Source organism: Pan troglodytes, chromosome 1, assembly GCF_028858775.2.
Source record: "Pan troglodytes isolate AG18354 chromosome 1, NHGRI_mPanTro3-v2.0_pri, whole genome shotgun sequence".
NCBI classification, from domain to species: domain Eukaryota; kingdom Metazoa; phylum Chordata; class Mammalia; order Primates; family Hominidae; genus Pan; species Pan troglodytes.
In genome coordinates, this window is record NC_072398.2 from 202,326,305 (window position 1) to 202,382,845 (window position 56,541).

The 56,541-nt window shown below is 46.3% G+C and overlaps 1 protein-coding gene, 1 long non-coding RNA gene and 1 other non-coding gene across 7 annotated transcripts; 1 reads left to right on the forward strand and 2 right to left on the reverse strand.

Moving 5' to 3' along the window:
* Positions 1-6,237: 6,237 nt before the first annotated feature.
* LOC112207357 (U11 spliceosomal RNA) lies at positions 6,238-6,371 on the reverse strand. The gene has a single exon (XR_002941791.2). It is a non-coding gene; the product is annotated as a U11 spliceosomal RNA (small nuclear RNA).
* Positions 6,238-11,825, reverse strand: LOC104006986 (uncharacterized). The gene is made up of 2 exons (XR_681024.5): positions 11,477-11,825; positions 6,238-6,777 (listed from the first exon to the last, which is right to left on the reverse strand). It is a non-coding gene; the product is annotated as an uncharacterized LOC104006986 (long non-coding RNA).
* TAF12 (TATA-box binding protein associated factor 12) lies at positions 6,666-51,818 on the forward strand. Of its 5 annotated transcripts, XM_009452011.5 has the most exons (7): positions 11,918-12,002; positions 30,948-31,032; positions 32,818-33,069; positions 36,948-37,025; positions 41,588-41,702; positions 49,454-49,542; positions 51,339-51,818. In XM_009452011.5, the coding sequence occupies exons 2-7, from the start codon at positions 30,961-30,963 to the stop codon at positions 51,372-51,374; spliced, it is 642 nt and encodes a 213-aa protein (XP_009450286.1). In that variant the 5' UTR covers positions 11,918-12,002; positions 30,948-30,960; the 3' UTR covers positions 51,375-51,818. The 5 variants fall into 5 exon arrangements, with proteins under 5 accessions (XP_016812971.1, XP_513257.2, XP_001153380.1 ...); XM_016957482.4 differs by lacking the exons at positions 11,918-12,002; positions 30,948-31,032 and adding an exon at positions 6,666-6,765; XM_513257.8 differs by lacking the exon at positions 30,948-31,032 and having other exon boundaries at positions 11,873-12,002.
* Positions 51,819-56,541: the final 4,723 nt, after the last annotated feature.

Genomic DNA, 56,541 nt, shown 5'->3' on the forward strand with positions numbered 1-56,541 from the left:
TCCTGACCTCGTGATCTGCCCGCCTCGGGGTCCCAAAGTGCTGGAATTACAGGCTTAAGCCACCGCGTCCAGCCAGCAGAGGAGAATTTTAATAATCAAGTGGATAGGATGACTTGTTCTGTGGACACCACTCAACCTCTTTCCCCAGCAACCCCTGTCATCACCCAATGGGCCCATGAACAAAGTGGCCATGGTGGCAGGGATGAAGGTTACTAATGGGCTCAGCAACATGGACTTCCACTCACCAAGGCTGACCTGGCTACGGCCACGACTGAGTGCCCAATTTTCCAGCAGCAGAGACCAACACTGAGCCCTTGATATGGCACCATTCCTCGAGGTGATCATCCAGCCACTTGGTGGCAGTTTGACTATATTGGACCTCTTCCATCACAGAAAGGGCAGAGGTTTGTCCTCGCTGGAATAGACACTTACTCTAAATATGGGTTTGCCTATCTTGCATGCAATGCTTCTGCCAAGACTATCATCCGTGGACTTATAGAATGCCTTATCCACCATCACGGTATTCCACACAGCACTGCCTCTGACCACGGCACTGACTTTACAGCTAAACAAGTGCAACAGTGGGCTCTTGCTCGTGGAATTCACTTGTCTTACCATGTTCCCCATTATCCTGAAGCAGCTGGATTGATAGAACAGTGGAATGGCCTTTTGAAGTCACAATTACAACGCCAACTAGGTGACAATTCTTTGCAGGGCTGGGGAAAAGTTCTCCAGAAGGCTGTGTATGCTCTGAATCAGCGTCCAATATATGGTACTGTTTCTCCCATAACCAGGATTCAAGGGTCCAGGAATCAAGAGGTGGAAATGGAAGTGGCACCACTCACCATCACCCTTAGTGATCCACTGGCAAACTTCTTGCTTCCTGTTCCCATGGCATTATGTTCTGCTGACCTAGAGGTCTTAGTTCTAGAGGGAGGAATGCTGCCACCAGGAGGCACAAGGATTCCATTAAACTGGAAGTTAAGATTGCCTCCTAGGCCAGGTGCACTGGCTCACCCCTATAATCTCAGCACTTTGGGAGGCCGAAGCGGGCAGATCACCTGAGGTCAGGAGTTCAAGACCAGCCTGGCCAGCATGGTGAAACCCCGTCTCCACTAAAAATACAAAAAAAATTGGCTGGGCATGGTGGTTCACGCCTGTAATCTCAGCACTTTTGGAGGCTGAGGCAGGTGGATCAACTGAGGTCAGGAGTTCGAGACCAGCCTGGCCAACATGGTGAAACTCTGTGTCTACTAAAAATACAAAAAAATTAGCCAGACGTGGTGGTGGGCGCTTGTAATCCCAGCTACTCAGGAGGCTGAGGCAGGAGAATCGCTTGAACCTGGGAGGTGGAAGTTGCAGTGAGCTGAGATCACACCACTGCACTCCAGCCTGGGCGACAAGAGCAAAACTCCGTCTCAAAAAAAAAAAAAAAAAGGCTGGGTGCAGTGGCTGACGCCTATAATCCCAGCACTTTGGGAGGCTGAGGCGGACAGATCACAAGGTCAGGAGATCGAGACCATCCTGGCTAACACAGTGAAACCCCGTCTCTACTAAACATACAAAAAAAAAAAAAAAAAAAAAAACTTAGCCAGGCGTGGTGACGGGTGCCTGTAGTCCCAGCTACCTGAGAGGCTGAGGCAGGAGAATCGCTTGAACCCAGGAAGCGGAGGTTGCAGTGAGCCGAGATTGCACCACTGCTCTCCAGCCTAGGCTATAGAGCAAGACTCTGTCTCAAAAAACAAACATGTGACGTAAGATTTATTACCTTCATATCAGACCGGACCTGGTGGCTCACGCCTGTAATCCCAGCACTTTGGGAGACTGAGGCAGGCCGATCACTGGAGATCAGGAGTTCAAGAACAGCCTGACCAACATGGTAAAACCCTGCCTCTACTCAAAATACAAAAATTAGCCGGGTGCAGTGGCACACGCCTGTAATATCAGCTACTCAGGAGGCTGAGGTGGGAGCCTCGCTTGAACCCAGGAGGCAGAGGTTGCTGTGAGCTGGGATCACACCACTGCACCGCTGCACTTCAGCCTGGGTGACAGAGCAAGACTCCATCTCAAAAAAAAAAAAATTATCAATTTGATTGGATTGAAGGATACAAAATATTGTTCCTGGGTGTGTCTGTGAGGGTGTTGGCAAAGGAGATTAACATTTCAGTCAGTGGACTTGGAGAGGCAGACCTACCCTCAATTTGGGTGGGCACCATCCAATCAGCTGCCAGCACAGCTAGAATAAAGCAGACAGAAGGTGGGAGAAGCTGACTTGCTAAATCTTCCAGGCTTCATCTTTCTCCCATGTGGGATGCTTCCTGCCCTCAAATATCAGACTCCAAGTTCTTTGGCTTTTGGACTCTTGGACTTAGACCAGTGGTTTGCCAGGGGCTCTTGGGCCTTTGGCCACAGACTGAAGGCTGCACGGTCGGCTTCCTTAGCTTTGAGGTTTTGGGACTCAGACTGAGCTACTATTGGCTTCCTTTTTTTTTTTTATTTTTTTGAGACGGAATCTTGCTCTGTTGCCCAGGCTGGAGTGCAGTGGCGCAATCTCAGCTCACTGCAAACTCCACCTCCCAGGTTCACGCCATTCTCCTGCCTCAGCCTCCCGAGTAGCTGGGACTACAGGCACCTGCCACCACGCTGGGCTAATTTTTTGTATTTTTAGTAGAGATGGGGTTTCACCGTGTTAGCCAGGATGGTCTCAATCTCCTGACCTCGTGATCCACCTGCCTCGGCCTCCCAAAGTGCTGGGATTACAGGCGTGGGCCACCTCGCCGGGCCTTTTTTTTGAGACTGAGTTTCGCTCCTGTTGCACAGGCTGGAGTGTAGTGGCACTATCTCGGCTCACTGCAACCTCTGCCTCCCAGGTTCAAGCAATTGTCCTGCCTCAGCCTCCCGAGTAGCTGGGATTACAGGCGCATGCCACCATGCCCCACTAATTTTTGTTTATTTTAGTAGAGACAGTGTTTCATCATATTGGTCAGGTTGGTCTTGAAATCCTGACCTCAGGTGATCCGCCCGCCTTGGCCTCCAAAAGTGTTGGGATTGTAGGCATGAGCCACCGTGCCCAGCCCACTATTGGCTTCCTTGCTCCTCGATTTGTAGATGGTCTATCATGGGACCTCACTTTGTGATCATGTGAGTCAATTCTCCTTAATAAACTCTCTTTGGCCAGGTGAGGTGGCTCACACTTGTAATCCCAGCACTTTGGGAGGCCGAGGCAGGCAGATCACAAGGTCAGGAGTTACAGACCAGCCTCACCACCATGGTGAAACCTTGTCTCTACTAAAAAAAAAAAAATACAAAACTTAGCCAGGTATGGTGGGGTGCGCCTGTAATCCCAGTTACTCAGGAGGCTGAGGTAGGAGAATTGCTTGAACATGGGAGGTAGAGGTTGCAGTGAGCCGATATTGCTCCACTGCACTCCAGCCTGGGCAACAGAGCAAGACTCCATCTCAAAAAAAGTTTTAAAAATTAAATAAAATAAAAATAAACTCCCTTTCATATATACATATGTCCTATTAGTTCTGTCCCTCTAGAGAACCCTGACTAATACAGATTTTGGTACCATGTCAGCCGGGCTGGTCTTAAACTCCTGATCTCAAGTGATTCGCCCGCCTTGGCCTCCCAAAGTGCTGGGATTACAGGCATGAGCCACTGTGCCCGGGCTGTGTTGATTTATTTTATTTTATTTTATTTTATTTTTATGTGACGGAGTATCCCTGGAGTGCAGTGGCACGATCTTAGCTCACTGCAACCTCTGCCTTCTGGGATCAAGCAATTCTCCTGCCCCAGCCTCCTGAGTAGCTGGGATTACAGGCGCCCGCCATCATGCCTGGCTAATTTTTGTATTTTTAGCAGAGATGGGGTTTCACCATGTTAGCCAGGCTGGTCTTGAACTCCTGACCTCAAGTGATCCACTCACCTCAGCCTCCCAAACTGCTGGGATTATAGGCATGAGCCACCATGACTGGCCCACACCTAGCTAATTTTATAAATTATTTGTAGAGATATCTTTAGGTCTTGAACTCCTGGCATCAAGGGATCCTCTCACCTTGGCTTCCCATAGTGCTGGGATTACAGGTGTGAGCCATAGCAATGGTCTTTATTATTATTATTATTGTTATTTTGAATTATTGTCTGGCAGCCTCTTGGGCCAGAGTAGACTCAGAGAGACTCCCGATATATATTTTTTAATAATAGCTATCCTAATGGGTGTGAAGTGCCATCTCATTATGGTTTTGATTTGCATTTTCCTAATGATTAGTGATGCTGAGCATCTTTTCATGTGCTTATTGGCCATCTTTGGAGAAATGTCTATACAGGTCCTTTTGCCCATTATTGAACTGGGCTGGGTTTGTGTTGTTGTTGTTGAGTTATGAGTTCCTTATGTATTTTGGATATTAATCCCTTATCAGATATATTATTTACAAATACGTTCTCTGATTCTGTGGATTGTCTTTCCACTCTGTTGATAGTGTCCTTTGATGTACAAGGGTTTTCTTTTTTTTTCTGAGACGGAGTTTCGCTCTTGTCCAGGCTGGAGTGCAATGACGCTATCTCGGCTCACTGCAACCTCTGCCTCCTGGATGCAAGCGATTCTCCTGCCTCAGCCTCCCGAGTAGCTGGGATTACAGGCATGCACCACCATGCCCGGCTAATTTTTTTTTGTATTTTTAGTAGAGACAGGGTTTCACCATATTGTCCAGGTTGGTCCTGACCTTCTGACCTCATGATCTGCCCACCTCGGCCTCCCAAAGTGCTGGGAGCCACCATGCCCGGCCTTTTTTTTTTTTTTTTTTTTTTTTTTGAGACAGAGTCTCACTCTGTTGCCCAGGCTGGAGTGCAGTAGCACGATCTCGGCTCACAGCAACACCGCCTGCCGGTGCAAGCAATTCTCCTGCCTCAGCCTCCCAAGTAGCTGGGATTACAAGCGCCTGACACCAGGCCTGGCTAATTTTTGTATTTTTAGGAGCGACGGGGTTTCACCATGTTGGCTAGGCTGGTCTCCAACCCCTGACCTCAGGTGATCCGCCCACCTCGGCCTCCCAAAGTGCTGGGATTACAGGCGTGAGCCACCGCACCCGGCCGGGTTTTTCATTTTAATTTTAAAATTAATGTTAACATTTTAAAATTTGATGAGGACCAATTTATTTTTTGTTGCTTGTAAACCATTGTTTATATCCAAGAAATCACTGACAAATTCGATGTCATTTTCCCCTGTGTTTTCTCTAAGAGTTTTATAGTTTAAGGTCTTACATTTAGGTCTTTAATCTTTTTTTTTTTTTTTTTTTTTTTTTTTTTCTGAGACGGAGTTTTGCTCTTGTTGCCCAGGCTGGAGTGCAATGGTGCGGTCTCGGCTCACTGCAACCTCCGCCTCCTGGGTTCAAGCAATGCTCCTGCCTCAGCCTCCTGAGTAACTGGGATTACAGGCATACTCCACCACGCCTGGCTAATTTTGTGTTTTTAGTTAGAGAAGGGGTTTCTCCATGTTGGTCAGGCTGGTCTTGAAATCCCGACTTCAGGTGATCCGCCCACCTCGGCCTCTAGGAGTGCTGGGATTACAGGCGTGAGCCACTGCGCCCGGCCTTGAATTAATCTTTTGTGTATGGTATGAGGTATAGAAAAAGTTTGCTAAGGCCTGGTGAAGGTAATTTCAATTTCCTCTGCTTCATAAAATAACATTGCAGGCCGGGCGCGATGGCCACGCCTGTAATCCTAGCACTCCTAGAGGCCGAAGTGGGCGGATCACCAGATGAAGAGATGGAGACCATCCTGGCCAACATGGTGAACCCGTCTCTACCAAAAATGCAAAAATTAGCTGGGCGCGGAGGCGCACGCCTGTAGTCCCAGCCACTCGGGGGGCTGAGGCAGGTCTCCTAAAGTCAGGGACTAGGTCTATTCCATTTGTTGCTATACTGTAACACAGTCGCCAAATAATTTTCTCATACGCGCGCCACCACGCACGTATAATTTTTAAATTCGTTTGTTGGTGGGGCCTTCCTGCTTTGTTGCTTAAGCTGGCCTCCCACACGAGAACACGCAGGGTTATCCCACTTCCGCTTCTATAAGTGCTAGGATACAGGTCTGAATTACCTTGCTAATTAGGTTACCTGCGTTTCATACAAATAACTACGCAGCCTCTAAAAAAGACAACACAGAACCTCTCCTCGGTTACAAACAGCACCACTTACTCCAAACGCGTAATATTTCATCTAACATATAACAGTAAAAAAGGGCGCCGGGACCAACGATCACCAGCTGCCCAAATACCAAAAAATTATGCTTCCGAAATCTCTTGATGTCGATTCCGCACGTAGAGCAATCGAGTTACCCTACGTGTGCCACTCACGACAGAAGCCCTTTTTGCTTTCTCTGTCACCAAAGCAGGGTGGCAGTGTTACCAAATCCATTTTTTGGTAAAGGTGAACACAAAAATCCAAGCAACTCTTTATTTCAACTTCCTGAAGTTGAAGAGCGAATTCCATTTCTTCTGAACTGAAAGGAAGACTTCACAAGGAGAATCTAGAATTTGTCCTTTCGATTTTTTAGTTAGAAGAAAAATGTAGTGAGTTGATATGCAAATATACTCAGGGCTTGCTGGGAATGTGCTGGCGGGCACCGAGGGAGTGGCGGGGAAGAGCGGCTGCGCGAGCGAGGGAGGAACCGCTCCTTCCGGTTGCAGTAAGTGCTGGGTCTCTCTTGTCAACTGCTCACAACAGAAGGCGTCTCATGGCGTTGGAATACCGGCTCTCAGCGGCTGTAGGTATCTGACTGGGGAAGACAAGAATCACAACCTATCCAAATTGAAAATGTGTAACTTGTGCCACCCCTAGCCACCACCTTGGAGCAGCCCAGGCAGGCGTGCAGTGGAAGCACAAGGTCACAAGGTCACGCATAAGCTGATTGTCATGGTGTGTTCATATTGTGGCATGCTATATGCTGCACTTCGAAGGAGTATTAGAATTTTTTTTTTAATCGAGTGAAAAGAGTTGTAGAATAAGGTACAGCATAGCATTAATGTGAAAAATGAAATACTGTACCTCAGATGACTGAAGTAGATCTTTATCAACACAATTTTTTTTTTTTGAGACGGAGTCTCGCTCTGTCGCCCAGGCTGCAGTGCAGTGGCGCGATCTCGGCTCACCGCAAGCTCCACCTCCTGGGTTCACGCCATTCTCCTGCCTCAGCCTCCCAAGTAGCTGGGACTACAGGCCCCCGCCACCATGCCCAGCTAATTTTTTGTATTTTTAGTAGAGACGGGGTTTCACCGTGTTAGCCAGGATGGTCTCGATCTCCTGACTTTGTGATCCGCCCGCCTCGGCCTCCCAGAGTGCTGGGATTATAGGCGTGAGCCATCGTGCCCAGCCTGTTCCCATTTTTTTAATGGATAATGATGGACGGGTGCTGTGGGTCATGCCTGTAATCCCAACATTTTGAGAGCCCAGGAGTTTGAGACCACAATGGGCAACATATAGAGACCTCGTCTCTACCCCAAAATAAAATATTAACTGGGCATCGTGGCATGGGCCCGTGGTCCCAGCTACCCCAAAGGCTGAGGCAGAAGGATTGCTTGAGCCAGGGAAGTCAAGGCTACAGTGAGCCATAATCATGCCACTGCACTCCAGCCTAGGTGACAGATGAAGATCTTGTCTCAAGAAAATAAAAAAAAAAAAACAATATGTGACAATTGTAAAGAAATTGAAACAGCACAGAGATGATATAAAATGTGAAAATGCTTCCTCCAAACTGTGAACAGTTTAGTGTTTATCTTGCCAGACTGCTTTCTATGTATGTACACATCGTATATATATAAAAATAAATGTTTTCAGGCCAGGCATGGTGGCTCATGCCTGTAATCCCAGCACTTTGGGAAGCTGAGGTGGGTGGATCACCTAAGATCAGGAGTTTGAGACCAGCCTGGCCAACATGGTGAAACCCTGTCTGTATTAAAAATACAAAAAATTGGCCAGGTGCGGTGGCTCACGCCTGTAATCCCAGCACTTTGGGAGGCCGAGGTGGGCAGATCACTAGGTCAGAAGATCGAGACCATCCTGGCTAACACGGTGAAACCCCGTCTCTACTAAAAATACAAAAAATTAGCCGGGTGTGGTGGCGGGTGCCTGTAGTCCCAGCTACTTGGGAGGCTGAGGCAGGAGAATGGCGTGAACCCAGGAGGTGGAGCTTGCGGTGAGCCAAGATCGCACCACTGCACTCCAGCCTGGGCGACAGAGTGAGACTCTGTCTCAAAAAAAAAAAAAATTGGCCGAGTGTGGTGGCAGGTGCCTGTAATCCTAGCTACTAGGGAGCTGAGGCAGGAGAATCACTTGAACCTGGGAGGCAGAGGTTGCAGCGAGCCGAGACTGTGCCATTGCACTCCAGCTTGGGCAACAAGAGCGAACTCCGTCTCAAAAAAAATAAATAAATAATAAAATAAAGTAAAATGTTTTCAACACAAAATATAGACTGTTAGGTATTTTACTTTCTTTAATATATTTTAATAATACATGGAGTTCCCTGCTCTTTACAAAGTAGAAGTCACAAGAGAAAGGAGATAAATAAACAGCTCTTACATTGTAATAGGAAGCAGATGTGTTGTATAAACTTGTGAGAAGCCCAGAGATGGTGCTGTCAATTGCTCTTCCTATCATCCACCAGTGTTATCTCTCTCTCTCTCTTTTTTTCTGAGACAGTGTGTTGCTCTGTTGTCCAGGCTGGAATGCAGTGGTGCAATCATAGCTCACTGCAGCCTGGAACTCCTAGGCTCAAGCAGATCCTCCTGCCTGTCAGTCTCCTGAGTGGCTGGGACTACAGGTCCACACCACCATGCTGAGGCTAATTTTTTTTTTTTTTTTTTTAGAGACAGTGTCTCCCTATCTTGCCCAGGCCGGTCAAACTCCTGGGCTCAAGCAGTCCTCCTGCTGCGCCTCCCAAAGTGTTGGGATTACAGGTGTAAAGCCACCACATCTGACCTTATCTCTCTTTTTTTTTTTTCCCAGACAGTCTCACTCTGTTGCCCAGGTTGGAGTGCAGTGGCACGATCTCGGCTCGCTTCAACCTCTACCACCCAGGTTTAAGCGATTCTCATGCCTCAGCCTCCTGAGTAGCTTGGGACTACAGGCACGCGCCACTACACCCGGCTAATTTTTAAAATATTTTTAGTAGGTTTCACCCTGTTGGCCAGGCTGGTCTCAAACTCCTAACCTCAAGTGATCCACCTGCCTCGGCCTCCCAAAATGCTGGGATTACAGGCGTGAGTCACAGTGCCTGGCCTGGCCTTATCTGTTTTTTGTTGTTGTTGTTGTAGTTTTGTTTGAGATGGAGTCTTGCTCCCGTCACGCAGGCTGGAGTACACTGGCTCAATCTCTGCTCACTGCAACCTCCACCTCCCGGGTTCCAGCGATTCTCCTTCCGCAGCCTCCTGAGTAGCTGGGGTTACAGGCGTGCGCCACCATGCCCAGCTAATTTTTGTATTTTTAGTAGAGATAGGGTTTCACTATTTTGGCCAGGATGATCTCTATCTCCTGACCTCGTGATCCTCCTGCCTCAGCCTCCCAAAGTGCTGGGATTACAGGCGTGAGCCAGGGTGTCCAGTCCTTATCTCTTAAAAAAAAAAAAAAAAAAAAAAGAAGAGGCCAGGCGCGGTGGCTCCTGCCTGTAATCCCAGCATTTTGGGAGGCCAAGGCAGGCGGATCACGAGGTCAGGAGATCGAGACCATCCTGGCTAACATGGTGAAACCCCATCTCTACTAAAAATACAAAAAATTAGCCGGGCGCGGTGGCGGGCGCCTGTAGTCCCAGCTACTCGGGAGGCTGAGGCAGGATAATGGCATGAACCCGGGAGGCGGAACTTGCAGTGAGCCGAGATAGCTCCACTGCAGTCCGGCCTGGGTGAAACAGCGAGACTCCGTCTCAAAAAAAAAAAAAAAAGAAAAGAAAATTCATCTACTTGGGAAGCTGAGGTGGAGGAGGATCGCTTGAACACAGGAGTTTGAGGCTGTAGTGAACTATGATTGTGTCACTGCACTCTAGCCCTGGTGACAGAGTGAGACCCTGTATCATTTAACAATCGCCATAATTTCACCGTTCTTCCAACACCTTCCCATTGTATACTGAATATAATCTCAAGTCCCCATCATAGTCTAGGCTAAAAGGTCCAGACTATAACAAACCCCTGCCCACCTCTCCAAACTCATTGTCTTTCCCGGTTACCAAAGCTCCAGCCACCTTGGCCATCTTGGTCCTTGAGTAAGTGTTTTCCTTACTGAAGACCATGGCTCAGGCCATCAGGCAGCTAGATAAGTCTGGCTTATTCCAGTATTCTCTTCTATCACCCTTTTGTGCAGTTGCTAATGGTCTGTTTCCCACTCTAGGTTGCAAACTTTCTAAGGACAGAGATCATCCATCTTAGCCACCAGTTATGTACTCAGCACGTAGCAAAAGGCTTGTCACACAATGAGACTCAAACACTTGTCAAATGAACGTATATACATTCAACCTGGGTCTTAAAAAAGATGTATAGGCATTCAACAACAAAAAGTGGTATGCCGGACCCTAAAAAGAATGGTGAGCAGTGGCAAGGAAATAAGGCTAGGAATACAGCTTAGAGCCCAATGTTCATGAGGACTTGAATCTGAGAATTTGGATTGGGTGGCAGTGTAGAGGGTGGACTGGGAACGTGGTAGGATGAGGATTAGGAAGATATAAAGACAGGGCAGGATGCCGCACCAATCTGGGCACCTCTTCCTAATTTCTGCTGGCAGATACTGTGGCTCACTCTGGCCTGTCACAGCTCTTTATACAATTTTTGGTGTGTTTGTGGGTTCTTCTCCATCTTACTGTGAACCTTACAGATGCTGGAATTGGGTCTTACTTGCACGCCTAACATTCCAGCATACAGTAAAAAATAACAGCTGTTCTCTTTTTTTTTTTTTTTTTTTTGAGACAGAGTCTCGCTCTGTCGCCCAGGCTGGAGTGCAGTGGCGCGATCTCGGCTCACTGCAACCTCCGCCCCTCCAGGTTTAAGCAGTTCTCTGCCTCAGCCTCCGGAGTAGCTGCGATTACAGGCGCATGCCACCACGCCCGGCTAATTTTTTGTATTTTTAGTAGAGACGGGGTTTCACCATCTTGGCCAGACTGGTCTTGAACTCCTGACCTCGTGATCCACCCTCCTCGGCCTCCCAAAGTGCTGGGATTACAGGCGTGAGCCACATAACAGCAGTTCTCACCAAGCATTTGACAGCCGAAAAACTGAAAGCATTAGAGAATGCTACAGACAGGCTTTGGCTTAGTAGTGAGTTCTGAGTTCAAGCTGAGGCTCTGCACTTATTAGCTAGAGCTTTGCTTAATCTCTCACAGGTCTCCTCTAAATGATTAAATGGCGTAACGGAGGTAAGCGGATTAGCACAATTCCCGGCAAACAGTAAGCACTCAATTGTTACTACTGAATTGCCAGTTCACAGGCACAACCAACCGATCTCTCTCATCTCCTGGTTCCTCTGTTGCCAACTTCCTCGTTGAGGTCCAACAGGATACCTGTGGGGTAATGTGTCCCAGATGATATCCCAGTCCTGACACCAAGACAAAGGCACCAACCAAAAATGGCGACCTCAAAGCCATCCGAGGGCGTCAATTACCCGTCATGCTACCGATAGATAAATAAGCAGCGTCGGGAAGAAAAGTTAGTGAAGGATTCTTAACACCGGGTTGGAATACGCAGAGCTCGCTCATGCTGCCACTCAACCACAAGCAGTTAAAAGCGCAAGCTGCAGGGTGTAGCTACACACAGCTCAATATCGCCACCACGTGTCGGAGGGCAGTCTGCGCCTGCGCAAGCGAGGCGCGCGCCCGCCGGCCGGAAGAGCCGCGCGTTTCCGGGTTGGAGGCGGGGAGCGGTGCCGGAAGTAGTCGGGGAGGGCCGCGCAGTCGGACCGGCTGCTGAGACGAACGCTTCACTGGGGCAGTCTCCGCATATCATGGGGAGATAGACGCTGCTGCCTGTGAGTCTTGGGCCCTGGCAGTTGAGGAACAAGAGCGGGAGGAGGGAGTCAGGACCCAGACCTACAGTGGGTCAGTGTTCGAAGGACCAGGTTGTGGACGAGACGGGGCTGTGAGGATTCAGGCTCTTGGGAAGGGACTGACTGAGAGGATCAGGCTCGGAGAAGACGCGGCTGTGGGGACCCGGGCTCCAAGACGGGACTTAGGGAACGGGGACGGATGCGAGTTCTCCGGCATCTGAGAGAAAGTGGTCTGAGAGGAGCAGGATTATGAGGACCCGCATTCCTACGAGGAAAGGGTCAGAAAGGAACGGGGCGTGAAGACACAGGCTCCGGAGAGGTAAAAGTGGAGCGGTGAGGACTTGGGCTCCTAAGAGGCAGAAGCGGGACAGTGAAGACCCGGGCTCCTAAGGATTCAGAAACGGGGCAGCGAAGACTTAGGTTCCTGAGGGGCAGAAGCAGACAGAGAAAACTTGAGTTTGGAAGGGAACAGAAGCGGGCAGTGAAGACTGGGGCTTCTTTGGGCACGGGATCCGGGCTTTGAGACTCCGAGTTCCTGAGTCTCGGAACAGGGCTGTGAGTACCCAAGCTCCTAAAAGCCTTGGATCTAAGGGACCATGGATATGAGATCAGCCTACAAAGTAAAGGGAAAGGGTTTGGAAAAGATTTAGTGATCCATTTTTTCACAGTATTCCCTGAACCCAGAGAGATAAAGGACGTATTCAGGGGAAGACAACTTCTCCTTCGCACTGCCTACTTGGCTCTTGGCAAGCTTTTCTTGTGTCAGATACTCAATCTAGGAAGCCCACATGCAAACATCTTCATTTTCTGCTTCATTCTTGGGAATCAGATGTGAAGTTGAAAACAGTTGGAACTCAGTTATGTACTTGATAAGTGCTTTAAATCCCATTCCACTCAACCCTGAATGAGCGCAGATCTCTGCATCTCAAATAAAAGAATGTCAGTGATGGAAGAGTCCCAAAAGATCATCTTTTAAAAACTCCTATTTTACATTTAAGAAGGCTAAGGTTCAAAGAGGCTTAGGATTACAGTGAGGCAATGGTTAGTTAGATCATAATTTTAATACAGTACCCTTCTGTGCGTAGCAAATGAGATGCTTGGTTCATGTTCCTTAAATGCTTCTAGAATCTTTGCTTTATCTTCAAACTCAGGAGGGAATTTTTTTTTTTTTTTTTTTTTTTGAGACGGGTTCTCTCTCTGTCGCCCAGGCTGAAGTGCAGTGGCTCAGTCTTGGCCCCGTGCACCTCCAACCTCCTAGGCTCAAGCAGCCTTCCCACCTATACCTCCTGAGTAGCTGGAACTACGGGCGTGTGCCACCACGCCCTGCTAATTTTTAAATTTTTTGTAGAAACAGGGTCCCACTATATTGCCCAGGCTGGTCTCAAACTCCTAAGCTCAAGTGATCCTCCCACCTTGGCCTCCCAAAGTGCTGGGATTACAGGCATGAGTCACCTCGCCCCCCTTGCAGTTTTTGTTTTTGTTTTGTTTTGTTTTGTTTTTTTGAGACAGAGTCACCCAGGCTGGAGTGCAGTGGCATGATCTCGGCTCACTGCAATCTCTGCTTCCCCGGTTCAAACGATTCTCCTGCCTCAGCCTCTCAAGTAGCTGGAATTACAGGTGTGTGCCACAATGCCCGGCTAATTTTTGTATTTTTAGTAGAGACAGGTTTTTGCCATGTTGGCCAGGCTGTGTTTCGAACTCCTGACCTCAAGTGATCCGCCCGCCTCAGCCTCCCGAAGTGCTGGGATTATAGACATGAGCCACTGCGCCCGGCCCAGTTTTTATTTCCAGTAAAAACTGGAAATTTTTACAGTTTCTGATAATTTGAGTGTTGTTACTGTATTGACATTAATACAGTAAATGTCACTTAATAGTAAGGAAACCTTTATTTTTATTTTTGTGTTTTTGAGACAGGGTCTTGTTCTGTTGCCAATATTGGAGTGCAGTGGCATAATCATAGCTCACTGCAACCTATATTCTTGGGCTCAAGCACTCCTCCTGCCTCAGCCTCCTGGGTAGCTGGGACTACAGGTATGAGCCACTACACCCAGCTAATTTTTAAGTTTTTTTGTAGAGACAGTGTTTGGCTGTGTTGCCTAGGCTGCTGTTGAATTCTTGGCCTCAAATGATTCTCCCGCCTTGGCCTCCCAAAATGTTCTTATAGGCATGAGCCACTGCACCTGGCTGGAACCTTTAAATAAAGCTCAGTGTTATTTATTTATTTAATAAGCTGTTTGGAAAGTCATAAATAAGTGTGTCCTGTATTTTTAGTGCAAACATTTACTAGGGATGGCTGCTTTTGGATAAGGATGGTGGGGAGACTTGCACCAGTCACTTCCTTCAATATTAATATCTTTTTCTGAAACCTACTCATACTAACCAGGCACAGCTTATGCACTATCGAGTATTCTATGATTTAATTATCACAGCCCCACAAGTTAGTTATTGTCAGTCCCGTTGTACAGATAATGAAATAGGTTTAGAGAGGTTACTTTGCCTGAAATCACACAGTGACCCAACCCCAGTTACATGTGCCTCTAAAACTTTTTTCTACTCTTCTAAGTGGATTCCTCTCAGTTTGTCCACCAGCAAAATAGAAGTAATCGTTATACAAAACATATAATTGAATGAAAGCATCCCCTCCTTCTTAAGGCGCCTTTAAATGTCAAGGACTATAACATATTAGGGTACTTATGTATTGTGGCATTTGAGAACTAAATTCTGTTTTCACAGAAGCATAGATTATTCAAGATAGAAAAATGGGAACTTTGTAGAGCTTTTCCTTGCAATGTAGAAAGACATTTAATTTTAGATTTGGGAGGCCAAGAAAGACTAATTTGGACTGGGCATGATGGCTCACGCCTGTAATCCCAGCACTTTGGGAGGCCAAGGCAGGCGGGTCACCTGAGATCAGGAGTTCGAGACCAGCCTGGCCAACATGGCAAAACCCCGTCTCTACTAAAAATACAAAAATTAGCTGGGCATGGTGGCACGTGCCTGTAGTCCCAGCTACTCTGGAGGCTGAGGTGGGAGAGAATCACTTGAATCCTGGAGGTGGAGGTTCAATGAGCCGAGATTGTGTCACTGTACTCCAGCCTGGACAACAGAATGAGACTCTGTCTAAAAAAAAAAAAAAAAAAAAAAGTAATTTGGAAAACAAGGGCTTAAATTTGATTAATTTTCCAGTTAATTATATCATGAACTAGATGTTTAGGGGAATTGGGCTTAGTTAAAACTACTATTTTTTCCCCAGGGTTAGCCTGTACTATTTGCAAGCACCTATTATATATAAATGATCAAAACTAACTTATACCAACTTATAAGGGAAAGCATACCCATGCCCATGTCACCACTTCAAAGTACTTGATGGTTTAATTAATGATAATTTATTCCTGAGTTAACATCCTTACCTATACTTGCAAAATGTACTTTATTTCATTTGTGGCTCTAGCGTTGACTTATTATAATAGGACTTCAAAATACCCGATCAGAAAATCATTGCATTATAATTAGAGCCGATAGGAACAAAGGACAAAAGGACATATTACCTTTTTTTTTTTTTTTTTTTTTTTTTTTTGTGAGACGGAGTTTCGCTCTTTCACTCTTGTTACCCAGGCTGGAGAGCAGTGGTGCGATCTTGGCTCACTCCAACTTTCACCTCCCGGGTTCAAGCGATTCTCCTGCCTCAGCCTCCCATGTAGCTGGGATTACAGGCATGCGCCACCATGCCTGGCTAATTTTTGTATTTTTAGTAGAGACGGGTTTCACCATGTTGGCCAGGCTTGTCTCGAACTCCTGACCTCAGATGATCTGCCTGCCTCGGCCTCCCAGAAGGTGGGAGGTAGAAGTTGCAGTGAGCCGAGATCACACCACTGCACTCCAGCCTGGGCAACAGAGCAAGATTCTGTCTTAAAAAATTAAAATAGGCCAGCCGGGCGTGGTGGCTCACGCCGGTAATCCCAGCACTTTGGGAGGCTGAGGTGGGCGGATCACGAGGTCAGGAGATCGAGACCACGGTGAAACCCCGTCTCTACTAACAATACAAAAAAAATTAGCTGGGCACGGGCGCCTATAGTCACAGCTACTTGGGAGGCTGAGGCAGGAGAATGGCGTGAACCCGGGAGGCGGAGCTTGCAGTGAGCAGAGATTGTGCCACTGCACTGCAGCCCGGGCGACAGAGCAAGGCTCTGTCTCAAAAAAAAGAAAAAAAAAAAAATAGGCCAGGTGAGGTGGCTCATGCCTGTAATCCTAGCACTTTGGGAGGCTGATGTGGGCAGATCACCTGAGGTCAGGAGTTCGAGACCAGCCTGGCCAACATGGTAAAACCCCGTCTCTACTAAAAATATAAAAATCAGCTGGACATAGTGGCGTGTGCTTATAATCCTGGCTACCTGGGAGGCTAAGGCAGGACAATCGCTGGAACCCGGGAAGCAGAGGCTGCAGTGAGCCGATATTGCGCCACTCCAGCCTGGGTGATAGAGTGAGACTCTGTCTCAAAAAAAAAAAAAAAAATTAAAATAGGCCGGGCGCGGTGGCTTATGCCTGTAATCCCAGCACTTTGGGAGGCCGAGGTGGGCAGATCACCTGAGGTTGGGAGTTCGAGACCAGCCTGACCAACATGGAGAAACCCCATCTCTACTAAAAATACAAAATTAGCTGGGCGTGGTGACGCATGCCTGTAATCCCAGCTACTCGGGAGGCTGAGGCAGGAGAATCCTTTGAACCTGAGAGGCGGAGGTTGTGGTGAACTGAGATTGCCCCTTTGCACTCCAGCCTGGGTGACAAGAGTGAGACTCTGTCTCAAAAAATAAAATAAAATAAAATAAAATAAAATACAAAAATTAGCTGAATGTGGTGGCAGACACCTGTAATCGCAGCTACTCAGGAGGCTGAGGCAGGAGAATCACTTGAACCCAGGAGGCGGAGGTTGCAGTAAGCCGAGATTGTGCCACTGCACTCCAGCCTGAGCGACAGAGCGAGACTCCATCTCCAAAAAAATAATAATAATAATTAAACAAAAAATAGGAATGGGGTCTCACTGCATTACCCAGGCTGGTCTTAAACTCCTATCAGCAAGTGATCCTCCTGCATCTGCCTCCCGAAGTGCTGGGATTGTAGGCATGAACCTTGACACCTGGCGAAGACATACTACTTTTGATTGGGATTCTTTATGGAAAGCCCTAAAATATTTTGTAGGCACTATATCAGCAATGTTTACAGGCTGCACTGTGAAACAGGTGTGTTGGAGGCAGACAGACTTAGAAATTTCTATGTATGGACTTAATTTAAGTCAGACAGGGAGGGTAAAGAGAGCAAAAATAAAAAAAAAGAAAATCTTTTTTCTGGAGACGGAGTCTTGCTCTGTCGCCCAGGCTGGAGTGCAGTGGTGTGATCTCGGCTCACTGCAACCTCCGCCTCACGGGTTCAAGCACTTCTACCTCAGCCTCCCGAGTAGCTGGGACTATAAGCACGCGCCACAATGCCCGGCTATTTTTTGTATTTTTAGTAGAGACAGGGTTTCACCATATTGGTCAGGCTGGTCTTGAACTCCTGACCTCGTGATCCGCCTGCCTCGGCCTCCCAAAGTTCTAGGATTACAGGCGTGAGCCACTGTGCCTGGCCTTTACACTGATTTTTAATGCTGAAAGGGACTTTAGAATTTGCCTGGTCTGGCCAGAGGCGGAGGTTGCAGTGAACCAAGATCGTGCCACTGCGCTCGAGCCTGGGTGACAGAGCAAAACTCTGTCTCGAAAAAGAGAAAAAGAAAAAAAGAATTTGCCTGGGCCAACTCCTAATTACAGATGTGGAAACTGACCGAAGATGGCATCCAGCCCTCTTGATTTGGGTTTTCCACAGTAACTCTCATCAGCCTCCTGCTGACCACTTGTTGTTACCATTTTTTTCCAATCCACCATTCTTCTGTTAATCTCTGAAGTCATACAGAACACTTATATGGTGCCAGCACACATGGATATGTGTGTTGGGTTAGCAGCAGGATGAGTGAAACACTGGTATTTTTTGAGAGATGGGGTCTTGCTTTATTTTCCAGGCTGGAGCATGGTGGCTAGCCACAGGCCTATCACAATGTACTACAGCCTCGCACTCCTAGGCTCAAGCCATTCCGTCACCTCAGACCCCATAGTAGCTGGGAGTATACGTGTGCTCCACTGCATTGAGCAGTATGTTGATTTTTTTTTTTTTTTTCCCTGAGACAGGGTCTTGCTTTGTCACCCACGCTGGAGTGCAGTGGTGCCATCACATCTCACTACTGCATCAACCTCCTGGGCTCAAGTGATCCTCCCGCCTTAACCTCCCAAGTAGCTGGGACCACAGCTGCATGCCACCACGCCTGGCAAATTTTTTGATTTTTTTTTTTTTTATTTGTAGTGACCAGATCTCACTATGTTGCCCAGGCTGGTCTCAAACCTAGGTTCAAGTGATCCTCCCGCTCAGCCTGCCAAACTGCTAGAATTATAGGTGTGAGCCACCAAGCCCACCCTGTACTTCATTATTAACTTAATTTTTTCAGATGAGAAAATTGAGGCATAAAGAGATTATGTAACTTGCTCAATACAGCTGAAAAGTGGCACAGTTGGTACTTAAACCCAGATACTGCTACCATGGTTCATATCCTTGACCACTGTACTATACACTATACTACCTTTTGTTGTTGTTAGAGACAGGATCTTTTTGTGTTGCCCAGGCTGGTCTCCAACTCCTAACCTCAAACAGTCCTCCCATGTTGTCCTCCCAAAGTTCTGGGATTACAGACATGGGGTCCCACATGTGGCCTATACTGCCTTTTTGATAAGTCAAAAGCAGCTGGAGCCTCAACTAACCAATCCTAATTGCACACTGGAAAAAAATCTTGCATTTCTATTGCTCTCGAGTCTCACAGACTGCAAATAATTGATCCTTTTTAGCTTATTTAGGCTGGGAAATATGAGCTCATTTAGATACATTTAGAAGCCAGAGAGGAAAGAAACAGCCAGGTAGAAAAACCAGTCATTAAGTGAAGTCATGCACCACAGTATAGGGCTTTTATGCCATCAGGCCAGTCCTCTTGATTCCAGTATTTTGCTTAAATAATAAATTACTAAACATTTCAGAGGTAAAAAAAGGTTTTGAAGGCTACCTTTTCTTCTGTTCCCCTTTCTCTTCACCTTTGTTTTGTTTAAAAAAAAAAACAAAAAACAGTTAATGGAATAGATGCACAGAGAATACCAGGGTCTTACAACTATTGCCAAGGTCTGCTTAATTCCTACCCTATGAAAACTTAGACCCTCTCAATACAATAATAGGGTTGCAGCTAGACTTCTGTTTGAAGTACAAGGTTGTTAAAGGGAAGCAATTAGGGCTTGTCATCCTCAGCCAGTCAACCACAGTTTAAAAGGAGGGAGGATAGGCCGGTGCAGTGGCTCATACCTGTAATCCCAGCACTTTGGGAGGCCGAGGTGGGCAGATCATGAGTTCAGGAGATTGAGACCATCCTGGCTAACACGGTGAAACCCCATGTCTACTAAAAATACAAAAAATTAGCCGGGTGTGGTGGCAGGCGCCTGTAGACCCAGCTACTCAGGAGGCTGAGACAGGAGAATGGTGTGAGCCCAGGAGGTGGAGCTGGCAGTGAGCCAAGATTGCGCCACTGCACTGTAGCCTGGGCGACACAGTGAGACTCCATCTCAAAAAAAAAAAAAAAAAAAAAAAAGGAGGGAGGATAGATGTGGTTTTATTTATTTATTTATTTATTCGAGACGGAGTCTTGCTCTGTCGCCCGGGCTGGAGTGCAGTGGCACGATCTCGGCTCACTGCAAGCTCCACCTCCCGGGTTCGTGCTATTCTCCTGCTTCAGCCTCCCGAGTAGCTGGGACTACAGGCACCCACCACCATGCCTGTCTAATTTTTTGTATTTTTTTTTTAGTAGAGGTGAGGTTTCACCCTGTTAGCCAGGATGGTCTCGATCCTGACCTCGTGATCCGCCTGCCTCAGCCTCCCAAAGTGCTGGGATTACAGGCATGAGCCACCATGCCTGGCCTACTTATTTATTTTTTAGATGGAGTTTTGCTCTTGTTGCCCAGGCTGGAGTGCAATGGCGTGATCTCAGCTCACTGCAACCTCCACCTCCCGGGTTCAAACAATTCTCCTGCCTCAGCTTCCCGAGTAGCTGGGATTACAGGAATACCCCACCATGCCCGGCTAATTTTGTATTTTTAGTAGAAATGGGTTTTCTGCATGTTGGTCGGGCTGGTCTCAAACTCCCGACCTCAGGTGATCTGCCCACCTCGGCCTCCCAAAGTGTTGGGATTACAGGCGTAAGCCACTGCACCTTGCCTAGATGGGTTTATTTAAATTGAACTCTAACCCATACAATCGTGTTTTGATAGAATTACTAAATATTTTCAACAACCGATCACTGGGGGATGGACTTTCCATATTTACTTTGTGAATCATAGCACACAATTTCTACATAGTAGGTAATAGTAAGGGTTAATTATTATTGTTCTCTCAAACTGTCCCACAGTTAATGCCTGTTTTTTGTGGGGTTTTTTTTTTTTTTTGAGATGGAGTCTCATTCTGTCGCCCAAGCTGGAGTGCAGTGGTGTGATCTCGGCCCACTGCAACCCCTGCCTCCCGAGTTCAAGCAATTGTCCTGCCTCAGCCTCCTAAATAGCTGAGATTACAGGCAAGCGCCACCACGCCTGGCTAATTTTTTTGTATTTTTAGTAGAGACGGAGTTTTACCATGTTGGTCAGGATGGTCTCGAACTCCTGAAGCAGGTGATCCACCTGCTTCAGCCTCCCAAAGTGTGGAGATTACAGGCATGAGCCACTGTGCCCGGCCAGTTAATGCCTGTTTTTGTTTTTGATTTTTATTTATTTTTTATTTATTTGTTTGAGACAGTCTCACTCTGTCATCCAGGCTGGGTTGCAGTGGCGCAATCTCGGCTAACTGCAACCTCCACCTCCTGGGTTCAAGTGATTCTCCTGCCTCAGCCTCCCGAATAGCTGGGATTACAGGCACGCGCCACCACACCTGGCTAATTTTTTTTTTTTTTTTTTTTTTTTGAGATGGAGTTTCGCTTTCATTGCCCAGGCTGGAGTGCGATGGCACAATCTCGGCTCACCGGAACTTCCGCCTCCCGGATTCTAGCGATTCTCCTGCCTCAGCCTCCCGAGTAGCTGGGATTACAGGCATGCACCACCATGCCCAGCTAATTTTTGTATTTTTAGTAGAGACAGGGTTTCACCATGTTGGTCAGGCTGGTTTAGAACTCCCAACCTTAGATGATCTGCCCACCTCGGCCTCCCAAAGTGCTGGGATTACAGGTGTGAGCCAACATACCCGGCTAATTTTTGTATTTTTAGTAGAGACGGGGTTTCACCATGTTAGCCAAACTGGTCTCGAACTCCTGACCTCAAGTGATCTGCCCGCCTCAGCCTCCCAAAGTGCTGGGATTACAGGCATGAGCCACTGCACCTGGCCCTGTTTTACTTTTTAAAATTTATTTTCGGTTGGGTACAGTGTCTCATGCCTATAATCCCAGCACTTTGGGAGGCTGAGGCGGGTGGATCACCTGAGGTCGGGAATTCAAGACCAGCCTGGCCAACATGACGAAATGCCATCTCTACTAAAAAATGCAAAAATTAGCCCAACATGGTGGCACGTGCCTGTAATCCCAGCTACTCTGGAGGCTGAGGCAGTAGAATCGCTTGAACCCGGGAGGCAGAGGTTACAGTGAGCCAAGATTGGGCTCCTGTACTCTGGCCTGGGCAACAGAGTGAGATTCTGTCTCAAAAAAAAAAAAAAAAAAAAAAAAAAGTAGGCCGGGCTTGGAGGTGCATGCCCTGTAATCCCAGCACTTTGGGAGGCCGAGGCAGGTGGATCACCTGAGGTCAGGAGTTCGCGACCAGTCTAACGTGGTGAAACCCCGTCTGTACTAAATAAAAAAAACAATAGCTGGGCATGTATACCTGTAATCCGAGCTACTTGGGAGGCTGAGACAGGAGAATTGCTTGTACCTGGCAGGCGGAGGTTGCAGTGAGCTGAAATCGCTCTATTGCACTCCAGCTTGGGCAACAAAGCGGAACTCCACCAAAAAAATACATATTTTTTAAAATTTATATACAATAAAATTATTATGGGGTACAGTCATAACTCATAGAATATGACAAATATATACTGTCATGTAAGCACTACAACACTCAAGATACAGAACAATTTCACCCCCAACCTCCACAGATTTAATCATGCTGCTCCTTTGTAGTCAAACGCTCCTCTGCCCCAGACTCCTTAACAACCACTGATCTGTTTTCCATCCCTTTAACTTTTTTTTTCCAGAGTGGCCTATAAATGGAATTATACAGCCATTTGAGCCTTGCCTTTTTCACTTAGTATGATACATTTGAGATTCATCTGTGTTGTTGCATGTGTCAGTAGTCTTTTTGTTGTTGTTGTTATTGTTGAGACAGAGTCTTACTCTGCTGCCCAGGCTGGAGTGCAATGGTGTGATCTCTGCACACTGCAACCTCCGCCTCCCGGGTTGAAGCAATTCTCCTGCCTCAGCCTCCCGAGTAGATGCAATGGCGTAATCTTGGCTCACTGCAACCTCCACCTCCCAGGTTCAAGCGATTCTCCTGCCTCAGCCTCCCGAGTAGCTGGGATTACAGGCACATGCCACCATGCCAGGCTAATTTTTGTATTTTTAGTAGAGAGAGGGTTTCACCATGCTGGCCAGGCTGGTCTCAAACTCCTGACCTCAGGTGATCCACCTGCCTTGGCCTCCCAAATTGCTGGGATTGCAGATGTGAGCCACTGTACCTGGCCTTTCCTTTCTATTTCTGAGTATTCCATTGAATGGATATACCATAATTTGTTTATTCACCATTTGAAGGACATGTGGATTGTTTTTGGTTTTTGGTAGTTGTGAATGATGTTGCTATAAATATTTATGAACAGATTTTTGTGTGAATGTAAGTTTTCATTTCTCTACAGTAAGTACCTAGGAGTGGGATTGCTGAGTCATATAAGCATACATTTAACTTTAGAAGAAACTACCAAACTGTCTTCAAGAAAAACTATACCATTTTACATTCACACCAGCAATGTATGAGGGTTTCAGTTCCTTTGTATCCTCTCCAGTACTTGTTTTTGTTTTTAAATTTTAGCTATTTTATATAGGTATATCATGTTTTTTAAAATTTGCATTTTCCTGGTGACAAATGATATTGAGCATCTTTTCATGTGCCTATTTGCCATTTGTTTATCTTTGATGAAGGGTCTGCTCAGATCTTTTGCCCTTTAAAATAAATAAATAGAGTCAGGGTCTCATTATGTTACCTAGCCTTGTCTCAAACTCCTTAGCTTAAGCAGTCCTGCTTGGCCTCCCAAAGTACTGGGATTACATGCATGAGCCATCATGCCCAGTCTGCCCATTTTCTTTTTTTTTTTGGAGAGACGGAGTCTTGTTCTGTTGCCCAGGCTGGAGTACAGTGGTGCAATCTCAGCTCACTGTAACCTCCGCCTCCCGGGTTTCAGTGATTCTCCTGCCTCAGCTTCCCAAGTAGCTAGGACTATAGGTGTGCGCCAACACACCCAGCTAGTTTTTGTATTTTTTAGTAGAGACGGGGCTTCACTATATGTTGGCCAGGCTGGTCTCAAACTCCTGACCTCAGGTGATCTGCCTGCCTCGGCCTCCCAAAGGGCTGGGATTGCAGGCGTGAGCCACCATGCCCGGCCGAGTCTGCCCATTTTCTAAATTGGGTTGTTATTTTCTTATTGTTGAATTTTGAAAAAAAAAATTTTTTCCTCCCTCACAAGCCTTTGCACTGAAATTTCTTTATATGTGCTGGATACAAGTCATTTGTTGGATATGTGATTTATACATATTTTCTCCTAATCTATGACATATCTTTTTTTTTTTTTTTTTTTGGAGACGGAGTCTCACTCTATCACCCAGGATGGAGTGCAGTGGCACGGTCTCGGCTCACTGCAACCTCCACCTCCCGGGTTCAAGTAATTCTCTGCCTCAGCCTCCCAAGTAGCTGGGATTATAGGCACCCACCACTATGCCCTGCTAATTTTTTTGTGTTTTTAGTAGAGACAGGGTTTCACCATCTTGGCCAGGTTGGTCTGGAACTCCTGACCTTGTGATCTGCCCACGTCGGCCTCCCAAAGTTCTGGGATTACAGGTGTGAGCCACCATGCCTGGCCCAACTTATTGTCTTTTGCAGAGCAGAAGTTTTACATTTTGATTAAGTCCACTTTATCAATTCTTTTCTTTTGTGGATTGTGCTTTTAATATTGTATCTAAGAACTCTGACTAACCCGAAGTCATGAAGGTTTTCTCCTGTTTTCTTCAAGAAGTTGTATATTTTTACATTAGGTATATGATCAGTTTTGAATTTTTTTTTTTTTTTTTTTTTGATACAGCGTCTCGCTCTGTCACCTAGGCTGGAGTGCAGTGGCGTGATCTCGGCTCACTGCAACCTCCGCCTCCCGGGTTCAAGCGATTCTCCTGCCTCAGCCTCGAGTAGCTTAGATTACAGGCGCACGCCACCACGCCTAGCTAATTTTTATATTTTTAGTAGAGACGGGTTTCACCATGTTGGTCAGGCTGGTCTCGAACTCCTGACCTCATGATCTGCCCGCCTCGGCCTCCAAAGTGCTGAGATTACAGGTGTGAGCCACTGTACCTGGCCCTGAACTTATTTTTGTATAAATGTGAGATAGGCTGGGCATGGAGGCTTGTGCCTATAATCCCAGCACTTTGGGAGGCTGAGGCAGGAGGATCGCTTGAGCCCAAGAGTTTGAGAGCAGCCTGGGCAACATGGTGAGACTTTCCCTCTACAAAAAATAAAAAATATAAAATGAGCTGGGCATGGTGGTGCATGCCTGTAGTTCCAGCTTCTGAGGAAGCTGAGGTGGGAGGATAGCTTGAGTCCAGCTGGTTGAGGCTGTAGTGAGCTATGATTGCACCACTGCACTCCAGCCTGGGCCACAAAGTAAGACCCATCTCTAAAAAATAAACAGGTTAGAGTTGGGTGTGGTGCCTTGCGCATATAACCCCAGCTATTTGGGAAGCTGAGGGGAGAAGACTGATAGAGGCAGAGTTCAGGGCCATCCTGGGCAACATAGCAAGACACCGTGTCTAAAAAAAAATAGAAAAATTAGCCAGGTGTGGTTTGCACTTGTAGCCCCAGCTACTCAAGAGGCTGACGCAAGATTATTGCTTGAGCCTAGGATTTTGGGGGTGCAGTGAGCTGTGATTTCACCACTGCACTCCAGCCTGGGCAACAGCAAGACCTATCTCTGCAAACAAACAAACAAAAAACCCAAGGCCTGTTGCAGTGGCTCACGCCTGTAATCCCAGCACTATGGGAGGCCGAGGTGGGTGGATCAGTTGAGGCTGGGAGTTCGAGACCAGCCTGGCCAACATGGGAAAACTCTATCTCTACTAATAATACAAAAAAATTAGCCAGGCATGGTGGTACGTGCCTGTAATCCCACATGCTCAGGCTGAGGCAGGAAAATTGCTTGAACCCGGGATGCCAAGGTTGCAGTGAGCCAAAATCATGGCCACTGTATTCCAGCCTGGGTGACAGAGTGAAACTGTGTCTCAAAAACAAAAAACAGGAAGAAAAGGGTGAGTATGATATATTTCTTCAGAGAAAAAAATTCAAATAGTAGTTTATCTTAATTTTTTCCATAGGTAACATATGCACATAATACAGGATTTAGGGTGTACAGTGAAAAATAAGATGCTCTTGGTCCCATAGGCCACCCAGATACCACCATTCCCCCACCTCCCTCTGTTATCAGTTTCTTATGTATCTTGCCAGGAATAATTTATGAATTTACAACTGTATGTGTGTTTTATTCATTTATTTATTTGAGATGGAGTCTTGCTCTGTTGCCCCAGCTAGAGTGCAGTGGCGCAATCTTGGCTCATTGCAACCTCTGCCTCTCCATTCAAGCGATTCTCCTGCCTCAGCCTCCCAAATAGCTGGGATTACAGGCGCCCGCCAACGCGCCTGCTTAATTTTGTATTACTAGTAGAGAGGGGGTTTCTCCATGTTGGTCAGGCTGGTCTCGAACTCCCAACCTCAGGTGATCCGCCTGCCTTGGCCTCCCAAATTGCCGGGATTGTAGGTGTGAACCACCGCATCCGGCAATACATGTGTTTTAATAAACGATAACAAAGTATTCTCCCATTCTATACTTTGCTTTCATTCATTGAGCAATTTCTCTTGGAGACCATTTCGTGAGCCTCCTCATTTGTTTTTTTTTAAAGAAGTCTTTATTTAAATCATTCACATTTCACACAAATCACTGATTTAAAGTGTATAATTCTGTGGGGTTTTTTTTTAAATATAATCAGGGTTGGCAACCATCACCACAATGTAATTTTAGATCATTTTTTTATCCCGTAAAAGAAACCGTATACCCATTAGCAGCCAGTCTCTATTCCTCTCCTACATGCCCTGGCCATAGGCAACAACTAATCTACTTTCTGTCTATGGGTTTGCCTATTCTGGACATTTCATATAAATCATACAATATGTGTTTTTTTTGTGACCAGCTTTTTAGGGTTTTTTTTGAGACAGAGTCTTGCTCTGTCACCCAGGCTGGAGTGCAGTGGCGCAATCTCGGCTCACTGCAACCTCCACCTCCTAGGTTCAAGCCATTCTCATGCTTTGGCCTCCCAAGGGATTACAGGCGCCCCGCGACCCACCCCCCGCACCATGTCTGGCTAATTTTTGCATTTTTTTAGTAGAGATGGGGTTTCACCATATTGACCAGGCTGGTCTCGAGCTCAGGTTTTCCTTTCTGTAGGATAAATATCTAGTAGTACAGTGTTTTTCCTGGGAAGCTGGAGGGGTGTTTGATTTATTGTTCTTAGTTGTAGTATAATTTACATACAGTAAAATGCACAGATCTTGAATGCTCAATGGGAGGAGTTCGACAGTTGTATAAGCCTATGTATTACCACCCACTCAAATGTGTTACAGTTTTAAAATCTTACCATATCAAGAAATAGTTTAGAACCTAAGGGTAGTGTTAGTCTGGCACCAGGGGGTGTCTGGTTATCATCTGCTTTTGTTTCGTTTAGTTTTTATAGGAAGAAATAGTTTGCTTAGTCAGAATTATTTAAAATTCAAAAGTATTGTTTGCTTTTCAGCAAGGTCAGTGACAGCAGTAAATTTTTGTCGAGTTTCTTAGGGAGAAACTGATTTTTCCCCTTCTCCAGAGGTTCCACTTACTTCTTTTTTAGGGTGTTTTTTTTTTTTTTTTTTTTTTTTTGAGGGAGTGCAGTGGCGCGATCTCGGCTCACTGCAAGCTCTGCCTCCTGGGTTCACGCCATTCTCCTGTCTCAGCCTCCCGAGTAGCTGGGACTACAGGTGCCCGCCACCACGCCCAGCTAATTTTTTGTATTTTTAGTAGAGACAAGGTTTCACCGTGTTAGCCAGGATGGTCTCGATCTCCTGACCTTGTGATCCGCCCGCCTCGGCCTCCCAAAGTGCTGGGATTACAAGCATGAGCCACTGCGCCCGGCCTCTTTTTTTTTTTTTTTTTTCTTTGAGACGGAGTCTCACTCTGTTACCCAGGCTGGAGTGCAGTGGCCTTATTTCAGCTCACTGCAACCTCTGTCTCCCAGGTTCAAGTGATTCTTGTGTGTCAGCCTCCTGAGTAGCTCGGATTACAGGCGCATGCCACCACGCCCAACTAATTTTTATATTTTTAGTAGAGATGGGGGTTTCACCATGTTGGCCAGGCTGGTCTCGAACCCCTGACCTCAAGTGATCCACGCACATTGGTCTCCCACAGTGCTGGGATTATAGGCATGAGCCACTGCACCCAGCCTCCACTTATTTCATTAAAGTGACTGCTGTTGGAGCTATTCCTTAAGGTTTTTTCCTAATTTCATCCAACTTTACTGGAAACAACAAAAAAAAGAAAAAAAAATCCTAATTTGATATGTGAATATTCATATTTGGTACTATGTAGATAGGCCATACTTTTTGTCTCCAGATCTTTAAAAAAAAATTTTTTTTTTTGAGATGGAGTTTCGCCCTTGTCGCCCAAGCTAGAGTTGCAATGGTGCGATCTCGGCTCACTGCAACCTCCTCCTCCCAGGTTCAAGTGATTCTCCTGCCTCAGCCTCCCAAGTAGCTGGGATTACAGGCACCTGCCACCCCACCTGACTAATTTTTTGTATTTTTAGTAGAGACGGGGTTTCACCATGTTGGCCAGGCCGGTCTCGAACTCCTGGTCTCAGGTGATCTGCCTGCCTCGGTCTCCCAAAGTGCTGAGATTACAAGCATGAGCCACATCACCCGTCCTAAAAAAGTTTTTCATTATTTATTTGCTTTTTTTTTTTTTTTTGAGACAGAGTTTCACTCTTGTTGCACGGGCTGGAGTGCAGTGGCATGATCTCGGCCCACTGCAACCTCCACCTCCTGAGTTCAAGCAATTCTCCTGCCTCAGCCTCCCAAGTAGCTGGGACTACAGGTGCCTGCCACCAAGTCTGGCTAATTTTTTGTATTTTTAGTAGAGATGGGGTTTCATCATGTTGGCCAGGCTGGTCTCGAACTCCTGACCTCAGGTGATCCACCTGCCTTGGCCTCCTAAAGTGCTGGGATTACAGGCGTGAGCCACTGTGCCCAGCCCTAAAAAAAATTTAGGCTGAGGCTGGGCGCGGTGGCTCATACCTGTAATCCCAGCACCATGGGAGGCCCAAGGCGGGTGGATCACGAGGTCAGGAGTTTGAGACTAGCCTGACTAACATGGTGAAATCCCACCTCTACTAAAAATACAAAAATCTGCCGGGCATGGTGGTGTGCGCCTGTAATCCCAGCTACCCAGGAAGTTGAGGCAGGAATTGCTTGAACCCACAAGGCAGAGGTTGCAGTGAGCTGCGATCACACCGCTGCACTCCAGCCTGGGGGACACAGTGAGACTCCGTCTCAAAAAAAAAGATGGGGCTGAGTGTGGTGGCCCAAGCCTATAATTCCAGCACTCTGGTAGGCTGAGGCAGGAGAATTACTTGAGGCCAGGAGTTTGAGACCAGCCTAGGCAGCATAGCAAGATCCCATCTCTACCAAAAAAAAAAAATTAGCTGGGGCCGGGCGCGGTGGCTCACGCCTGTAATCCCAGCACTTTGGGAGGCCGAGGCAGGCAGATCATGAGGTCACGAGATCGAGACCATCCTGGCTAACACGGTGAAACCCCATCTCTACTAAAAATACAAAAAATTAGCTGGGCGTGGTGGTGGGCGCCTGTAGTCCCAGCTACTCGGGAGGCTGAGACAGGAGAATGGCGTGAACCCAGGAGGCGGAGCTTGCAGTGAGCCGAGATAGTGCCACTGCAGTCCGACCTGGGCGAAAGAGCGAGACTCCGTCTCAAAAAAAAAAAAAAAAAAATTAGCTGGGTGCAGTGGTGTGCACATGTAGTCCTAGCTACTTAAGAGGTTGAGACAGGAGGATTGCTTGAGTCCACGAGTTTGAGTCTGCAGTGAACCGTGATTACACCACTACACTCTAGCCTGTCCTACAAAATGAGACCTTGTCTCAAAAAAAAGAGAGAAAGGGATAGTGTCTCACTATGTTTCCCAGACTGACCTGAAAGTCCTGGGCTCAAACAGTACTCCTACCTCAGCCTCCTGAGTAGCTGGGATTATGGGTGCGCACCACCACACCCAGATATGTCTCCAGATGTTATAACAAATTCTTACTCAACAATCTCTGTTATAAAAAGTCTCCACTTATTTTGTGCAATACTCAGTATTATTTGGGAAGTCCCTTGAAGGTTGTGGGAATGTTTTTGAGAGATATAGTATGTTCAGTGTGAGGCTAGAGTGATGAGGATACAGTTTGATGATCCTTAATGAGGCTTTTGCATAGAACTTGCTTTGGGAAAATAGTTTGCTTTTATAATATTAGAACAGCTATTACCATGTTAAGAAAGGTTTCTATCCTGACTCTTCTATTGGTAATGTTTGTGGGTAGGGGAGAAGGAGGCCACATATGGTTAAAACAAACAAGTGATCCTAATACTCTGCTGTCCCCATCAGCTGGTTCTTGGCCAGCAAGTCAGCCTAGTTTATCTTGGTTTTTTAACCAGTACATACTTAGTTGCCTTTATTAAGAGTAAACCAGGAGAACATGATTTCTTCTTCTTATTATGATTTATTTATTATTATTATTATTATTTTGAGACAGAATCTCGCTCTGTTGCCCAGGCTGGAGTGCAGTGGCCTGATCTCGGCTCACTGCAACCTCTGCCTCCTGAGTTCAAGTGATTCTCCTGCCTCAGCCTCCCAAGTAGCTGGGATTACAGGCACGTGCCACCATGCCTGGCTAGTTTTTGTATTTTTAATAACGACTGGGTTTCACTATGTCGGCCATGCTGGTCTCAAACTCCTGACCTCAAGTGATCTGCCTGCCTTGGCCTCCCAAAGTGCTGGGATTACAGGCATGAGCCACTGGGCCAGGCCAGATTTCTCATATTAGAAAGTCAGACAGTGTGGTGAGGAGGAACTCAGGACTAGGGACAAGAGTAGGATAGATACAGTAGACATTTATATTGCCAACTTTTACCAAGTTCTGAAAGCCATTGATATAATTCCTGCAGGCTCATATCCCACAATTTTGCCCAATAAAATATTCTATATGCTGTTAGTTTATCCCTAACAGCAGACATTCATTTTATAAGAAGGTGGTCTATATGTGCCATAATCATCATTAATTAATTTTCAAAGTTGCTTATGAAAGAGATGGAGATGTTTGTCTTGGCTCCCACTAAGGAAAAGGAGATATATTTCTCCACATCCAGTTTGCTTGGATCCTGGTTGGTGAAGATGTACCAGGCCATGCAACTAAAATGGTTCCATGGCAAGGATGGTGCTTGATGCCAGTTGTTCATTTACAGGTAGCTTTTGAAAATGGCTGCCTCTCATTTCACCGGGCTCACAGCTGTTGCTGATGTAATTAAAGATCTAGACACTCAGATAGCTGTAAGTAAGTTTGAGGCTACTGTGAGCAGAACTTGGTGAATGTGCTTCTGATCGTGATGACACCCAAGCTGACGTCCACAGAGTCAACCTCATGACTCTAAGATTCAGGAGTCTCAGCTGCTCCAGACTAGGGTCTCTGCATGTACTTAGATTGCTAACACTCAGAGAAAAATTGCTCTTGATAAAGAGGAGTTTACTTTTAACAAATGCTAAAAGTTATGTTTATTGGGCATAGCCCTGACATAGACTTAAGCATGTTTGAAATGCCAGAATGAACTACTCTGTATTCTTAAGCTTTGTGACTGATTTTTTTCAAGGATGTGATTGTGCTATGACTTATTTGAATTTAACATTATTTGATACTTTAAAAATAATGCATGTAGTACTTAACTAAGTATTTTTACAAAGTTCTCAAAAATGTCTTGCTTATTCTAGTTTATTTATTTATTTATTTATTTATTTTTTATTATTATTTGAGATGGAGTTTCGTCAACCTCTGCATCCTGAGTTCAAGCAATTCTTCTGCCTTAGCCTCCCAAGTAGCTGGGATTACAGGAGTGTGTCACCACGCCCAGCTAATTTTGTGTTTTTAGTAGAGTTGGGGTTTCTCCATGTTGGTCAGGCTGGTCTCAAACTCCTGACCTCAGGTGATCCACCCACCTCAGCCTCCCAAAGTGCTGGGATTACAGGCATGAGCCACTGTGCCCAGCCTCTAGTTTATTTTTATTTCATTTTATTTTTAGATAGTGTCTCACTCTGTCAACTAGGCTGGAATGCAGTAGTGGTGTGATCATGGCTTATTGCAGCCTCAACTTCTTGGGCTCAGGCAATCCTCCTGCCTTAGCCTCCTGAGTAGCTAGGACCACATGCTACCATGTCCAGCTAAGTGTTTTTTGTGTTTTTTTTTTTTTTTGTGGGGCGGTGGGGGCAAGTCTCACTCTGTTGCCCAGGCTGGAGTACAGTAGCGTGATCTCGGCTCACTGCAAGCTCTGTCTCCCGTGTTCAAGTGATTCTCCTGCCTCAATCTCCCCAGTAGCTGGGAGGGATTATAGGTGTGTGCCACCACGCCTAGCCAATTTTTTTGTATTTTTAGTAGAGATGGGGTTTCAACATGTTGGTCAGGCTCCTCTCGAACTCCTGACCTCAGGTGATCTACCCGCCTTGGCCTTCCAAAGTGCTGGGATTACAGACCTGAGCCACCACACCCAGCCCCAGCTAAATTTTTACAGAGATAGGGCTTCCCCATGTTCCCCAGGCTGGTCTTGAACTCCTGTCTCAAGTGGTCCTTCCACTTCAGGCACCCAACATGCTGGGATTACAGACATGAGCTACTGCACCCAGCCCTAGTTTATTTTTGTACATAAGATTCTTCATTTCATTTACTTGCTTCCTTGTTTAAATTTTGTGGACTATTTCACTTAACATTTGGAAATGAGATGGTTTCTAAATATCAGGTGAGAGTAATAAACATTCTTCATTCCCTCAATTTTTAACCTGTGGGTATTAAATGGTCACCATTCCATATATACTGAAGAACGCTCAAAGTCTGACAGACCTCATTTTACTTACCTTTTTTTTTTTTTTTTTTTTTTTGGTAGAGACTAGGTCTCGCTATGTTGCCCAAGCTGGTCTTGAACTACTGGGCTCAAGTGATCCTACCACCTGGGCCTCCCAAAGTGCTGGGATTACAGTTGTGAGCCATTGCACCAGGCCTCTTTTTACTCTCAAGATTCATCCTTTATTACAGGTTCTTCTAGAGCTAATTCTTGTGCTTTTCTTCTCCAGTTAATTGGCCTTGGTCCTCACAGCTCCAAAAAGAAACAGGATCTCGATAAGCTCTATGAGCTGAAGTCCAAAGCTCGGCAGATTATGAACCAGTTTGGCCCCTCAGCCCTAATCAACCTCTCCAATTTCTCATCCATAAAACCGGAACCAGCCAGCACCCCTCCACAAGGCTCCATGGCCAATAGTACTACAGTGGTAAAGATACCAGGCACTCCTGGGACAGGAGGTCGTCTTAGCCCTGAAAACAATCAGGTATCATCCTCTTACTCTTTCTTCTCTGTAGCCACCTCTTACCTATTATATCAATCTGTAATACTTTAAGAGATGTCCATCTCAGATGCTGCTTTTTTCTCTTAGCCGAAAAGGTCTTTTCCCTCTTTTGGATTTCTAACTTTTTTTGTTTGTTTTAATATAAGTAGAGAGTTTATTTGGGCCAAATTTGAGGACTCCCAACTCAGGAGACACAGATTCAAGTTGTCCTGAATATATACTCCTCTGGGAGCATTCTTTAGCAAATTATCATGTACAATGTTTATTTATTACTGTATTGTATGTGGTTGTGTGTATACATATATACATCCATCCATCCATCTGTACACACTAACACAATACCTTGCCTATGAAAGGTGTTTTTTCCCTTTCATTTTGATAAGTGCTTTATATACATGTTAACCATGTAGTTGTTAAATAAAATAATAAATTGATTCATTATTCCTATGATAAAAGTACTCTTGCTTCTAGTCATTCCATCTTCTAGTTCATCCAATTGCTGCCATTATTAATTTTCTGCAGTGATTCTAAAATCTGCTCCATTCTTTCTACCCATAATTCTGATTCTGCCCTCCAGAGCCACAAGAAATAAGTATAATCCCTTTGACTTGTTTTTTGTAGGCTGTGTAGAATGGATGAGTTGGCCCAGTATTTCAAGGGAATGAGTGGAGGGACTTGCAAAGATTAATGAGAGCGGGTTGGGCAGTCAGGATATCAACCTATGTTGAATATGGAGTCTGTTGTAGAAGACAGAATTTAAAATTGTATAGGTAGGGCAGAACATAGTAGACCTGTACTAGTCAATTTCCATTGGAACTTTTAGGCAATATACAATCTTTGCAGATATTTAATAAAGGAGTAAAAGTAACATAATAAAAATAGTGTGTCCTATGGAGGATTAACTTGGCAGTAAGGGGACAGGATGGGTAGAAAAGGGGGTTAGACTGGGTGGATGACCAATTCTAAGATTTTTGCAATAAATCAAGACATGGAGTGAAGGCTCGAATTAGGTGATAATGATAGAATGAAGAAGAATGGATAGATATGAGACATCATTAACAAATATTTATTCTTTTTTTTTTTAGAGAAAGGGTTTTGCTCTGTTGCCTGGGCTAGAGTGCAATGGTATAATCATAGCTCACTGTAGCCTCAGATTTCTGGGTTCGGCCGGGCATGGTGGCTCAAGCCTGTAATCCCAGCACTTTGGGAGGCCAAGGTGGGCGATCACGAGGTCAGATGAAGACCATCCCGGCTAACACGGTGAAACCCCGCCTCTACTAAAAATACAAAAACATTAGCCAGGCGTGGTGGCAGGCGCCTGTAGTCCCAGCTACTCGGGAGGCTGAGGCAGGAGAATGGCGTGAACCCAGGAGGTGGAGCTTGCAGTGAGCAGAGATTGCGCCACTGCACTCCAGCCTGGGCGACAGAGCAAGACTCTGTCGCAAAAAAAAAATTATTTTCTTGGGTGTGTGCGGTAGCTCATGCCTGTAATTCCAGCACTTTGGGAGGCCAAGGCAGGCGATAACCCAAGGTCAAGAGTTCGAGACCAGCCTGGCCAATATGCTGAAACCCCATCTCTACCAAAATTACAAAAATCAGCCTGGCATGGTGGTGCATGCCTGTAGTCCCAGCTACTCAGGAGGCTGAGGCAGAAGAATCACCTGAACCCGGGAGGCAGAGGTTGCAGTGAGCCGAGATTACACCACTGCACTCCAGCCTGGGTGACAGAACGAGATTCCGTCTCAAAAAAAAAAAAAATGTTTTTTTCTTTTTTCTTTATTTCAAAAGTTATATGTGTTCATCACAGAAACTTCAGAAATACACAAAGAATAAATAGCCCATAATTCTAATGCCACCACCCTAAAATAGCTATGGTTAGCATTTTAGTGTATGTCTTTTGGTGTTTTTCTTTTTTTCCTCTGTCTGTCTCTCTCTCTTTTTTTTTTTTTTGAGACAGAGTCTCGCTCTGTCACCCAGGATGGAGTGCAGTGGCATAATCTTGGCTCACTGCAACCTCCTCCTCCCAATTCAAGCTATTCTCCTGCCTCAGCCTCCCTAATAGTTGGGATTATAGGCACCCACCACCACGCCCAGCTAATTTTTGTATTTTTAGTAGAGACGGGGTTTCGCCATGTTGGTCAGGCTGGTCTCAAACTCCTGACCTCAGGTTATCCACCCGCCTCAGCCTCCCAAAGTGCTAGGATTACAGGCGTGAGCCACCGTACCCGGCTTTTTTTTTTTTTTTTTTTTTCAGTGGAATTTTACTAGAAGGTTTAGAGCAGGAAAGAAAGGAAAGTACACTTGGAAGAGACTCAAATGGGCACTGAGGAGGTCAAGTGCCTAACTTTTTCTTTTTTCTTAATTTATTTTTTATATATTTTTTAGATTTTTTTTTTTTTTTGAGATGGAGTCTCACTCTGTTGCCCAAGCTGGAGTGCAGTGGCGCGATCTCATCTCACTGCAAGCTCTGCCTCCCGGGTTCACGCCATTCTCCTGCCTCAGCCTCCCAAGTAGCTGGGACTACAGGTGCCCACCACCACGCCTGGCTAATTTTTTTTTTTTGCATTTTTAGTAGAGACAGGGTTTCACCGTGTTAGCCAGGATGGTCTCAATCTTCTGACCTCGTGATCTGCTCACCTCGGTCTCCCAAAGTACTGGGATTACAGGCGTGAGCCACTGCACCCGGCCATTTTGTAGATTTTTTTTAAAAATAGAGATGCAGTCTCGCCATGTTGCCCAGGCTGGTCTTTGAACTCCTGGGCTCAGGCAGTCCTCCCACCTCGGCCTTCCAAAGTGGTGGGATTACAGGCGTGAGCCACTGTGCCAGGCCCTTTTTTTTTGTTTGTTTTTTAAGACATGAGGTCTTCCTGTGTTCCCCAGGCTGGAGTGTAGTGGCACAATCATAGCTCACTGCAGTCTCTAACTCCTGGCCTCAAGTGATCCTCCTGCCTCAGCCTCCTGAGTAGCTGGGACTACAGGCACAGATCACTGTGCCTGGCTTTCTTTTGATTACTTTTTAATGGCACACGTATGTAACATGACATTTCCTTTATGAAGGCTGCCCTCAGGGAGCTTTTAGCCTATTAAGTCAGAAACAGGGAAGTATGTAAATATGCACAATGATAAAGGGTACACAGGATACAGTAGAGGCCAAAGGAGGAAGTAAGTGGTTACCTTTACTGGGATGGGCTAGGAAAAGCATCAGAAAGAGGCACCATGAGCTAAGCAAGAAGGAAGAAGAGAGGAAGAGCATGTACAGCACTTTGGGAGGCTGAGGCGGAAGAATAACTTGAGGCCAGGAGTTCAAGAGCAGGCTGCACAACATAGCGAGATCGTGTCTCTCAAAAAAAAAAAAAAAAAAAAATTAGCCAGGTATGGTGGCACGTGCCTATGGTCCCAGCTAGCTGGGAAGCTTAGGTGGGAGAGCTTGGCAGTCAAGGCTGCAGTGAGCCCTGCCACTGCACTCCAGTGGGCAATAGAGCAAGACCCTGTCTCAAAAACAAAACAAAACAAAAAAACAAACGTCTAAAGGCAAGGGGCATGGTACAATTTGTGGTGGTCAGAGAATTGCAAATTTCTTCATGTGGAGAGGCACAGTGAGAAAAAGACATGAGGTTGAAATATACTGCCTGACAGCTGGATGCTGGCCTGTCTTCAAACTGCTCTTTCCACCTTTCCCTAAGTTACTTCTGTCTTGAGAGTGTAGTCTTACAGCAGCATAGTCAGGTAGGCCAGACTGTGAACTCATTGGAAAGTGGAAACTAAAACCAACAATTTGACAGCCTTTCTTCATTACAGGGTAATGATTTGTTTCATTTCCTTAATACCTTGTTGAAAAGTCTTCTTCCAATTAACTTTAGGTATTGACCAAGAAGAAATTACAGGACTTAGTAAGAGAAGTGGATCCTAATGAGCAGTTGGATGAAGATGTGGAGGAGGTAAGGTGGGGTTGGGTACCCCAGAAACTGGTCCCTGAGAACCGGTATAGCATAGTGGTTAAGAGCACAAACAGGCCAGATGCAGTGGCTCATGCCTTTTGAGAGACCAAAGCAGGAGGATTGCTGGAGCCCAGAGGTTCAAGACCAGCCTAGGCCATATAATGAGACCTTGTCTCTGCAAAAAATTAAAAAATTAGCTGAGTGCCGGGTGTGGTGGCTCACTCCTGTAATCCCAGCACTTTGGGAGGCCGAGGTGGGCGGATCACAAGGTCAGGAGATCAAGACCATCCTGGCTAACACAGTGAAACCCCGTCTCTACTAAAAATACAAAAAAAAAAAATTAGCCGGGCATGGTGGCGGGCGCCTGTAGTCCCAGCTACTCGGGAGGCTGAGGCAGGAGAATGATGTGAACCCAGGAGGCGGAGTGCAGTGAGCCGAGACCATGCCACTGCACTCCAGCCTAGGCGACAGAGCAAGACTCCGTCTCAAAAAAAAAAAAAAGAAAAAAAATTAGCTGAGCGTGGTGGTGTGTACCTGTAGTTCCAGCTACTAGGGAGGTTGAAGTGTTCTTAAACCCAGAAGGCCGAGGTTGCAGTAAGCCAAGATTGTACCACTGCAATAAATAAATAAAATAAGAGCACAGACAAATCTGAATTTGCTTAATACCCAATAACTGCTGCTACTTCTGCCTGTTAAAAAAGGCATAGTCTGTTGCTCATAGGCAATCACTTTCAACAATTTTAGCTGTTTCTGTAACATTCTTCTATATTTCTAAGTAATATACTTAAAAAGATACTCTTTGACCCATTAATTTTATAATATTCTTTTTTTTTAGAGACGGAGTTTCGCTGTTGATGCCCAGGCTGGAGCGCAATGGGGCGATCTTGGCTCACCACAACCTCCGCCTCCTGGGTTCAAGCGATTCTCCTGCCTCGGCCTCCCGAGTAGCTGGGATTATAGGCATGCGCCATGACACCTGGCTAATTTTTGTATTTTTAGTAGAGATGGGGTTTCTCCATGTCAGTCAAGCTGGTCTCGAACTCCTGACCTCAGGTGATCCACCTGCCTCGGCCTCCCAAAGTGCTGGGATTACAGGTGTGAGTCACCGTGCCTGGCCAATTTTATAAGATTCTGTTGATTCCCTATTATGGTAGATGAGAATTTTTTACACCACTCACATGTGTGCCATATAACTTTTATTTATTTATTTATTTATTTATTTTTTGAGACAGTCTTGCTCTGTTGCCCAGGCTGGAGTATAGTGGCAGGATCTCAGCTTACCGCAACCTCTGCCTCCCGGGGGTTCAAGTGATTCTCCTGCCTCAGCCTCCCAAGTAGCTGGGATTATAGGCATGTGCCACCACACCTGGCTAATTTTTGTATTTTTAGTAGAGATGGGGTTTTGCCATGTTGGCCAGGCTGGTCTCGGACTCCTGACCTCAGGCGATTCACCCACCTCGGCCTCCCAAAGTGCTGGGATTACAGGCATGAGCTATCACGCCTGCTGGCCCATATAACTTTCCTTACTGTTTTTCTTTTTTTTGAGACAGAATCTTGCTCAGCCGCCCAGGCTGGAGTGCAGTGGTGCGATATCGGCTCACTGCAAACTCCATCTCCCAGGTTCAAGTGATTCTTCCACCTCAGCCTCCCGAGTAGCTGGGATTACAGGTGCACGCCACCATACCTGACTAATTTCGTATTTTTAGTAGTAACAAAGTTTTACCATGTTGGCCAGGCTGGTCTCAAACTTCTGACCTCAAGTGATCCGTCCACCTCGGCCTCCCAAAGTGCTGGGATTATAGGTCTGAGCCACTATGCCCGACCCTCGCTATTCATTCTTAAAGAATCACTCACTGAAAAGCTGATTTGAAGCATAATTGATGGATTTGGCCCAGTTAAATATGGGTAAATGTTTAACAACTAGCTCTTTGGAGAAAAATGCCCGATTTGCAGTGCTTTATTATTTCTGTGGTGTAACTATTTCTACCAACATGACATCACTAAATACAAACTTGGGAAAAGAGGTACACAGTTGGCTTTTATGAGCTGGTCTTGGTTCACTCTAGCAGACCACAAGACTTTACTTCAGAGTAATTTGTCCACAAGTCAACCTTCCTAATGGAAGATTCCCTAAATGTCAGTATCTGTAAGTCTTTTCTCTGGAATCATTAAATATCTCCAGAGAAAATTCCAGTCTCCTATCTTGAGGATTTATCCCTTAGCTTCTTTTTTTTTTTTTTTTTTTTGAGACGGAGTCTCGCTCTGTTGACCAGGCTGGAGTGCAGTGGCATGATCTTGGCTCACTGCAACCTCCGCCTCCCGGGTTCAAGTGATTCTCCTGCATCAGCCTCCTGAGAAGCTGGGACTACAGGCACACGCCACCACACCTGGCTAATTTTTGTAATTTTAGTAGAGACAGGGTTTCACCATATTGGTCAAGCTGGTCTCGAACTCCTGACCTCAGGTCATCCACCCACTTTGGCCTCCCAAAGTGCTGGGATTACAGGCATGAGCCACTGCACCTGGCAATATGTTTTTTTAACTGTTATTTTAATGGGATTAGGGAGGGACAGGAGGTTATTTTTAGAGTTGATCTGCTGTTTAATCAGAAATCTTTCTATAAGATGGTGTCCATTTGGTTCCCATAGTAAAGATGACAATGAGTTAATGGTCCACCAGAACAAGGAATTTTGTATCTATGGTTGTAATTTTAGTTTGTTTTTGTTTGTCAGCAGAAGCTGTCATGGGGACTATATTGACTGATAAAAATCTCAGTTTTTTCATGTGTGTGCATATATATATATATATTTATTTATTTATTTTTGAGGCAAGGTGTCTGTCACCCAGGCTGGAGTGCCGTGCCATGATCACAGCTCACTGCAGTCTCGACTAACTGGACTCAAGCAGGCCTCCCACTTCAGCCTCCCAAGTGGCTGGGACTACAAGTGCATGCCACCAAGCCCAGCTAATTTCTGTATTTTTTGTAGAGACAGGGTTTTGCCATCCATGTTGCCCAGGCTAGTCTCGAACTCCAGAGCTCAATCAAACCATCTGCCTTGGTCTCCCGAAGTGCTGGGATTATAGGAGTGAGCCACTGCTCCTGGCCTCGTAGATTTTTATCTTCAGAATTCTCATCCTTCTCTTCACACAGTCCAATAATAATTGATAATGATGTGGAAAGAACTCAAGATTTAGACTCAGAACCCTTGAAGTGGCATCCTGGTTCCTCTGCTTGCTTGCTTTTTTTTTTTTTTGTCTCGCCCTGTCACCCAGGCTGGAGTGCAGTGGTTCAATCTCGGCTCACTGCAACCTCTGCTGCCCAGGCTTAAGCGATTCTCCTGCCTCAACCTCCAGAGTAGCTGGGATTACAGATGCCTGCCACCATGCCCAGCTAATTTTGTATTTTTAGTAGAGACAGGGTTTTACCATATTGGTCAGGCTGGTCTCAAATTCCTGACTTCAGTTGATCCACCTGTCTTGGCCTTCCAGAGTGCTGGGATTATAGGCATGAGCCACTGTGCCCGGCCCTTAGAGACTGGGTTTCACCATGTTGGTCAGGCTGGTCTCAAACTCCTGACCTCAAATGATCTGCCCACCTCAGCCTCCCAAAGTTCTGGGATTACAGGTGTGAGCCACCATGCCTGGCCTCTATTTATTTGTTATTATTTTTTTAATTATTGGTTTTTTTTTTTGAGACAGAGTCTCACTCTCGCCAGGCTGGAGTACAGTGGCACGATCTCGGCTCACTGCAACCTCTGCCTCCCAGGTTCAAGTAATTCTCCTGCCCCAGCCTCCCAAGTAGCTGGGACTACAGGCACGTGCCACCACGCCCAGCTAATTTTTGTATTTTTAGTAGAGACAGGGTTTCACCATGTTGGCCAGGATGGTTTCAATCTCTTGACATCGTGATTCGCCTGCCTCAGCCTCCCAAAGTGCTGGGATTACAGGCGTGAGCCACCACGCCTGGCCTATTTATTTTTAAATACAGATGGGGCTCTTGCAATATTGTTGGGCTGGTCTCGAACTTCTGACCTCAAGTGATCCTCCCAACTCGGCTTCCCAAAGTGCTGAGATTATAGGCATGAGGCATTGTACCTGACCTGCTTTCTACTTACATGGCCATGAACAAATTAGTCTCTCTGAGTCTGTGAAATCCTCTATGGAATGAATAAAATCCATGTCCCATTTTCTTCACAGGATTATTGTAAGGACTAAGTGAGATAATGGAAACAAAAGTGCTTTTAAGATACTGTGAGTGAGGAATTGAAATGATTCACTTTTATTTTCCCACTAATAAATAAAGATATGGAGGGTAGGGATTGGGATAGTTGATCACTGCTGGGTAGAAAGTATATGCTCAGAAAGGTGTGAGTTGCACTCAACCTGGGTAACATTTCTTTTGTCCTTCTCATTCCTCTTCCCCACCTTAGCCCAAATGCTGATTCCATCCTTCTACTAGAATGCCTGACTAAATATGCAATCCAAGCTGAAAGCAGTTGTCCCAGCAACAGGAGCCTACCCTGCCAATGTCGTGCTGACTCTTCCCACTTTACCTTCCCCAGATGCTGCTGCAGATTGCTGATGATTTTATCGAGAGTGTGGTGACAGCAGCCTGTCAGCTTGCGCGGCATCGCAAGTCCAGCACCCTGGAGGTGAAAGATGTCCAGCTGCATTTAGGTATGTGGTCTTGTTTCTCCCTGAAGTATATATTCAACTACTTCTTCAGGACTGCCAGGGAAAGTGTAGTCAGAGGAACCTTCATGCCAGAACCAGACTTTTGGGCACTGGGATTTATGTATTAATTCAATAACAGCACCAAATAGAAAAGAGAAATCCATCTGTGGTAGGGAGAATGAGCCCAGGCATGGGTTTGAAACCAGATTCTGCCACTTTCCAGTTGTATCAGCCTATTTTTCCTACCTAGTATTTCTTAGAGTCTGTTTCCTCATTTGTAAAGTGAGGATCATAATATCCTCCTTACAGAATAATTGTGAGAATTATAGACCATGTCTGTAAAGTGACTGGCACAGGGCCTGCACGAAGTAGGATCTAGTAAATGTAGGTACTGTTATGTCTTCACCATTCAAATAAAACTGTTCTTCAATGTTCCCTTAGAGTTTTAGCCTATTTATGCATTTTTCCCAAGTTTATAATCGTAATATACATACAATTTTATATTCTCCTTTTCTACTTAACAGACACTAAATTTGAGTTTGAGTTTTCTGGGAGATACTCAGCTAACAGTGATGACCATAATCACTTGGAAATGAATAAGCAGCCCTCTGCATTGGATACAATGTGATTAAAAGAAAGAGATCAGTCTATAACTGTGTTATATATATGTATATATATGTATATATTTATGTGTGTGTATACATATTTATATATAATTTTTATATATATTTATATATAATTTTATATATATTTGTATATACTTTATGTATAATACTTTATATATAAAAATATATATGTATATTTTTTGATCGAGTCTCACTGTCACCCAGGTTAGAGTGCAGTGATGCCATCTCGGCAACCTCTACCTCCTGGGTTCAAGCGATTCTCCTGCCTCAGCCTCCTAAGTAGCTGGGACTACAGGCCTGCACCACCACACCTGGCTAATTTTTGTATTTTCAGTAGAGATGGGGTTTCATCATGTTGGTCAGCCTGGTCTCGTACTCCTGGCCTCTGTTGATCCACCTGCCTTGGCCTCCCAAAGTGCTGGGATTACAGTCATGAGCCACCATGCCCAGCCCAGTCTATAACTATAGAGACAGGCCAAATGAATGAGATTCAGTGCAGATCAGCCCATGACTAATTATTGAAAGACTTTCTTCACAGTGTCAAGAAGCTGTTGCCTTGGGGAGGCATTGGTAGTCTAGGTAAAGTAAATAACACATTTCGGGTAATGTTGCTGGTATCTAGAGAAAAGGACAGATATTTTGGTTATCCACTAATGTGTAGCAGACCACCCCAAAAACAGTGGTTTAGGACAATAACAGTTGTTGATTTTATTCATGAATCTGGGGGTTGACTGGGCTCAGCTAGTTTTACTAAGTCAGGCAGTGGCTGGGCCTGAGATTGTCTTGAAGGAAGGCATACTAGTTTCCTAGGGCTACCTTAACAAAATACCATAAACTTGGCAGCTTAAAACAACAAAAAATTTTCTCTCACAGTTCTGCAGGCCAGAAACCTGAAATCTAAGTGTCAGCAGGGTCATCCTTCCTCTGCTGCCCCTAGGGAAGAATCTATTCTTGCCTCCTTCTAGCCTTTGCTGGTGGCCGGCAATCCTTGGTGTTCTGTGGCTTGTAGCTACAGAAATCCAGGCTTTGCCACGGTCTTTACGTGGCCTTTTCCCTCTGTGTCTCTGTCTCTGTGTCTCTTCTTTTCTTCTCATAGGACACCAGTCATATTGGATTAAGGGCTAACCCTACTCCAATATGATCTCATTTTAACCAATTTCATCTGCAACATCCCTATTTCCAAATAGGATCATATTCTGGAGGTACTTAAGGTTAAGACCGCAACATATCTTTTTTAGGGACACATTTAAATAACCCATAACGGAAGCCTTCATATCTTCCGTGTCTGATGCCTGGTCTAAGAACACTGAAAAAGCTGGGATTCTGCAGGCGTCTCCCTCCGTCCCTCCCAACCCTCCCATTCCGCTTCACATTTCCCAATCCTACCCTTCCCATCTTCCCCACCCACTGTCTCTCTATATGGTCTCATCCTTTAGCAGTCCCAGGATAGCTAGACTTCTTATGTGGCAGCTAGGCAGCTAAAGGCTCCCAGAACTAACATCCCATGAGCACCTGGCAGAAAACTTCATGGCCTTTTCTAACACAGTCTTCAGCATCACTCCTGGTGAATTCTATTCTTTGAGACAGTCAGAAACCTGTCCAGGTTCGGTTCGGGGGGAGGGAACACAGACTCCACCTCTTTTTTTTTTTTTTTTTTTTTTGAGACAGTCTCACTCTGTCGCCCAGGCTGGAGTGCAGTGGCGCAATCTTGGCTCACTGCAACCTCCGTCTCCCAGGTTCAAGGGATTCTTCTGCCTCAGCCTCCTGAGTAGCTGGGACTACAGGCACACGCCACCATGCCCAGCTAATTTTTGTATTTTTAGTAGAGATGGGGTTTCACCATATTGGCCAGGCTGGTCTCAAACCCCTGACTGCCTGATCCTCCCCGCTCAGCCTCCCTAAGTGCTGAGATTACAGGTGTGAGCCACCACGCCCGGCTGACTCCACCTCTTGATAGCAGGAGGGTAAAGGAATTTATAAACATGTTTTACAACCACCACTAGTGGCCTGGCATGGTGGCTCACACCTGTAACTCCAGCATTTTGGGAAGCTGAGGCAGGAGGATCGCTTCAGCCCAGGAGTTCGAGACTAGCCTGGTTAACACAGTGAGACCTCATCTCTACAAAAGATTTAAAAAATTAGCCAGGCATGGTGGAGTGCACCTGTAGTCCCAGCTACTCAGGAAGCTAAGACAGGAGGATCACTTGAGCCCGGGAGGTCAAGGCTGCAGTGAGCTATCATGCCACTGCACTCTAGCCTGAGTGACAGAGTAAGAACCTGTCTCTAAATAAATAAATAAGTAAGTACATACATAATTAAAAAACAAATCGGCCAGGCGCGGTGGCTCACGCCTGTAATCCAAGCACTTTGTGAGGCCGAGGCGGGTGGATCATGAGTTCAAGACCAGCCTGGCCAAGATGGTGAAACCCTGTCTCTACTAGAAATACAAAAATTACCTGGGTGTGGTGGCGGGTACCTGTAATCCTAGCTACTCGGGAGTCTGAGGCAGGAGAATCACTTGAACCTGGTGGGGTGGAGGTCGCAGTGAGCCAAGATCTTGCCACTACATTCCAGCCTGGGTGACAGAGTCTCCGTCCCAAAAATAATAATAATAATAATAATCCCCCACAACACAAATTCATAGAGACAGAAAGTAGAATAAGTAGAATAGTGATTACCAGGGGCTAAGGGGAAGGGGGTACAGGGAGTTGTTTAATGGATATAGAGTTTCAGTTTGGGAAGATGGATATCCTCAATTTGGGAGTTCTGGAGATGGATGATGCTGATGGTTGCATAACAAATGTGAATTGGGGCCAGACACGGTGGCTCACGCCTGTAATCCCAGCACTTTGGGAGGCCAAGGTGGGCAGGTCACCTGAGGTCAGGTGTTCGAGACCAGCCTGGCCAACACGGTGAAACCTCATCTCTACCAAAAATACAAAAATTAGCTGGGCGTGGTGGTGCACGCCTGTAGTCCCAGCTATTCCAGAGGCTGAGGCACGAAAATCGCTTGAATCCAGGAGGCAGAGGTTGCAGTGAGCCAAGATCGCACCACTGCACTCCAGCCTGGGCGACAGAGCAGTAGCCCATCTCAGAAAAAAAAAAAGTTAAAGTTAAATGAGATAATTTACATAGAATGCTTTGCACAATGTTGCTTTGACCATGCATTTACTACATTTCATTCACTAAATGATTGTTGTTGCTATTATATTAAGATTATATAGGCCGGGCGTGGTGGCTCACGCCTGTAATCCCAGCACTTTGGGAGGCTGAGGCGGGCATTTCCCTTGAGGTCAGGAGTTCGAGACCAGCCTGACCAACGTGGAGAAACCCTGCCTCTACTAAAAATACAAAATTAGCCGGGCATGGTGGCATGTGCCTGTAATCCCAGCTACTCGGGAGGCTGAGGCAGGAGAATCGCTTGAACCCAGGAGGCGGAGGTTGCAGTGAGCCGAGATCACGCCATTGCACTCCAGCCTGGGCAACAAGAGCAAAACTCAGTCTCAAAAAATAAATAAATAAAAAAGATTATATAAGATATATGTATACACACGTAACGCATATAGGTATACATAGTTACATAAATGGACACACATACATGTATGTATTCATGTGTGGCAGCTACTGTCTTTATTATTTATTTATTTATTTTTGAGACAGAATTTCACTCTTTTTGCCCAGACTGGAATGCAAGGGTGTGACCTCGGCTCACTGCAACCTCTGCCTTCCAAGTTCAAGTGATTCTCCTGCCTCAGCCTTTGGAGTAACTGGGATTACATAGGCGCCCTCCACCACGCCTGGCTAATTTTTTGTCTTTTATTTATTTATTTATTTACTTTGAGACAGAGTCTCAGTCTGTCGCCCAGGCTGGAGTGCAGTGGCACAATCTCCGCTCACTGCAACCTCTGCCTCCCGGGTTCAAGCGATTCTCCTGCTTCAGCCTCCCGATTAGCTGGGACCACAGGCACACGCCACCACGCCCGGCTAATTTTTTGTATTTATAGTTGAGACGGGTTTTCACTGTGTTGCCCAGGCTGGTCTCCAACTCCTGAGCTCAGGCAATCTGCCTACCTTGGCCTCCCAAAGTGCTGGGATTGCAGCCGTGAGCCACCACACCCGGCCTGCTCTCTTTCTTTAAAGTGACTTTGCACACTTTATCTACTTTTTGTTGACTGTAAAGTTCAATTCCTAGAGAATAACCTTTGTCTGCAACCTCCACCACCTGAGTTCAAGGGATTCTTTTTTTTTTTGAGACGGAGCCTTGCTCTATCGCCCACGCTGGAGTGCAGTGGCGCGATCTTGGCTCACTGCAAGCTCCGCCTCCCAGGTTCACGCCATTCTCCTGCCTCAGCCTTCTGAGTAGCTGGGACTACAGGCGCCCGCCACCATGCCCGGCTATTTTTTTTTTTTTGTATTTTTAGTAGAGACTGGGTTTCACTGTGTTAGCCAGGATGGTCTCGATCTCCTGACTTTGTGATCCACCAGCCTTGGTCTCCCAAAGTGCTTGGATTACAGACATGAGCCATTGCGCCCGGCTGTTCAAGGGATTCTTGTGCCTTGTAGCTGGGATTATAGGCACTCACCATCACTCTTGGCTAATTTTTGTATTTTTAGTAGATAGGAGGTTTCACCATGTTGTCCAGGCTGATCTTGAACTCCTGGCCTCAAGTGATCCATCCGCCTCAGCCTCCCAAAGTGGTGGGATTACAGGTGTGAATCATCGTGCCTGGCCCTTTTTGTTTTCTTTTGAGGCAGGATCTTCCTCTGTCACCCAGGCTGCAGTGCAGTGGTGTGATTATGGCTCACTGCATCTTCTACCTCCTGGGCTCAAGTGATCCTCCTGCCTTAGACTCCCAAGTAGTTGGGACTACAGGTGCACACCACCACATACAGCTAAAAAAAAAGTTTTCTTTTTGAGATGGAGTCTCGCTCTGTCACCTAGGCTGTAGTGCAGTGGTGCCGTCTCAGCTCACTGCAACCTCTGCCTCCCAGGTTCAAGTGATTCTCCTGCCTCCGCCTCCCAAGTAGCTGGGATTATAGGCACCTGCCACCATGCCTGACTAATTTTTTGTATTTTTAGTAGACACCAGGTTTCGCCATGTTGGCCAGACTGGTCTTGAGCTCCTGACTTCAGGTGATCCACCCACTTTGGCCTCCCGAAGTGCTGGGATTACAGGCGTGACCCACCACTCCCCGCCCAGCTAATATTTTTATTTCTAGTAACAATGCAGTCTCACTATTATGCCTACACTGGTCTTGAACTCCTGGGCTCAAGCAGTCCTCCCGTCTTGGCCTCCCAAAGTGCTGAGATTACAGGAATGAGCCACCACATCTGGCCAGTGTCACTTTCAAATACTAATAACATAAATTGTTAGTGGAAGGTTTCAGACATTCTGTTTTCAAAGAAATATTGGGCCAGGTGTTGTGGCTTATGCCTGTGATTTGCTGAAAGTGACGTACACCTTTATACGTGAGTTTAGGGGGCCATGCCCCTATGCCAGTTACTGTCAAAGAGGAATAAACAAAGTCCCTGTCCTCTGGGAACTTCTTGTGATAATCTTATAAGGAAGATAATATCCAGGGGCACCAGGTCATGGAACTGTGGTGTGGACATACCTCTCCCTATATCCATACCTGTATGTTTATCCTAGGCTCTGGGCTGAATACTTCACATGCATTATGTCATTGAATGCCCCAACCACCCTGTCAGTGGTTATTACTGTTGTTACGGCTACATAAAAAATGAGGAAACTGGGAGCCAGCATCATACAGCTGCTCAGTGAAGCAGCAGACCTCAGCTTTGGCTCTTAATTCCAGAATGCTTGAAGTGCCTTCATGTCCCTTAGGTGTGAGAGGGGTTACTTTGAGCCTTAGGATTAAGACAACTAAAGAAATAAATGATATTTATTTTCTGTGAATTGGATAAGCTGCATGGAAACCTTAGGGCTCAGCATTCACAGCTTTGACTAAATTACCTCTTTTTCTTTGCAAGAAGCTTGAATTTTGTCCTTTAGAAACCTTGGAGGAAGCCAGGCATGGTGACTGATGCCTGTAATACCAACACTTTGGGAGGCTGAGGCAGGAGGATGTGCTTGAGCCCAAAAGTTCAACATAACAAGACCCCCTCTCTACAAAAAATAGAAATATACAGCCAGGCGCAGTGGCTCATGCCTGTAATCCCAGCACTTCGGGAGGCTGAGGCAGGCAGATCACCTGAGGTCAGGAGGTCGAGACAAGCCTGGCTAACATGGTGAAACCCCATTTCTACTAAAAATACAAAAAATTAGCTGGGGCCAGGTGCGGTGTCTCATCCCTGTAATCCTAGAACTTTGGAGTTCGAGGTGGGTGGATCACGAGGTCAGGAGTTCAAGACCAGCCTGACTGAGATGGTGAAACCCCATCTCTACTAAAAATACAAAAATTAGCCAGATGCGGTGGCAGATGCCTGGAATCCCAGCTACTCGGGAGTCTGAGGCAGGAGAATCGCTTGAACCCAGGTGGCAGAGGTTTCAGTGAGCCGAGATCACGCCACTGCACTCCAACCTGGGCAACAGAGTGAGACTCCATCTCCAAAAAATAAAAAATAAAAAAGCCAGGCATGGTGGCACACACCTGTAATCCCAGCTACTCAGGAGGCTGAGGCAGGAGAATTGCTTGAACCTGGCAAATGAGCCTGTGGCATATTCAATGTTGAAGCCTGGGAGATTGCAGTGAGTCGAGATTGCGCCATTGCACTCCAGCCTGGGCAACAAGAGCAAAACTCCGTCTTAAAGAAATATAAGAAATAAGAAATATTAGCTGGCCATGGTGGCATGCGCCTGTAGTCCCAGCTACTTGGGAGGCCAGGATGGGAATATCGCTTGTGCTGGGGTAGTCAAGGCTGTAGTGAGCCAAGATTGTGCCACTGCACCCCACTCTGGGTGACAGAGTGGGAAGACCCTGTCTTCAAAAAAAAAAAGAAAAAACCTTGGAGAAGCCATGTCCATTTTCCCCATTTGTAATAGAATCCCTTTGTGGAGTTAGTAGCCAGATGCCCACATTCATCCTCCCTGATCCAAGGGGGTCACGTTGCACTCCTGGTACTGCCTTCTTGGTACGTTTATCTCTGTGCTGGCTTCTTCCTTGCAGAGCGCCAGTGGAACATGTGGATCCCAGGATTTGGCTCTGAAGAAATCCGACCCTACAAAAAAGCTTGCACCACAGAAGCTCACAAACAGGTGAGGAAATGCCAGAGCCCTGGGGACAGCCAGGGCTGATTCCTTGAGTTACGTCTCAGAGTGGATACACACAGCTACCTTCTAGGGGGTCTCGCTTCCTCCACACAGCAAACTTCACTCTCTGGATCAAGGGTCAGAGAGGGCAAGAGGCAGCAGCGGTCTCCGGGAGATCAATAAGATATTCACATGGTGCTGTGCTGTTCCCACATGTGGTCTGTTTTTTCTCGTAACTCTGTTAAGTGTCACTTAAAGCTGTTGATTCTGGGTTCTTCTAATATGGATGCAGCTCGCCCCACCATACCTCCTTAATGAAATCTTCCTTCATTGTTGCTGATTGCAACACCATATATGGTCCTATGAAGAGAGGGCAGGTTAAAGAAAGCAAAAATGTGCTGTACTTGTTCTGACAGGTAGTATCCAGGCTGCCGTGCTGGACATTCTGGCCTGTGTCCTGGTTTTACCTTTGAACAAGGTTCCCTCTGAACAAGGAACCTAGGAGTCAGTGTGAGAATACTACTTCTGCTGTGGAGCAAGTCATCCCCATCTTTGGTCAGTCCAACAGCAGTGTTGGCCTCCCTCTGACAAGGCTGTTATCCTTTCTGTCTTAACTTAAGTGGCTACTCTGATTTGAAACGTGAGCTTTTTCCAAACTTAGCAGGCACAACTGGGCAGTCCTGGTTGAGTGCCCCTGCTTCGCCATAGCCTGGTATCTCTGGAGCAGGTGTTTGTAGAGCTCACGAAGCAAGCCCTAAAGGGAAGCCACCAGTTTCCTGAATGGAAAGATTGCACTGTTCAGAAGAGAGTCCCTCCAAACAATGGACTGTCACTTTATGCTCCCAAGTTAACCATTTTCTGCCCTATTTATTTAGTCAACAAATGCCATAATATTGGTATTTGGTCAAAAAGAATGAACAAAGTAAGTTGTTAATTTGGCTAGTAGCTAGTAATAGTAAAAGAATTCAGATCATGAAACCTGTGATCTGAGTGTTTCCATGATGGACTGTGGTAGAAGTTGTTAGTCTTCAGTTTTCCTTCAATGCAGGTCATGAGATGTGAAATGTCAGCTCCCTTTGTGTGTGGCAACACTTTGAAATTGAGGCCCCTTCCCTATTGTGTTCATCATCGGAGAAAAGATTGGGGTCAAGGGACCCCAGAAAACACATGCTTGGCCAGGCGCAGTGGCTCATGCCTGTAATCCTAGCACTTTGGGAGGCCGAGCCTGGTGGATCACTTGAGGTTAGGAGTTTGACACCAGCCTGGCCAATGTAGTGAAACCCTGTCTCTACTAAAAATACAAAAATTAGCCAGGCGTGGTGGCACGTGCCTGTAATCCCAGCTACTGGGGAGGCTGAGGCAGGAGAATCACTTGAACTTGGGAGGCGGAGGTTGCGGTGAGCCGAAATCGTGCCACTGCACTCCAGCCTGGGCAACAGAGCGAGATTCCATCTCAAAAAAAAAAAAAGAAAGAAAGAAAACACATGCTTTGCTAGCTTATTCTCTAAGTCACCAAAACTCAAGAGCTGTCACTTTCTCCTGCTTTTAACTTTTTTGCCATTCTGCTAGCCTAGAGCAGTTTGGTGGATGAAATGGGTCCACTAGCCCATCTAAACATCTCTTGGGGCCTTGCAGACTGCTCTCTAGTTAAAAGGAATCTACTGAGATGCCTTGTGACTGCAAGTCTCTGAGGGCTGCAGCCTGCAGTGTAGACCATGAGGCCTGCTAGCCACACAGAATGTTCCAGAAAGCTCCTGACTCCAGCTGCTGCTGTATAACTGCTTATTTGTCTCTCCTTTCAGAGAATGGCATTGATCCGGAAAACAACCAAGAAATAACACACGGAAAGGTCAGGGAATGGACAGCAATGTATTTGGAGATACTTGAGCTGAGAACTCAGCCATCTCATCCTTGGATTTTTTTTTTTTAATGCTTTACAGAGAAGCATATATTTTTTATTAACAGTGCAGCAATATCTATAATGACTGAGAGGATCTGCCAAAAGAATAAAGCCTCCTACCCCAACTTCCGGTCCCTTTTCCCTGCCATCTCAAAGAGGAGCAATGTATCTTCCAGAGAAGATTTTATTTGTGGTTTATTATATAAGTGACTGAATATGGGACAAAGCATTATGGTCTTTTTGGGTAAGACAGTATTAGCAGGATTTGTAAAGGGTTTTGTTTCCTTCTCCCTTCCCCTTTTCCCTGTACTTTGTAATGTCAGTGTTTATATGAATATGACTTTCATTTGCTTTTCCAGAATAAAGAAGTTATTAATTGAAAGACAGGGTACCTTTGAAATCCCAGAGGGAGTCAGGACAAGCAAGCCTGGATTGTAGCTCTCTAGTCAGCAGGTGGCAGCATCGTTATTCATTTTGGTGTTTGAGAAAAACTCAGGGATTTTCCATCATTTTACCCCAAGGGAGGCCATAACATCAGCAGGAGTTTGAGTCCAGCTTCTCGGCCATAAGAATTGAGTAGGGTGACCTTCTCTCACGGCCCTCAACTGAAGAGGCATCCTTGTTTTGGCAATGTTATATGCCTAAAAACCCTTTTTGGGTTTTTTTTTTTGTTTTTTTTAAATTTTTTTTTTTTTTGAGACGGAGTCTAGCTCTGTCACCCAGGCTAGAGTGCAGTGGTGTGATCTTGGCTCACTGCCACCTCAGCCTCCCAGGTTCAAGCGATTCTCCTGCCTCAGATTCCCAAGTAACTGGGGTTACAGGCGCCTGCCACCACATCGAGATAATTTTTGTATTTTTAGTGGAGATGGGGTTTTCACTGTGTTGGTCAGACAGGTCTTGCACTCCCAAAGTGCTGAGATTACAAGCGTGAGCCACCGCGCCCGGCCTAAAAACCCTTTTTGGCCTGCTCTTCTGGAACTCCTGGAGAAAGCTGTGTTTGTCCCTGTCCCTGAGAAAGGATGGGAGTAGGCGCCTGTCCTCAGGATAGGCATGTCTGTGCAGGTGCCCATCTCTTCTTAGTTGCTGGTATCTTTGATCCTGGTGTTTTCACCATCATGCAGAAGAAACCAGGCGCCTTCCAGACCTCTGGGTCATGTCCTTCAGTGGCACCTAGCATCATCCTGTCCTGGGCCCAGCATGGCCCTTGTGGATTGTGAGAGTTCTGTGGGCTCTAGGGAGGATGGCTGTCCTACCCAAGGGTCACTAGCACAGGCACAGCCACCTTGATTTGCTTTGGTCCTCTGCATCCTGAAGCTTGGCCCAGGATGAGACCCTGCATTTCAAAATTCCCTCCCACCCTGGGTTAGATCCCATGTCCCCCCCACTTCACAGTCTCACAGATATACTGAGTGAGCTCCTCAGAGGCTGTGCTAATGTTACTGTTGCTCTTGGCTGAAGTTTCAATGCCCCAAAGAGGCAGCCAGCTTCTTTCCCTGTGGTGTCACCCAGTGCTCACCAACAGGTCACTCTTGTGGCCAACCATCAGGGCGAGGATGCTGAAGGGTTTCACTTTCCCCAGAACCTCCTGATGCCAGTGGTGACACTCATAAAGGATATTCTGTTGGTGATATCAAACACCAAGGGGCCTCCAGCTGGGTTTCAGTACTACGATGAGTCACTGACCTTGGCAGCCAAGGAATCTAGAATTAGTTTTGAGATCTCCACTAAGACAGAAGGGAACACAGGAATCAGGGAAGTTTAATGGAAAGAGCTGAGGTAGAATCAAAAAACCCCAGTTCTTGATTTGCAGTGTGACAAGTAAGTGGCATCATCTATCTCAGTCTTGTCCTATCTGCATATTGAGGGACTTGTTCATTCACTCAGCAAGTATTTATAATCCCATGCCTGTCCTAAGCAGAGGGATACAATGATGAATAAAAACAGACCCAGGTGACTGGGCACAGTGGCTCAAGCCTGTAATCTCAGCACTCTGGGAGGCCAAGGCAGGTGGATCACTTGAGGTCAGGAGTTCAAGATCAGCCTGGCCAACATGGCGAAACCCTGTCTCTACTAAAAATATAAAAAATTAGCCAGGCAGCTGAGGCAGGAGAATTGCTTGAACCTGGGAGGTGGAGGTTGTAGTGAGCCGAGATTGCACCACTGCACTCCAACCCGGGCGACAGAGCCAGACTTCGTCTCAAAAAAAAAAAAAAAAAAAAAAAAGACCCAGGGGACAATCCTGTTATTAGATAAGTGTAAAACTGGCACTGGGACAAGGAATTCAAAGGAGAGGGTCATAGGTCTGGGGGAGGGGTCTGGTCAGCTGGGGAGAAATTTTGTTTGATCTGAGATGTGAGGGATCCAGGTGATGGGTGTAGGGATCTCTTTCAAGGAGAGAAATTTGCCTTGTGTATAAACCTGGAGGCAGTTGAGTGACGTATGGTGGGCCAGGCCATGCAGCACGTTGCAGATCCCAGCAAAGAGTGGCCTGTCAAAAAAGTAACAGGAGGCCAGGTGCGGTGGCTCATGCCTGTAATCCCAGCACTTTGGGAGGCTGAGGCGGGCAGATCACAAGGTTAGGAGATTGAGACCATCCTGGCTAACATGGTGAAACCGCATCTCTACCAAAAATACAAAAAATTAGGTGGGTATGGTGGCAGGTGCCTGTAGTCCCAGCTACTCGGGAGGCTGAAGCAGGAGAATGGCGTGAACCCAGGAGGCAGAGCTTGCAGTGAGCCGAGATCGTGCCACTGTGCTCCAGCCTGGGCGACAGAGTGAGACTCCGTCTCAAAAAAAACAAAAAAAAAACCAAAAAAAAAACAGGAGCCACTGAGGGATTTCAAGCAGAAGTGTAGTATGTGCAAAGGCCCACAGGTCTAACGGAATGTGTCAGTGAGACCAAAGCACAAGGTGCAAGATTAGGAGAGTGGCTAGAGCTGAGTGGAATGTGAGCATGGAGTGTGGACAGCTCTCAGGCTTAGTGGTGTGCACCTCACCCTGGCTTTTTTTTTTTTTTTTTTTTTTTTTTTTTTTTTTTGAGACAGAGTCTCACACTGTCGCCCAGGCTGGAGTGCAGTGGCATGATCTTGGCTCACTGCAAACTGTGCCCCCAGGTTCACTCCATTCTCCTGCCTCAGCCTCCCAAGTAGCTGGGACTACAAGCCCCCACCACCATGCCTGGCTAATTTTTTGTATTTTTAGTAGAGACAGGTTTTCACCGTGTTAGCCAAGAAGGTCTTGATCTCCTGACACCACCCGCCTCGACCTCCCAAAGTGCTGGGATTACAGGCGTGAGCCACTGCGCCCAGCCCCTGGCTTTTTTTTTTTTTTTTTTAAACAGAGCCTTGGCCAGGTGTGGTGGCTCACACCTGTAATCCCAGCAATTTGGGAGGCTGAGGTGGGAGATCACCTGAGGTCAGGAGTTCAAGACCAACCTGGCCAACATGGCGAAACCCTGTCTCTAATAAAAATACAAAAAATAAGGCTGGGCACGGTGGCTAACACCTGTAATCCCAGCACTTTGGGAGGCCAAGGCAGGTGGATCACCTGAGGTTGGGAGTTTGAGACCAGCCTGACCAATATAGAGAAACCCTGTCTCTACTAAAAATACAAAATTAGCCAGGTATAGTGGCGCATACCTGTAATCCCAGATACTTAGGAGGCTGAGGCAGGAGAATCACTTGAACCTGGGAGGCGGAGGTTGCAGTGAGCCAAGATTGTACAACTGCACTCCAGACTCGGCGACAGAGCGAGACTCCATCTAAAAAAAAAAAAAAAAAAAGAGAGAGAGTCTCACTCTATCACCCAGGCTGGAATGAATGAAGTGATGCAATCTCGGCTCTTGCAACCTCCACCTCCCGGGTTCAAGCGATTCTTGTGTCTCAGCCTCCCGAGTAGCTGGGATTACAGGTGCGCCACTACATCCGACTAATTTTTGTATTTTTAGTAGAGACGGGGTTTTACAATGTTGGCCAGGGTGGCCTCTAACTCCTGACCTCAGGTGATTCTCCTACCTCCACCTCCCAAAGTGCTGGGATTACAGATGTGAGCCACCATGCCTGGCCTCCTTTTTTTTTCATTTATTTTTTAAAAACAGAGAGTTTTGCCATGTTGCCCCGGCTGGTCTCAAAATCCTGGGCTCAAGCAATCTGTTTACCGCTGCCTCGCAAAGTGCTGGGATTATAGGTGTGAGCCACTGTGCCCAGCCTATCCTGGCTTCTTATGAAGGTACATGGAGCCCTCAGTTCAGTGCCCATGCCTTGGAGGCTGCTGTGTGTTGTGTGTGTGTTGCAGGCTGCAGTGTGGGAGGCCCAGCAGGCTGGTTCCAAGCTTTCCACTTTTCTTCAGTCTGCATAACATCTTTCTTAACTGTTGGACATTTTTAGGGCTCTGAGAAACATTCCGTCAGATGAGGATTCTGATGCTCAAAACAGATAAAAAGTTTTGAAAACCACTGCACACACACACACACACACACATTAAAAAAAAAAAAACACACACACACACACCACTGCACAGCCTTTGGGAACCCCTGAAGTTTCAGATGAAGGAGTGGTGTAACTATGTTTGCATGTTAAAAGCCTCTCTGGCTGCCAGTGTGGAAGGTGGAATTGGAAGCAGGCAGGAGGGATACTAGCCGGAAGTTGCTACAGTTTTTTGGACTAAAGGTGATAAGATTTGAGTCCGGGTGTGGTGGCTCACACCTGTAATCCCAGCACTTTGGGAGGCCAGGGCAGGTGGATCACCTGAGGTCAGGAGTTCGAGACCAGCCTGGCCAACATAGCGAAACCTTGTTTCTACTAAAAATACAAAAGTTAGCCGGGCGTGGTGGCATGTGCCTGTAATCTTAGCTACTCGGGAGGCTGAGGCAGGAGAATAGCAGGAACCCAGGAGGTGGAGGCTGCAGTGAGCCAAGATCATACCACTGCACCCCAGTCTGGGCGACAAGAGTGAGACTCCATCTAAAAAAAAAGACTTGAGATGTTTTCCCAAGAAGGAGTTAACCAAAAGACAGGGGCAGGGTCTGGCTGTAACAACAGGATGAGTTCCAAGGACACAGAAGGAGCCATCTGGGACCAGGGAGCCATCCTGGAAAGAATCCCCTG

What these genes read in the sequence shown, in the direction of transcription:
- TAF12 (XM_009452011.5), top strand. Translation starts at nt 30,961, where the DNA reads ATGGCTGCCTCTCATTTCACCGGGCTCACAGCTGTTGCTGATGTAATT. An exon ending in AGATGTCCAGCTGCATTTAG is followed by an intron (nt 41,703 to 49,453) that starts GTATGTGGTCTT and finishes TCTTCCTTGCAG; the next exon opens with AGCGCCAGTGGAACATGTGG. An exon ending in CCACAGAAGCTCACAAACAG is followed by an intron (nt 49,543 to 51,338) that starts GTGAGGAAATGC and finishes CTCTCCTTTCAG; the next exon opens with AGAATGGCATTGATCCGGAA.